Here is a 71,674-nt window from a genome sequence, read left to right as displayed (position 1 = left end):
GAGAAATTCTTCGGCCATTACATGTCTTTATTCTTGTAGGACAGAGACTGATGGAAGATCCATTACATGAAATTCTGCTCCATTTATAGAGCAGGATATCTCCAAACACATCTGTACGCATATAAAAGACATAGGGACTGACAGCTGATAGATGCTGCAGACTTCTCATTGTTTTCTACTATGGTGATTATGCCAAATGTGTCAAAACATAGAGAAACAAATTCGTATATGAGTGAAGTGGCATATTTTTTGGCTGGGAAGACTACGCAACATCCATAGTCCTATTCTTAAGATATCCTTTATGACCATTTTGGTATCTGCTCAATGCCTTTGCAGGACCCCAAGATCATTCCATTTGCTTTTTTCAATGCTCTGCTCTTGAGTTTTGCCCTCTAACTCACTGTAATTCCACAGGGAGGCTTAGCTTGAGTCTAACCACCATCTTTCCTGTACGTCATTAGATGTTGGAGGATTAGCATGCACAGTTGTAAATGACAGTACATATCTTCATTTTCTTTTTTGGATTAGACTGTTTGTAAGCCAAGTGTTTCAGGTGAGAGAGCACTATTCGAAGCTGACAAAGCAGAAGGAAAGCTTGTGTTGAGTTAAGGGGCCGCTTGCAGCAGCCTTTTGCTCACCCCGAGGAAGTAAGAGGATGCCGAAGGCACAAGCCGCATCGCTAGCGTGAAACGGAATCCTTGCCTGTCGGTACCGCAGTACACATCATTCCTGTGCTCGCGCGGCACATGCCTGCCACGTGTGTGTCGTCCTCTGCACAATGTTACCCAGGAGCAGTTATTTGCAGGAACTTGTCTGGTCGTGCCTGTGGAATGTGCCGTTGGCTGGTAGCAGCAGCAGCGAGGCTTGCACCCAGCGGTGGCTCCTGTCTCGCGCTGGCGCAGTTTCATGTGGCTTACCCCCGACGGGAGGTGTAGCAGCACCCTTCATCTAACATCTCGTGCGACAGCGTGCGGAAGGACTGCGTGTTGCGTAGCACGCAGAAAGCGGCCCACCTTGAAAACTTTTAAAAATGTTTTATGTTGGGGGAAACGCAGACCTGTTACTCTGGTGTTGCAAGACCTTTTTTGCAGTACCTTAAATTTTCCAGATCGTGTTTGCCCTTTGAGGCATACATTTGAGACATGATTGAAAGTCACGTGTATTGCAGGGGACTTCTAATTGCTGTGTTAAATATTTGTGTTGCTGAACACCAAAAGTTTCCATTGCTGTATTAAACATTTCCCTAGTTGTGCTTCTGATTAAAGAAATAAAAAATTCCTGGGCCGTGACTTTTAACCACCTCTTCTTCTCTAAGAAAACTCTTCCTCAGTACTGTGAGAGACCAGTACCATTCCAGGCCACCATCCTGCTTCAGCAGGAGCTGTAAGAGTGCTGCTTTGTAGAGGGGTTTTTTTGTCAAATTATCACTGCTGCTGTTTCACTTCCACTGTAACCAGCAATTCTCCTGGTATTTTTTCCTCAGAGTATTTCTCCTCTTTTTGAAGCTACCCATGAATATAGTCAATGCCTTGACATCTTCTTTTTCTTTTGCATCTCTTACGTCTGGAATAAATTCCAGGAGCTTTATGGTGTAGCTTTAGGCTCCTGTGGGTTGGAGATGCTTCTACTTGTCACACAGACAAGAACTTTCCTTATTATTTAAAACAAGAAAAGAAAAAAAAAGAAAAAAAATTAGAAAACCCTTTTCAGTTCCATGTTGGAGAAGGAAGACACCCTAGGCACAGCTGGCAGTTAGTTCTATAGTTTCTTTGGGTTGATAACCAGCTCTGGTAGGAATCTGGTCTTTGATGGAGAGTTCTCTAATAATATTGGACAGGGAGAGGAGCAAATTTAATATGCTCTGCAAGTCAGGGTTGGTTGAAGCACCAGAAAACTGTGAAAGTCTGAGAGAAATCCCCTTGGAGCTTGCTTTGTCTGCTCATGACTTGCCCTTTCTCATATTTAACCAGTCTCAGTCCAGGTCATCTGTCCTGGGCTCTTTTTTTTTTTTTTTTTAACCCCACAACACGTGAGCGAAATAGCAGGTGATACGCAAGTTGAAATCGTGGCAGTCCATGCAAAGTATCAAGGTAACCGTCAGTACTGGTGCCATCAGAAATCTGTTCTGGGTCAGTTTGGCAAGACATAAACTAGAAAGCGACTCACCAAAGGTTCTGTGGTTATTCGTCCGGTAATGCCGAATTCACTGTGTTAACAAGCTTGACTGTAGCTTAACGTGTCCAGCAATCTCCAGGTAAACTTTCCATAATTCACAGAAGTAATTCCTTTTTATGTTGCATGCTGTTTTCCTGCAAGGGTCTGGAAATGTCTAAGCCATCCCGACCCATTTGTTAAATTTTGTAGATGTTGTTCATTGTGTGATTAAACAAAAGCTTGAAAAATAGGGTTCTTCAATGGAGCCCAGTTAAATCTTTTGCAAAGGCTGTTGAAGTGTCAGATACAGCTTGCAAATAGCAGAGACTGACACTGCAGATTATTTAAATCTGCATGACATCATCAGTGGATAATTTACAAAGCCCATTTATTATGTAAATATATTCAGTAACCAGTAGAAGGCTTCTGTATGTGAGAAATCATACTTTTGTGTGCTGTAAGCCATCTCACCTGCATGATGCTTGTTCTGGGTGGAAAACAGTGCCTGAGTGTGACCGGGAGCCTCTCCAGGGAGCTCATCCTCAAGTCGCTGCCGCTGTGATTTACAGGAACAGCCTCGCAAAGCTTCTTGAACCAGTTGGAGCTTCCTGATTCTTTGCTGGTCTTTCCAGATCTAACATAATTTTTAGCTACTTCTTAGCAATTACATTAGCCACAGGCCATTTCCTTGTAAAATTGCCTGAGCAGGTCCTTTGGTAAACTGTAATAACCTCGTTGTGGCTCAGGGGCGTTTGGCAGGATGATTAAACTGGACTTCATTGCCACGAAGAGGTACACAGTTAAATGCCACAGATCTGCTCAGGTGTTTGCTTAGGTTTCTGTATACATAGGCTCTGTCATGGCCATATCTGCATTCTGTTTATGGTTTCTGCTGCAACCTATGCATCGTTCGCTCTGGAAAATCATGTTTTAAGTACACTAAATGATAAAGCACTTGTATCTCTTGCCCCACAAATGTGCCAACATCAGATGGATTCACGTTGATTTTTGCCATGTCTTTCTTAGGTGTTTACTTCAAAACTGTTTTAATCCCTGAACATTCAGGGGTTTAAGGTAGAGGAAAGAGAACGGTTAATGATTTCACACAAATCCAGAATCACCTTTGTGAGGATCTTTCCAAATATGCCTGAGAACTCTACAAAACCGACGATCGCTTTTCCGTGCAGGGTCCGTATTGACGTTGTGCTGCGTGACACGCCAGGCCAGGTCTTTGCGCCAAAGAAACTGCGCTAACCTCCTGCCCCCTCCCCTGATAGCCTCGTCGCTTCCTGACCGCCTGCGCCTGGTGCCCCTGCAGCTATCCCCATAAACACAAATGCACCTTTCGGCATCATTTCTCGAGCTTTTCCTTCTTCATTTCGGGGAGCACAGAGCAAGCGGAGTGTCCCTGGCCACACACAGACATACCCTTACGTTTCCGACCAATAGTCTGATTGCTAAAAAAATACCCGTGGGTAATTAGTACTGCCTATGTAGTTAATCGATTTAAAATTAAATGCCGCTGGCAAAAGGTCGTCCTAGGTTTTGTTACGGCTTTGAAAAAAAGCTCTTTTAGTGAAAGCTGTCCCTGAGAAGGGGTGTTGGCTCTTTGTGCACCGCCCGCAGCGAAAGAGAAGCCGGACTTGAGGTTTTTGCAAAGAGTACTGTAAATTTTATGACCGTGTTTTGACCTAGACCACGGCGCTGATTTCAAGCGAGCAGCCCTTCGGTGTGAGGAGGCAGGAGCAGAAGGAGCTGGTGTGCCAGCGGTATCACCTCGTGGGTGAGACAGGAACCTCATCTCCGGCTTCCTAGCCCACCATCCTCATCATTAGACGATTCTGCCTCCTGGGCAGACAGATTACTTCGTATTTTCGTTCATTAATGATTCATCAGACAACTCCTCCCCTAAAGGCTCATCTCCTCCCTTGCGTTCACAGCCCACACGCAAGCAGCAGGACGCAGCTGCCGGCGGGCGCTCGGGCGCGGAGGGCGCAAGCGGCTTGTCCTTTCCGCGTCTCCGGCTGCTCGGCTCACCTGCCGGCGCCTTGGCATCTGAGATGGCACCAAAGCCGTCGCATCTCCAGGCATCCCGGTTCTCCCGTCCCTCCAGTCCGATTGCTTCGTGTGCTTTTGCTAGCTAGGTTTTTTTTAAAAAACACCCGCAAAAGAGATGAGGTGACCCCACTTGCAACGTGGCAGCGCTGCTGGTCTTGTTATGGAAATAGTGGCCTCTCGAAGCAGAGCGGATTTTGGTGTGAGGGTAATCTCAGTGGTGACTTAGGTTTTAGTTCCAGGCAGAACTCACAAAGAAGAGGGAGTGCTGGGGAGAAAATGAGCGAGCTGTGTCTAGGAGCAGGAAGGTGTGGGTTGGCTTCAGTTTCGGGTTTTGCTATCAGATGCTTGGCACAGCAGCTCATTTGAAATCCTTCTCCAGTTGTCTGTGTGAGAGAGTGATTTTTATCACATTGCTAAAGATTGTTCTTGTTCTCTGTTCCGCTCCCAGAAATCAGGCGTGCTCTGAGGCCTGGGAAAGAGGGTCCGAATGCAATCTCGTGATGAAAGGGGAGAAATCCAGAATTGTTTACCACTCTCCAGCTTGTCCACTGCAGGCGGGTTGTGACCGAGAACCGCAGGGGAACAAGGGCTGCAGGACAGGAGGAAAAAAGCTCGGAGAAGAGGAATAAATGAAACTCCCTTGAGTCATTTATACATGAATGTATAATTCCTGAGTGCTTAATCTACTCTTGGCAAGTGGTGGCTGATAATTAATTTTCTCTCTTCCCTTTCCCACACCTTCCCAGCATCTTCAGAAAGGACATGTGACAGGAGTAATAAATCTCATTATTTTAAAAGGATGCAATGGAAATTATGGATTAAAAGTGCTATGGATGCTTCAGTAGAGAGAAACTGGCTGTTCCCATGATGCCTAAAATATATTTTGACACGCATTGTTTTCGAGAACTTCCTGAATTACTCGGGCCCCTCCACATACCCCTTTGGCACAACACTTTTAAGTAAACTGGTGTTAAAGGCAACAGGGTCTGATCGAGTAGCCTCATTGCTCCTACCGCTTAAGGACAGCCAGAGCCCAACACTGAGCGAGCCCAGGGTTTGGGGGAAGTCTGGATCTGAATCCAGACCGGATTATCTTTACTCTAGGTCTCTGAGCCGGAGCTCTGCACTGCTGTTTTAAGGAGAGAGCTAGAAGGAGAAGGGGAGTTCAGGTCGACACACATAACGGTGTCGGCTATTCTGTTGCGTGCCGCAAGACTAATCGATTTGGGTGCCTTTGGCTTTGGAGGGGAGAGAGGTGGGTGAGAACAGTAGGCGCTTGTGTGTTTTGGGCAGGCAGGTGTCTGGAAGACCGGTGCCAGCTCTGAGGGAGTAGGAGCCCGTGCTGCTCCTCCGTGGCCTCCCTGTTGCAGCCAGAGCAGGCGTCAGGGCTCCCATGGGGGTGAGTGGGGGGCCGTGGCAGGGCTGTGCTCACGCAGGCTGAGAAGAGAGGTCATTGCGTGCTGACTCAGGTCAGAACAGGGAGAAAACCAAGAAAAAACAAGAAGTAACTTATTTCAAGGGGTAATATGTGAGCAGAACAGGGACGTGGGTCTTACAGGTCCCCAGAACAAGGACACAGCCCATCGGTTGCTGCAGGACTGGTGCATCCCCGAACCGTGGATGAGGACAGCAACCGAGCTGGATAGAGCACTTCCATGCATTAGCAGGTGTCTCAAAACTTCTTCTGTGTCTCTTGGTGAAACTTGTCAAACCTGGCACATGACTGTCAGCAGAACTAAGGGCTTGTTTGCCCTAGGAGTCCACCATCAGGAAAGCCCAGTGTAAATGTACGGCATCCGACTACTTCATAACAGTTCCCTGTATATGGAGTAGGTTATCACAGGCATAGCATGCATTAAGTGTGCAAGAAGTTGCTGTAGCATAAAGAGCGTGCACTGAATTTCCACCTAGTGCTAACTGCCTGTGGTAAACCACAGTTTACCAAGCAGTTGTTGGGTTTTTCTTGCATCCTGTCTCTTAGTTTTACCACTTGGATTAGAGGACAGGTTCTAAAAAAGCAGGAATTTGAACCACGCCATTTCCCTGCAAAATGCGCACCGTGCTTTTGTTACGTTACTGAATTGTTGCATTTGTCTCTAGTTTTTAAAAGGAGTGAGAGAAGGATTTTAGTAAGTGCAAGGAGGTCTACGTATGACCTGGCAGAAGCGCAAATCACTGGGGTTAGAAAGGGCCTCTGGAGATCATCTACTCCAACGCCCTGCTCAAAGCAGGGTCAACTAAAGTTGGTATCTCAGAGTCATGTCCAGCTGGGGTTTGACTATCTCCAGCAATGGAGACTCCATAGCCTCTCTGAGCAACCTGTGCCGGTGTTCAACAACAGCCTCACAGTAAGAAAGGGGTTTTTTCTTATGTTTAAACAGCATTTCCTGTGTTTTAATTTGTGCGCATTGCCTGTCACTGGGCACCACCAAGAGGTCTTAACCACATCTCCCGTGCTGCCTCCCATGAGGTACTTACACACATTAATAAGATCCTCCTGAGCCTTCTCTTCTCCAGGCTGAGTCCCAGCTCTCTCAGCCTTTCCTCATAGGTGGGATGCTCCTATCTCTTAACCATCTCTGTGGCCCTTTGCTGGATATGCTCAAATAAGCCCATGTCTGTTCTGTACTGGGGAGCCCCATATTTTCAGGGATCCCCAGATTGAATCCAGCGCTCCAGACATGTCTTACCACTGCTGAGTAAAGGGGAAGGATCACCTTCCTCAGCCTGCTGGAAGTGCTGTTTCTAATGCAGGCCGGGACTCCAATGGCTCAGTGTGCCATAAGGGAGTATTGCTGGCTCATGTTCAACTTAGCGTCCACTGGAACACCCAGATTTTCTTCTGCATGGCTGCTTTATTTGGTCAGCTCTCAGCATGTACCCCCAGCATGGGGTTATATCTCCCCAAGTGCAGGACTCCACGTTTCCCTGTGGTGAAACATCATGAGGTTCCTGTTGGCTCATTTCTCCAGCCTGTTAAGATATCTGTGAATGGCAGCAAAACTATCTGGGATATCAATCACTCTTCCCAAACCTTCTGAGGATGTACTCTCTGCCATCATGTAGATCACTAATGAAGAGGTTAAACAGTATTGGCCCCAGTATTGACTTCTGTGGTACACCACTAATGCCCCATTCAGCAGCAGGTCCTTTTTGCTGCAGATATACCTGTGGAAACTCTTCAACTCCAGGTGGGCTTTGGCTTTCCTAACTCTATCTGACCCTGCTGCCCTCTCTTGCACACTTCCATTTCATGTTTGGGTTTAGTCAGGAGCTCCTTTTCTTCACCCACGTGGACCTCCTGCTGCCTGTGCTTGACTCCCTGCATATTGAGACAGACCATTCTGGAGCTCGCAGGAGGTGATCCTTGAAAATCAGCCAGCTTTTCTGGACCCCTTTGTTCTCCAAGGCTCTATCCCACAGGATTCTTCTAAGCAGATCCCTGAAGAGGCCAAAGTCTGCTCTTCGTAGGGGTTGTGATCTGTTTTTTTGGGAAAAAGACGGTATACCATCTCATGGTCAGTGCAACCCATGTTGCCCCTGACCTCCACATCTCCTGATCCTTGTTTCTAAGTACGAGGTCCAGCACAGCATTTCCCCCCAGTCGCCCGTGTTAGGAAGTTACCATCAATGCAATTCAGGAATCTCCTGGGTTGCTTGAGCCCTGCTGATTCAGGTTGGCATTTTCAGCATTTCCTTGTGTTTAATGTATCTGTGGCTGCTATTTCGTTGTGCAAACCATCCGGTCATTTCGCACGATTAAACTTTTGAACCCCATCCTGAAATTACGTCCCGTGGAAAGCAGTTGGCAAAAGAAGGCTGAGTGCAGCTTGTACCAAAATGAAACATGTAACCCACCTAAGATGTTGGTTTTTATTTCCTCCCCTTTTCTCACGCTTTAATGTAAAATAAGCATTATACTGAAGGAACCAGGCAAAGGCTAATTTGCCTCATTTGAATGTGAAAAGGAGCCCACATCCTTCCTGTGCCCTGCAAAGAATGCAAAAAGACTGTACAGAGAAAACAGATGTACTAATATGTATCAATTGTTGGGGGCAGGGGGAATCCGGGGTGCTGCCCTTAAAGCAATGCTGAACTTGCAAGGAAACAAAAGCACCAGCATACAAAATATACTGCTGGGAAGCTGACAAAGTTGGGACTGTGTTCTCTTGCTTACATTTATGCTCCTGGCATCTGAAAATCTGCTCTGAAAAAATATATACAAAAGAAAACGTGTAGCCTCATTTTTCACGCTCAAGAAAATCTTCACTGAAGATGGTTAAGTGCCCAAATGCAAACAAAAAGCAGAAGCTCCAGCCCAGCCTTAGGGAAATCTGCATTTCAGAGTCAATATTGCCTTGCCAGAAGAGCACACTACTGACATCATAAACAAAACAAACATAATTTTTTTAAGTATCCCTTGACGTTATTTATATTTTCAACTCCCCTACCTCTCTAACACATCAATATGAAAGAGTTAGTCCTGTCATCTCACCAAAAATGCAGGACGTAGTGGGGAGGTTTTTCATGGTCTAATGGTTTTTAATGGTTCCCCATCTCCCATGCTGGAGCAGCATGGAAGAGAGAGAACAAACGAATGCTGGTTGTTATTTCTTCAGCTGTGCAGTCCAGTTCAGAGTCCTGTCCTTTCCTGACCCATCGGTTTATCCCCTCCCAAGAACTTCAGCAATGAGCAGTCGGCACTGACTGGTCAGCTTGCGAATCCACTGGTGCTCAAAACTCCCCAAATTCAGCAACCTGCCCGATGCAGATTGGCCCTATAGCGACAGAGTCTCTTGCCAGCTTTTAGCTTGCAGACAGGAGGCAGTTGCATGTGGCCATTTATAATTTATTATATACAAGTATTGTCAGTCAGAGTAATAAATAGGGTAAGTATTAAGAGAACGCTTGAAAATTTCCTCTTAAAAGGTCACCTCAGACTTCCTAAATTAAAAACTGGTTTTGCAAAAGCAGAGAAGCGAAGCGTCGCAGTCAGGCAGGTTTCTTTGTTCAGCAGTGGTGGCTGGGTAACATCCATGGGTGGGTGCAGCGCTTCGTGAAGGTGTTTCCCTTAAATGCCGCACAACGGCCGTTTTCTTACAGTCCGCAATACTGAGGTTCGGGACCGCAACAAAGACCCTTCAAAATTGATGCTTCCTGCTTGATGTACTGTTTGCATCTTCGGGAAGCGTTCTTAATTCACAGGGGTTTTAAAACGATGGCACTGACACACAAATATCCAGCCATGGATAAGACAGTCTCAATTACCTTGAAAAAGAGACATTTTAAGCCCACTTACCTAAGTCACTTACGTGGATGTGAACGCATTACAACAGCTTGAGGTGTTCAAATGGCAGTTTAGCTGGAGGCTTGTTTTGTAGGATCGGAGTAAATAAAATCTTGGCCTTGAACTAATATCTGTGTATTGGAACAAACATCTCAATGCAGCATACTGCAGAAGGAAGGAAGCAGAATAGAAATTAGATCACTTTCCTTTCCTGCATTATTTCTTGTAAGTGTAGTCATCTTACGTATGGAATACACGTTTCCTGTTGTAAAAATATTGTAAGAGCCTGCGGTAGCCAAACAACTGATAACCTACTGTCACTGAAAACTGGAGTCATATTAGGTGAGCATGTTTAGCGGGAAGTGTTCAAAGCCTGCAGATGATCAGATCTCTCATGCTCTGGAAAGATAGTGAGCATGAACTACATAATAACTGCTGTGATTGTCGTAACAACCGAAGCTTTGCAGTATGGAAGAAATAATAAACTTTGACTCTTCATGCAAATGGCAGTATAAAGATGGGGTGGAATTGGTTCTTGCTTTTTCTTTTGTATCATCTGTGCATTTAGGCAAAATCATGTGGGTATCTTATCCTTTCTTTTTCATGTGCCTTAATCCTAGAGTGCCAGTGCTTTATTTATCTCTGTCTACAATAATACAGGTTTGTAACCCTATTCCACAAATTGTCTTATAGCACCAGTAAGTCCCAGCTGTGCTAACTGCACTGTCTCTGTACTGTGATGGCAGCCATGGAGGTGGGAATCCAATTTAATAACAGAATCATCAATCATAAAATCGTTTGGGTTGGAAGGACCTTTTAAGGTCATCTAGTCCAACACTCCTGCTCTGGGCAGGGACACTTTCCACTCGATCAGGTTGCTCAGAGCCCCGTCCAACCTGACCTTCAATGTTTCCAGGGATTGGGCATCTACCACCTCTCTGGGCAACCTGTGCCAGTGTCTCACCATCCTCGTCGTAAAAAATTTCTTCCTTAGATCTAGTATAAATCTACCCTCTTTTAGTTAAAAACCATCACCCCTTGTCCTATTGCAACAGGCCCTACTAAAAAGTCTGTCCCCATCTTTCACTCAGCTTGGTGTCATCTGCAAACTTGCTGAGGGTGCACTCAATCCCACTGCCTGTGCCATTAATAAAGATATTGAACGGTACCGGTCCCAATATGGACCCTGAGGGGCACCACTTGTTACTGATCTCCATTTGGACATTGAGCCATTGACTGCAACTCTTTGGATAGAGCCATCCAGCCAATTCCTTATCCATCAAATAGTTTATCCATCAAATCCATATCTCTCCAATTTAGAGGCAAGGCAAGACCTTGCAGGGGTCACAACAGATAGTAAACTTTTATTTTGGTTAAAGCCTAGAGTTAGCAAATGTTTCAACCATACTTCTGCATCTTGACAAATGGTTTAAAAAAAACCAAAACATGACAGCATGAGAAATTCAAGGAATCCCTTAGACCATTCAGTTGTATTTTTGATCAACCTTTGTCCTCTGATTCTCTAGACCAGCGATTCTGAAGTTTTCTTTCTTGAGGGTTACACAAGGAGCAGGACACAACACGCTCTAGGGACTAAAGTTTTGGTAATTCCTGATGACTGGTGGTCTTAAAATCCTTATTCCCTGAACATATACAACATTTATGCAGGTGGCAGCATAGCTGAAGAGGTTCTGCAATCTCTGATGATCAGCCAAACTGGACCACACTTTGTCGCCACATTTTGGGAGCAGGTCACATAAAGGTGCTAGACAAAGCCATGGGGTTTTTTTTGCATTAGAGTGGTTTGATGTTCTAGATCAAATAGTTTCAGTGGCCGTAACACATGATCACTCTTCTCTCAGAGACCATGCTTCTTATGGACATTCAAAATGGTTTTACCTGTCTCTTCATCATGGTCAGATAACAGATGAATACTTTCATTGCGTTAGAGTGACGCACAAAAGTAGCTGCAGAAAATGGAAGTGAGAATTCATTTCTTTATAAGACTTTCTCTTCTTGGAAGCACTATAGGCACACAGAAAAGGGAAGCCCAGAGGATCTTGTCTGGTGTTTCCACAATACCATTGGAGACAATCTGTCTGCATGCACTGATGGGGAGCTGGAGGAATAGGAGAAAAGGAAAATTGTAGCAGAGTAGCAGAGGTGGAAACCTTTTGTAGGAGAGGAGGTAAAAAAGGGAGGAGGGAATGAGCTTGGGAAATGTTTCTTTGTTCTCTTTTCATTGTATAAAGTTGAGGGACAAGCCACATTCCATCCTGGTATTTTCCCTTGTGAGTTCTGAAAAACTATACCATTGATGTGTGGGTTTTTTCTCTTTTCCTTTTATACACAAGTTATTTCAGGAGAAAGAGTGACCAGGTAGAGAAGAAAATCTTTAGCTTAATCTTTTATCCTCAAGATAGTCGCCATGGCTTCCTTGATCTGGTTTCCTACCATAATTTTTCTTTCCCATGACAAAAATATCGCTGTCTTCTATTCTTGCTGTCCCTGTGCAGAAGAATCAGCATTGCCTCAATGTTCTCTGACATCAAATTATGCAGCCTCAAAGTTGCTAGAGCTTGGGTATTTAAGTGAGTGGCAAGGCAGAAGGTTTCGTCCTGACAATCATACTGAAATCAGGTCCATGCAGTCCCCTAAATTTTAGAAGAATGGGAGAAAAGGAAGAAGAGCAGTTTGCTTTAAGGTAAAGAACTATGTTAGGAACTCTTTTGAATATTCTGTGGCCGTAAAAGACTGGATTACGCTGTTCCTGGGGTTTTAGATTAATATCCTCTATAGAGCAGGTGTTCTGTGTGCGTTATGTGCAAACAGCCAGTTATATATACAAGTCATGTAAATGAAAGCTGTAAATGAAATGCTGTGCATACATCCAAATGATCCCTTAGAAGTGTTTGTCTTGGTTCTCCCTTTCTTAGCATGTATTGGTTTTGCTGGTGAGAGATGGGCACGTGTTTGGCTAGGTTTTGGGTTGTGCTTTGTTTTTTCTTACTGTTTTCTTCAGTGAGGAAAGAAGATTGTGTAAAACTCTTTTTGGGTCTCTGTTGACATCAGCACGTTCGATCTGCCTGCGTCCAAAAGAATTATGTCAAAGCAATTGCCTGCATTTGTTTCTTAGCATGTTCTCCGGCAGCACTGTCGCTTGAGGGTCAGACTGGAATACATTAAACTGGAATTGGGGCAGAAACTGCAGCCAGCCTCAGCTCAGTGATGCCTCTTGAGATTTGTGAAAGTGACACTTCTGGGGTTCATTGCATTAACTGCCATAGCATTTCTGCGTCTGGTCTGGGTGACTTACAAAGGCAGACGGGTTGGTTAGTCTCACATTCTCGCGCTTAATTCTTTCTCTGTGTGTCTGGAGTGAAAGAACAAGCCTCGCATCTGACTTACTTCTTAATATTTCAAAAGGATTTTTTAAATCCATGTATTAAGCTGTTTGCTTCTATGTAGTTTCTATCATTTACATTTAGAAAGATTACCACAGTTACTTCATCTGTAAAAATGAATTTGTGGAGTCTAGCCTATGTGATCTTTGTAATGGTACACCTTTTGACATAAGCAAGCCTTTACAAGGCTCAAAACCACAGTTGCCCATGTGCTTAACAGAACATCCTAATGCTGTAGGATGTAGCTGGGGTTGTGCCAGAGGAAGAAGGAGGAAAACGCATCCAGGAAGACAGAAAGTATTAAGATGCAAAAATGCGCAATTCAGACTGTACCTTAACCAGCTCTGATTCATCTTTTATTAGTAGCTCTGAAACCTCACTCTCGATCAGCTTTCCCAAAACTTTCGCTCTTTTAGTGACTAAAGAGTTGCCAGTCACAGATTTGAGTCTCGAGATCTGTTGATAGGAATACCAGGTGTAGCAGAGACGAGGTGGTGGGGTGTGTGTGAACGCATGTGCACATGTATATGTATGTGCACCACGCTCGGACAGGCCTTTTTCCTCCCTCAGATTTTCACAAGCTTTCTTGCTTTAGTTCACTCTGCAGACGTTTTGTACTACAAAAGTTTACCTTTGATGGGATGTTTCTTTTATGCTTGCAACATAGCACTGAGATTTTACTGTGCTGTGTATGATGTGTTTTAGCAGGCATCGCTTGCTGAAAGTGACTGGAAGTTTGAAAAACATTCTTTTTTTTTTCCCCACCTGATGAACAGAAAAATATCTGTAGAATCGTAACTAAAAATAATTTCATGTTTGTATGAAATAATGCCTTCTAAATCTCTGGAGTGGCATATGTGATCCGATGCTGAGCTCAAGTCATCGAGATTATTTTATCTGTTTTATTTGCAGAATTTACACTGCAGCATGCAGTCATAAGTGGGTTCATTTCAGAAGCTTAAAATGAGCTGATGCCAGCAACTGGCACAAATCAAACACTCCCCAGCCTTCCCCACCCCTGCACATTGGCAGGATCAATACTTTCTGGCCAGAGGCCCAGGTTAAGACAGACAGCACAGACAAAAGCTTGCGCTGCGTCCTTAAAAACCACCAAACTTAAACATCAGCAGGCTGCGGGATGAAGCAAACTCAGGAGCCAGGGACACCCTGGTCCTTGGGAGCTCACCTGCCGGACCCCATCCTCGGGACGCGGAGCCCAAAGCTTTCTTGGCAGCACCCGGCTCCCTCGGCAGGGCGAAGGGGAAGGAGAAGACACGTGGGTATCCAAGTGAGCTGGGAGGTGCTCACCCCGCTTAAAGGCACTAACGTGTTTTCCTGGAGAAGGTAGCTAGTCCATCAGTTCATCCCGAAAGGGTGAAGGCGGGAAAGGAAATATCTGTGAGGTATGGAGGACTCCTTCCCTCAGCCTAATGCTCTGAAGTCTCCCTCGGTGGCTGGGGGATCCTGGGATGGGATCCCAGGCAGATCCCTGGGACGAGATCCCTGCAGCAGGCGGCAGATGAAGTGAATTGCCCAAGCAAGGAGTGGCAGCTGCTCTCAGTGGCAGAGCTGTAACAACCTCCATCGGTTTCCCAAAAGCTGTTTCCTTGCCATCTCCGCCTGAGGACCTTTGCACAGCGAGGTTTTGAGTGGAGCCGGGTGCTGGGAATTCGGAGGCGGCTGCCTGCAGAGCCTGCAGAAGGCAGTTGGGTGTCATCTCTACTTAGGTGGCACCTCGGCCCCAAAAGGCTGCCGTTTCCCCGGAGGTATTTTGTAGGCCATGAGCAGGAAAGCTGCCAGGTTTACTACCCTGAGAGGGGAGCGAGTCTGTATGGAAACACGAAACACGATCTGATGCTGTGACCGCTCACCTGACATCCAGCCTGACGTCCAGCTCCTGCTTCATTCCTAGCAGCCCAAGCTGCACGGGTGTGCCTCCTTTTTACAACTCTTTTCACAACTTTGCAGAGCTGGACGGTACATCCCAACCTGTGGTGCAAAGGGTTAATTACTGGTTAATTGCCCATACCAGATCATGGCTGAAAAAGCAAAACAAAATTGCCTGTTCACAAGTCTGGATTGGATTAGTTTCCAGTTCCGATGCGTTTTCCACCTTTGCTAGATTAGAGCCCGCTTGTTATCAGATTTATTCCCCATATGGATATTCCTGTACTGTGAACAAAATAACAAAATTCCCTTTAAGCTTTTTGTTTGTAACAAAGCCTTCTGCTACCCAGTGTTGTCAGTTCTTTAATCTCTCTCCCCTGAACATTCTTCCAATTTTTCCAATGCTTTATTTGAAAAATGGAGCAGCAGAACCTGATACATTATTCACGGGGCAGAGGAACGAGAGCCAAATACAGCGTCACTGTAACCTACCTACTCATCTTTTGATTTTCATTTGTTTGTGCAGCTGAGGCTCGCATTAGCCCTTTTGGCCACAGCCTTGTGTGGGGAATTCATGTCGAGCTGATTGCCTCCCAGGATCCCCGGTCTCATATTCAGTCTCGGCTTCGGAGGATAGAGTCCTCTCTCTCCCTCTCATCCTGTAAGTACGGCCTGTATTCTTTATTCTGGTAAGGTGATTCTGCACTTGGCCATATTAGCAACTCAAATGGTTTTTCCCATCTTTCTATAGACCCCAGTTGCTCTGTGTCAGGCTTGTCCTTTTGTTGTTTGTCTTTTGCTGCCCCCAGTCTCATATCTCATCATAATGACTTAACTTTAATCCAGGTCACTGGGAAGGCTATTAAATAGTAAAGGGATGATCACCAATACCTGTGGGAACTCAGTAGGAACCCATCTGTTTGCCAATAAATAGTTTTCCATTTACAGTTACACTTTGGCTTCCCTCATTTATCAACTTTTTGATATATTTAATGTGATTGTGGACTCAGAAGTGACTTCAGTATAAAATACATTTGAAATTTTTGCTTGACCTCATACAGTGATCTCCACCTATGGAGTCCTGCTCTCCGTGTACAGATGGAGACACTCCATACAAGCCTCAAAACGATCAGCTTCTTTATAAAGATGTTCTACAGAACAAGTCAAATGACTTAGACTTGTAATACTGTCGACACCGCTGCCTTCATCAAGTGAACTTGTAATTTTTGCAAGAAATTACATCAGATTAGTTTGACAGGATCTGTTTTCCTTAAAGCCAAGTTGATTGACTTTAATTATAGAGTTGGGTTTTTTTAAAAGATTTTATTAGTTGAGTCCTATGTTGGTTATTCTATCCTATGCAAAATACTGGAAACCCAGCCAACTGGCCTGTAATTACTTTTTACCCTTTTTTAACAGTGGCCCAACATGAGCCTTCCTCCTGCCCCCAGTCCTTCCCCAGGGGCCCAGAACTGCTTTAGATGCAGCAGTAGCAGCTCCAAGGCTAGCTCTCTAAAACCTTCTGAGACAAGTTTATTTCTAGCAACTAATCTAAAACACCTAGAATTGTGTATCTGCTGCTTAACATCCCCTCTCCAGGGGCTGCTATGGGGGAAGTTATTTCATCATCATCATAAACAGATTGTCTGTCCTTTTACCTGTGTGCTAATCAGAAATATTTATTGAATAACTTCTGCTGCTGTTGTATTGTTATGAACGATTCTAACACTTCTATTGTTCAGGATTCATCCTTCATAATCTGCTTAGAAAAATAAAAAAAAAGATATATCTGATTCTATCTGCCTTAATTTTTCCTAGTATCTTCTTGCTTTCTCTATTTAATCTTTATTTTAGCTTTTTTTTTTACTTGTTATTCTCTTTTCCCTTTTCCCCCTTTATGCGTTGGTTTTGTACGTAACATTTTATATGGTTTTTCACTTCCCTGGTAAACCCAGCTGCTGGGTGTTTTTGTTGTGTGTTATTTTTAGCTAGCCCAGTCTTTTTTTCATTGTTGTATCTTTGTAGGCATTTAGGAAATGTCTTAAACCATTCACAGATGTCAGCAGCTTTCTGTACATTCTGTCTTCAGCCTGATTTGACTCCCATTCACTACAGTTTTGTGAAATTGCGTCTCAGAAAGCCTGCCCTGTGATTTTAATTGATGTATGTATGAAGAGCATTCATTCATATATTGCATAAAGTTTTACTAGCCTGGATTTGATCGCAGACAACGTTAGTTATTGGCACAGAAAGCATTGGTCCTTTGCGGTCTAAACAACCAGTAACCTTCTGGTTTGTGATCATTTCCTCCCTACTGAGACAAAGTCGAGAGCAGGGATTGTCTGGCTCCTCTGCTACACGCATATGACTTGCAGGCGGTTCAGGTGTTGTAGCTGCGTTGTACAACCACAGTAAGTTGTGCTTGTGCCAGCACTGCAGCTCCTGCTGCTGCTGTCCCTGGCTGGGCAGGGAGCCGGTCAACAGGTCTTCGTCCTTCTTCACATTGCGTGGTCGTCGTGCTGTGAACTGCTCCTGAATTCTCCATTCCCTTTGATGCTGCGGGGCCGATACTGTATATGACTCATTTAGTTATCTGGCAAGAGCTTTAGGTCACAGGGTTAGGAAGGGTGATTTTTCCTTTAAATTAGGAGTTAGTAACTTGTCATTCATAGAGTTTTGGAAAGTACAGTCAAGTTTTAGTGCTAGTGACATAAGGTCTCCGGCGTAAATTGTTCAGGTTGAATGGCCCTGAGATAACACATGGGGGTTTTTATCCTTGTTGTATATAGGTGTTGAAGAACCTCGTCATCCTGTGCTCTACAGTGATTCCAATGGTCTGTAACAGATACCAACTAGTAGCCCACCTTGGGTGTGTCTTGATTCATAAATATCCAAGGTTACTTACTTCTAAGTTGTCAGTCACTCGGACAGACATCATTTGTGACATATAAGTCCTGGCCATTTCCCTCTTCCATTTGAACTTCTTAAATTGCTTACAACTATTTCATTTAATATTCTAATAACCTAAATCTAGCTATTAGTTTTCAGGAATATTACTTTGCATTGCTACTCTGCAGACAGAGGGTTTATTTGGTTTTTTAGACGCTTGTAATTAGCATATAGGCAACTGAAAAAGGTCATCAAAACCTCTGATTTGGTTAATGTTGAGCTTGATGTCATGTTTTTGTGCTGAATGCACTTTTGGTTGCTTATTTAGTCAGACTGGCCTAGCCAGCCTGGCTTACAGGGTGTGCATTCATTCTCTATTGACGGGTCACTTTCTCTTTACAACACGATCCACAAATCTGACATCTGTCTCCTGTGGTGTTCACCTAGTTGTTAACTTCAGCAGTCTTCAGTTTTTTGTCTTTCTGTGCTGTACTAGGAAAAAGGGAGGAAGTCCAGCCAGGATCTCCAGATCTTCTGAATTGTCGACAGTTGTGTAGTCCACGAGGTGTATTACCAAACAGTCACCTCCAGTGATACCCTGCCTGTCTTCAGATTATCATCCAGTCCTGCACTTCCCTTTTGTGTCTTAAATGCAAAGAAACAGAGAAACTTCTGTTGTCTGCCTCTTCCTCACACACTGCTCTTTTCATCCTGCTGATGAGGATGGTTGGAGCACTTTGGGTCAATGTTTTTCAACTGCTCATGCTCAGAGAACAAGTCAAACCAGGGAGGGTGTGCAGGCAGTGTGAGGGGGAGCTCAAGCACCACCAGCAAAACGCTGGCACAGGGTCCACTGCATGTGTATTTGCTTGGTCATGTGTGTGCTATGGTCTTGTGGACCACCTAATGATTTATGGACCCCAGTGCTCCCTGGATCATAGGTCAAGGAATACCGTTGTAGATAATCCTGCATGCTAGGTTGAGCAGATGTCCACTTGGGCAAGCATCCACACTCTGTTCTGTGTGACAGGATCTTCAGGTGTGTTTTTAGAGCTCTGCAAATGTATCTTCATTCACTAGCCAGATTTAAAGTACAGTTTCTTCTCCTGAGCATATGAACCTTGAGAAAGAATGAAAGAGAAGGGGCGAGAGAAATAAAAAAAATCACACTTCCTCTGGCTTGAGGGCTATTAAAAAGTGTTTGTGTCTGCTGGTTTTGTCACTCATTGAGTAACAGAAAGAGACTCTTACTGTGAACTGAGACTGTGAACTGAAAGAGACTTGCACATCCCCCTGACCAGAGGCAGTGCCATGCCTGGCAGATACTTGTCTAGCCTTCACATGGCTTTAGGCAATCTGTTCCAGGCTGTTTTGCTGTCCTTGCAATTTCTTCCCTGACACCTAACTTAAATATCCACAGCTTCCATTTAGTCCATTTCAATGTGACTTTCTGCTTAGGCCAAGAAGGATTAAAGTAGGACCTCCTATAGCTGTGCTGAGGAGATTGTAGTAGCTTTAAGCTAAAGGACCAGGTTCTGGACGTGTAGCTTAGAGTCACCACACATGAGCATCCCTTGCAGAACATTCCTTGGGCAGTGTCTGTAATGACCTCAGGTTCATGATGAAATCAAATTCTCTCTTCTACTTGCCCTCAGACATGGACATAAAGCTTAAAAATAGATCTACCAGATGCTTAGTGATACTTAGGCATTTTGATCAATGCGGAAGGGCTCTCTAGCTGTTTGGTGGCTTCCTTTGGAAAATGCCCACTAACACAGCAGAATCTATTTTTGATGGCCCTTAGCTGGCACCCCTTTTTAAGCTCCATCCTCTCTGCCTAATAGAAGGGACCTTCCCTCATGATTTTCCCCACCATGACCCCTTTTTTAAACTCCAACTTCCGTCTTTTGGAGCACACGTGATGTTGTCTCTTATTTCTTGTTGGCTTATTCTCCTCTGGGCTGTGATGTTGTGCTTCAAGCAGTGCAACCACCTAAGAGACAGGGCAGGCTGTGGGACTAATCACCAAAAATGAAAACTCATTTCATGGTCCTACAGTCATATACATGGATGCAAAGACAAAGAAGGCAATACATCAAGGAGAGAGGGCATCTGTCCAGCATTGTGGTTTTGTGTTCCTCTGTTGCTGCTGCTGGTATCTTGAATGCTGGTATCTTTTCAAGAGACAGAGGGAGAGGGAGACAGAAAAAAAGAGAGAGACAGACGGAGGGGAACAGGTCTTTTGGGGTATAGGTCCTTGTGTATCAGTTTTGGTACTACCTCCTAGAGTTCCCTGAGGTAGCAGTGAGATGGGACCTCGTGGGGCTTTGCCCAGGGTGCAGGGTTCCACTCTGAGCTGAGCAGTATTGTTCCACCTTTGAAGGCAGAGGCACTTCGCTGTGGGTCACTGGTCCTCAGCAGAATCATAGAATAGTTTGGGTTGGAAGGGACCTTTTAAGGTCATCTAGTCCAACCCCCCTGCAATGACCAGGGACATCTTCCACTACATCAGGTTTCTTAGAGCCCCATCCAGCCTGACCTCAAATGTTTCCAGGGATGGGGCAACCTCTGGGCAACCTGTTCTAGTGGTTCACCACACTCACTGTGAAAAATTTCTTCCTTCTATCTAGTCTATATCTCCTCTCTTTTAGTTTAAAACCATTACCCCTTGTCCTGTCGCAACAGGCCCTGCTAAAAAGTCTGTCCCCAAGAAGCCAGGGAAGGGGACACAGGAGCTTCTCTTTTTTCCTCCTGTTCATTGAATTCTGCCTCAATTCCCCTCCTGTTACTCATCTCCTGCTCTGCTGATTGCCCCATCCAGGTTTGTGTAGGTTATCTCTGTAGGGGCATTTCCCAGCTTTTTGGCACTAAGGACTGTGTGATTAAAAGGAAGGCGAGACAGACCATAGACTTCATCGAAGACATCCCTGATGGCACAGATGCAACCTGCAGCGGCACAGGTTTGTAGAATATGGGGAACTGCAGTTTGTGGGGTACTTGGCAAAACAAAGTTGGGAATCACTGATCTTAGCGGCCTTGTGGCTGGACATCGGAGGACTGTATGCATCAATGTTGCCACTCTTCTGTAAGAGAGAATGCAGGTTCAGACCTGTCTCCTTCCACATCCCATTGTCCAGGTTGTTTTTCACTACCATCTCAGCCTCTCACTCTCTTGCTTTCCAGATTTCAAAACCTCTGCTGAAAATGGACTCGATGGTAATGTGTCATCTTTGTAATCCTGACAAATTAATCTCCAGGCAGTATCTCAATTCTTGCCTGTCTAGTTAACATGGCTTAGCCTGTGTGCCTCTGAAGTTGTTTTCCAGACCAAGAACATCACTTACATATTATTCACTGTGGTGGGTTGACCCTGGCCAGCAGCTAAAACCCAGTCGCTCCCTCACTCCCCCCTTCCCTAAATCAGAAGGGCAAAAGCAAGAGAACTCATGAGCTGAGGTAAAAACAGTTTAATAAGCAAAGGAAATAAAAAGAAAACAAGCGATGGAAAGGCACTCACTCACCACCAGCAGATGGATGCTCAGCCAGTCTCACAGCAACGGGTACTTTCAAAGAACTCAGCTTTTACTGCTGAGCATGACATCATATGGGGCGGAATATCCCTTTGGTCACAGTTGGGGTCAGCTGTCCCAGCTGTGTGCCCTTCCAACCTCTTGCCCATCCCCAGCCTACTCATTGCAGGGGCAGAGTGAGAAACAAAGAAGGTCTTGACTCTGTGCAAGCACTGCTCAGCAATAGCTAGAACATGGCTGTATTACCAGCGCTGCTTTGGTCACAAACCTAAAGCACAGCAGGGCTTGGGCTGCTGTGAAGAAACTTCACTCCATGCAGACCCAGGACACTTACCTAAGCTGTCGTACAGAAGTAAGCCGTCATACACTGAAACCACAGTGGCAACAGCTGGGTTAGAGAAAAGAGGTCTCACTAGGAGCACTGCGTGTAGGCAGGGTTTTTGTGTCTTCCCGTTACTGATGTAGTCCGTACCTTCAGCACTCTGGTTACTCACTGGCCTTTGTCACCCTGTGGTTGCCACCTTGTCTGGGATCTCCACCTGTAAGCATCTTTGCTGTCGTAGCTGAAGCCAGCTGCAGTGATGGTGAGAAGACTGGGGATTTCTTTGGGAGCTGGCCACAGGAAAATTTTTGCTTCTGTTTAGAGAGTATTTTTTCCCCCAATGTAACTGGACGAATAAGGAATTTAAATAACACTTCTAAAATACTAGCAGTAGCAACCTAGGTGAAACGAGAGCCCCTTTAGGAGTTAACGGCATCTGGAATGGTCTCAAAGTAAATCATCTCCTGATTTGAGACTCGGCTTGCTCCCATTTCCTTGCTGTCACATTTTCCAAGTTCTTCAGTCACAAAACAGAAATCAGACAAGGCGGAGAAGAGGGTGGTTTCATTTGTGCATAGGCAAAGGGGGTGGGGAGCAATGGGGTTTTTTGGGAGAAAATCTTTCTCTATGCCTCTTACATATTCCAAAGAAGCAAACAGGTAGAACTTCTGTACTGCTCCCTTTCCCTTTCCCCTCTTCCTTCCCTGCCCATCCCAATTCACATTTTGCATTGTGCTCTGTGCCACTCCCGTACTGCAGATCAGATGAACACCCATTAATCCCAGGTAGATTCTAAAAATAAGAATTGAAAGGAAAAAAATCAGAACAGTCTGAATCAACCTGCAATCATCTTTCTGTTCTCTTAATGGGGAAAGAAAGAGGAAATCAGTGGAGACACTGTTTCACTTCTTCTCTTTCCAAGATAAAATGATTCTGGTATTTGCAGCAGTTGTTCTCTTGATACAAGTTTTCTAATTTATGTACGTAAAAGGCACTTTAAAATTTAGGCGGCGTTAGCTCAAAATGCTTATGCAGAGCATCCACCCACTCCTCTCAGCTAGTGAACAGAGCTAGCACAAGCAGCCTGATGAAGGAGGAACGTAGCTTGAAATCCTGCTATTGAATTTACATGGTGTTCTCGTGTGTTATTCAGAGCCAAGGATAGACCCATCCTTTGGAGGGGTTTAACTGTAGAGTAAGCAGTGTGTTTACTGTGTGTAGCTGCTGCCTTTAGCTGTTAATTTCAAAGGTTCCTTTCACTCCTTTTAAGAAAAAAAGAAAAAAAAAAAAGGAAAGAAAGAAACCCTAAGTGAAGATTTGAGTCTGACTTGATCTTTGGTATATGAATGTAAAACCTGCAGGCCTTCGTCTTCATTGGATATGAGTAGACTTCTTTCTTTTAGATGACAAGTGAAGTTTGGATGCTGGTGGGAAAGGCAAACCTCTCCTCAGAACTGATCTTCCTGTGCTGCAGTTTTCTAGGGCGCCTTTTTTTTAAAGTAATAAAAGTCTGAGACAGCACAAGGAGTAACTCCGTTACTGCTACTTTAAGAGATTGCAGGGTGAGACTCTGCTTTAATCACTTCTTGTGTTTCGTTCTGGTTTGGTTTTGCTGAAAGGGGTGTATCACAGAGAACGGAAAAGAATTTGCTGGTTTTTGAAGTAGATGAGGCCATAATATTCACAGACTGGGCTGGCAAAGTAGCTGCAGAAAACAGAAAGGGTGGCAATGCGTCCTTTTGTGGGCAGTTCGGAGGGTTTGTCTCCTCTTCTTTCACCAGTTGCTTTGGGAGCTTTTAATTACAGCTGCTCGAACAGCTGCATTGTGCTAATGCATCTTCTTGCCAGGTGACCCCTCCCCAGCCAGCTACCGGCCAGTCCCACCACCACAAGTGTCCCTCGAACAAGCACCACACAAGGACACGGTCATTGTCCCTCCTGCTCAGCTGGACCACTGGCTTCCTTTTTCCTCTCCAGCTTGTAATAAATAGGTTGTATAGATATATAGATAATAAATAGATTGCCTAGATTGTGATAAATCTCTTGCTGGAGAGGGACCATACCCCACCAGCAGAATGATAGATCTGTTTGTGAGGACATTCATCACTCTTTCTTCCTGACATTCAGTGGCCGCCTGCCCTGCCCCATGGACAGCTGTCGTGGTTTAGCCCCAGCCGGCAACTAAGCACCACGCAGCCGCTCGCTCACTCCCCCCTCCCGCAGTGGGACGGGGGAGAGAATTGGGAAAAAAACTGGTGGGTTGAGATAGAAACAGTTTAATGGGACAGCAAGAGAGAAAGAAACAATAATGATAACAACAATGATAATACCGACAGAGGAATGTACAAGAACGAGTGATGCCCAGTGCAGCAATGGCTCACCACCCAGTGATCGACAGCCCATCCCTGAGCAGTGATTTCCGCCCCCCGGCCAACTCCAGTTTATGTACTGGGATTGACGTCGTATGGTAGGGAATATCCCTTTGGCCAGCCTGGGTCATCTGTCCTGGCTGTGTCCCCTCCCAGCTCCCCGTGCACCCCCAGCCTGCTCGCTGCAGGCCAGCACAAGAAGCTGGACTGTCCTTGACTTCTCAGCAACAACCCAAAATATCAGCATGTTATCAACATTTTCTCATCCCAAATCCAAAACACAGCCTCACACCAGCTTCTGTGAAGAAAACCAGCTCTGTCCTGGCTGAAACCAGGACAACAGCTGTGCTCACAACCTCTAGCAGAAACCAAGGATCTGGTTGTAGTTCAACGAAATCCTTCAGCATGCACCTTCCCTTCGCCAGTCCTGGCCTCTGAGGCTGGCTGAAATTAAAGGGGCAAGAAGAAGCCCAAATCCTCATCTTTCATAACTGACTCTTAGTTCAAGACCCAAAGGGGAAAAAGAGGGAAGGCAAGCACAGTGCAGACATGTGTTACGACTTAAACATTGTCTGTAGTGTCAGGAAGCTGTCATTTCCAGGGCCACGTCCCCAGTCACTCTTCAATGGGAAGGAACAGCAGGGCAGAGTATGGCACTTCAAAGCTCCTCGCAGGCACCACTCTTCTCATGGCAGCAGGAGCTGCTCATTTTCCTGAATCCCTTCTGACACCATTGTAGAAAACTTCCAAAGCAACTTTATGGCAGCAAGAAACAATAGTAAGAGCGCTCTAGCACTGTCGAAGGCATTTGCTTTGAGCCGGAGCAGTATGGCAGCAGGAGATCATGTAAGACTCTTCTTCCCACTCCTCCGGCCATGGATTTCCATTGACATTGGGCATTGGCCTGACTTTTGACTGCTGCAGACAAACAAGCAATTAAACTGCTGAGATTTTTCTGCTCAGCCCACTAAAGCAGAGTCCAAGGTCAAAGCGTTAAAGGACTCTCTTCAAAAATCAAATTATTTGATTTTAAAGGCATTTTTCAGTGCTGTTTTTCTCGTGAAAACGCTGCTTCAATGCAGTCATTGATCCTGATCCACCCTCATCCTTGACTTGAAGGTTTGCCCTGGTGTTTCTGGCCTTTTGTTCAGGAATACCACATTCTGTATGTGAGGTGTTTTTGCATATCTTTAATAGTCACACGACATCCAGTGGTAGTACTACGTCTTCTCTGATTTACATTTTTTAATGCAATATGACAGGTGTGGTGCACATATAGGTTTGCAGGCATTCTACACAAATCCCCAGTCTCCAGCCTCTTTTAATCATGAACCAGGTCTATCACATTGCAGTAAAATTATACTGTTTCTGGATCAGGCCATTAGTATAAAAATTATATGTGTATATATAGTAACCCGCAACCCACAAGCCCGAGAAATAATGAATAACACCCAACAGTTCTAATTATTTTAAAGAATTTGTTATGTCTTTCTGACCTCCTCTATGATTCCTGAAAGTTGTGGAATCACTGGTCAATCTGGAATGAAGGCAGTCCTCTAAAAGGTCCCAGAATTAATAGATATTAAAAAAATTAATGCAACAAGTGTTGATATTTTATTCCATCTGTTTAATTCAGGTTGGCTTGAAACAGACACAGAATGAATTGCAGAAGTCCAAAATGCTCCCGTCAGCATAGATATAAATTGAAGAGCAAGCAGACAGCACAAGAATTACTGACCTACATAGGACTAGTTTTAAGTGCCTATTTGTTGCCCAGCTCAGAATGCCTTCCTAGTGGCTTGTAATAAATGGGTGAGCAAGACTTTTCTGAAAATTGGATTTTTAATGTGTCTCAGGCTTGTGTTTCAAAATATGTACCCATCAGTTTCTCTCTAGGGAGCTACTAATGGTGGCATGGAAAGTAAGACTTCTCAACTTCAGGGTAAATTTCTGTGTTGGTTATTCTTGCTATCCAGCCTGCAGGAGGCATTCCACAGAAAACTAGTCTCTTTTAAAAATCCTTGTAGTTCTTATTCTTGGAAAGCCTTTTCCGTCCTTCTTGCGTCTTCATGGTAACTCAGAATGTGTAATTTTGTATATTAAATCCTACTGTAGCTCATGAAATTTGGCTTATTTGATGTCACAGACTGATACTTCTGTGGTGCTTTCAGCAAAACATAAAACACCAAAAAGATATCCCTTAGAGAATGTATTTTTCACAGCCATGCTGGATGCAACCCTTGGTTTGATTAACAAGCATGTTCACCACAGAGACCGAATAAAAGCCAAAGATTTTCTTCTTCTGATTCCCCTTTAACATAGCTTTTTCTTAATTCAGCTTTCCTGCTGGTGGTTCCCAGCCAAGATTTGTAAGATTTGGTCACAAAAAGGCAGTTGGCAGTTACCAGTCATTCAGCCTTTCCCTTTCGTGTCCTTCACTGAAAGATCTTCTCCTAAAAACATAACATGAAAGTTCATTCCAGAGAAAACCAAGAGGAAGGAGAACGTGCCCTGCTGGTTCTGAACCCGCTCCATGTCTCTTCAGCAGGTTGGAGCCCTCTCCCGTGGTGGTCTCCTTTCCTATGTCAGGGCGTGGAGGACAGAGGCCATGGCATGGATAGGAGGGTGCAGAATAGACAGCTGTTTCCCTGCATCTCCCTGTACCCCTCTCTAAAATATTTTAAGGACCCACTTTCTTTTACAACACTCAAAAAAGCAAGCTCTGAGGAAGTACCGTAATTCAGAGTTTCAGCTGAGAGTTGCAAAATCGTATGGAAAAACTTCCGACGCTCTGAAGGAGTGAATTTACACCAGTCTTCCTCCCATCCATCTTTTCCTGATGGCTTACAACTGCAGAAGCTGGGCTAAGCAAAGACTTATCAATACTTTTTGATTTTCAAATACCACTTTTACTTTTGAAATAGAAGTGTGAAAAACTGACTTTTCTATGTAGGTACTCCTGGACTTTTCCTCGGCTTTGATGAGCTAACAGAGGACTACTTTTGTTTCTGTTAATGGAGTGGATGTCTGGCTTTGGCGGGTATTTCAGTCTTGGCTTCCATTTTGTACTGAGAACCGACAGAAAAACTGAAGGAGGGCGATTTACGATAACAACAGTGTTAATAACATCTCCTTAGCCTTCATCTGTTTCCTAGCTGAAAGTTATTAAGGTGCTATGACTATATAAATAATTAATCATTATATAATTACTTTCATATCTTTGTCGAATAACCTTTCCACCATGTGGGAGGAAACTAGTGTTCTGGTTAGGCTGATGTTGCATTGCTTGCAATGTAAATGTTGGAGTCCAAGAAATATAACAAGGACAAGAAAGGAGACAAGTAACATAATGGTTATTTTCATTTGTCTCTAAGGAAGTCTCAAAAACCATGTAAATGTTTTATGTTTTCATGAAAACACATGTTTCATATTGCCTATAAAAATACAACTTTAAAATAAACAAATTTAACTTGCTTGCATTAGAAAAGTTCGTTTTAACTAGGCTAGTTACATACTTTTTAACAATACCAGTGTCAAATTATGATAATGCTGCGTGACCCATAACTCACACATCTGAGAAATGCTGCCTTTCCTAATGGAAATGGAATAAAATCTTGTTCCTTTACTGTAAGTTGCGCAGCATGTTGGATGAACAGCGTTGTGTGCTCGTCTCTGGAGAATTCGGTGTAAAACAGCTCCAGATTTTGTTTGGTGATCTCAGAGCTGGCTGAGTAACTCCAGCCTTCCACAGCTCCAAATGCTGACATGCAGGGAGATGAGACTTTCATATATTAAAAGCCTGCTCTGTGATACTGAAGGAGATTAGGTTTTGGAATTCATTCATTGACACAAAGGCCAGTGCTGAATGGAGGTTATATTTATTGTCTATGAAACCCCCGAGTTAGCTGAAATCACTTTAAGCATGTACATGCATACATGTATTCTTTCGCATTTAGCCAACTCCCCGTGAAGCTGGTTCCTTTGAGGCAGGAACAGACAACTTTCAGAGACTTGGCTTGAAAAGATGCGTGCATGTAACACCCTCTGTCACATTTTACAAGAGGCTACAATCAAGCAGTCTTTATACTCGGATTGTCTAGACACTGTGACAAAGTGGGAAAGGGCAAGTGAAAGAAAAAGCCCTTTTTGTCAGTCATTCACTTTGCATCACATTCTCCTTCCCTGTGAACTGCCATTGCCAGCAAAAAGATATCAGGAGCAAGAACCAAACAAAAATCAAGAAACAGATAATTCACTGGTTTTCTATTCATACCATTCCTAGTAAAAAGAAAACCCCAAACCATTATTTTTCTGAAACTACCAGTACATATGTATACCATCTCCTGGTTTATTCACTTTTTTCAGAATTAATACTTTGAACAATTTTATTTTTGTGGCTGATTTGCAGTTTTAACTGTTTCCTCATCAGTTGACTAGAATGTGTAAATGAAGCCTGTAGGGCTTCTTGTCAGCCCGTGTAATTTGGAGGTGGGTGTTGGTCTCTTCTCCCAAGTAACTAGCGATAGAACGAGAGGAAATGACCTCAAGTTACGCCAGGGGAGGTTTAGATTGGATATTAGGAAAAATTTCTTTACTGAAAGAGTGGTCAAGCATTGGAACAGGCTGCCCAGGGAGGTGGTGGAGTCGCCATCTCTGGAAGTGTTCAAAAAAGGTGTAGATGTGGCACTTGGGGACATGGTTGAGTGGGTATGACGGTGTTGGGTTGATGGTTGGACTTGATGATCTTAGAGCTCTTTTCCAACCTTAATGATTCTGTGATTCTGTGATTCTGTGATTCTGTGATGTGAAATATTCACAGATTTCAGTGGAGACATTTTTCCCTGCTCAGCTGAATGCTAGAGAATGAGCAACAAGAAAACCCCTTTCCTCCCACTGCTCTCCCGGACTTCATGTTTCCCATCTCTTTTTTTTTTTCATTCTTTCATTTTCTTTTCTCCTTTTTCCTGTGAAAACACCTGGGAAAAAAATAAGTGGAGAAACGGAGCTGAGAGGGGAAAGGGAGGAGGCTCTGGAGTTTCACAGGGAGATAAGGTTACAAGCCAACAAAACGGCTGCTGAGATATCCTTTAAATAGTAATGCCTGCGTATCACTCAGCTGTTTTGAAGGGAATGAGCGTACGTTCCGGCGCGAGTGCCGGACTCATCCCTCCCACCCCAAGCTCCCTGGGCTCTGACGGTGGTGCGAGCAGTGAGATGAGCCATCGCCCCGCAGGGCCCTCGCCCACCCCGTGCTCCTGCCTCCGCCCTGGCGTTGCCCGGGGGCTCCTCGGCCCCGAGAGGAGCCGGGCAGACCTCACCTCTGAGTGACACCTCCAAACAGAGGGGCTCCAGAGCCGGACCGTCCTGCTGTCGAAACAGGTAAAAGCAGCAGAGGTGCCTGGACAACCTCGAGCCCCAGCACGACGCTGGGCACCTCCGGCACCAGCTCGGCCACCGGGGCAAGCAGAGGCTGGAGGCTGGCGTGGCTAGCAGCAGCGTGTTCTGCAGCCCCTGCAACCCCCTTCCCTCCACCCGTTCCCACTTCGGTTTCTTGAGGGACCCCAGCTCACGCCGCCCGTGGCGGTGAACGCAGGGCCGGGAGTCCTTGTTTCTGATCTTCTCTTGCTAGCTGTGTGAAGAGATTTAAAAGTCTTAGTGAGGGAACTCTGCCGAGTGGATGTGGCGTCTTGAAGGACACAGAGAAATGCAAAAAGGGCACCTTGAAGTTCAGCTAAGAGACAGCAGACCTGTGCTAACTGCAGGCAGCGCAGCTCAGGGGATATTTAAGCGGTGGTTGTTTTTCTGAACAGGCTTGTAGAGTAACTGGAAGTATCTTCAACTTGTAGAAAATACCCTTCAACGGAAGTTTTTTTTTTTTAATTAGGCAGGTTATGTTTAGGAAGCAGGTATCCAGATTGTGCACTGTCAGACAGGCAGGGAGCTACTGCATAATTTTTCAAGCATTAGCAGCTTTTTCTGAATCCCATGAGTTTGTCAGAACCAATTTCCTGTGTTGATGTTGGGGTAAGGCATACTACAAAATAGCCAGCCTGGAAGCTACAGAAAAATGAGGATATTTGGAAAAGGGTAGGCTTTTTAGTCACCCTAAATGGATGGATATTGGCTGAAATGTGAAAAGAAATAGGAGGGGGGAAAAAACGTGCTTCGCCATACCTTTTTTTGTTCCCCTTCTCTGCATTTTCTCCCTGTCTATTTATATATCCTGGACAAAGTATGTCTAGTAAGTGTAATTTTTAAAAGATTATTCTATTGTCACCGCTCTTCTTGCAGCCTCGGTGTTTAGAGTATGTCGTTTGCGTGCCAGGTTATGTGTAAGAGTCACCGTGCTGGTTCAGATCAAGGTGCGTCCAGACAAGTGTCTGTTTCCCTCGATTCATCATGCCCGGCTTCAGAAACTCGAGTTTTGTGTCTAGGTTCAGCTGGAGTCAATAGGAAACAGTTCGGTAACACCAGCACGTGGATTATAAGGTGGTAGAGCTGACAGATGAAAAGCAATACCGGGTAACAGGACTGACTTCGGAGGGCTGCTTCTAAGATGGGGCAGATCACCCTCTGTCTCCCTCCACCTAGAGAGAGGTAGGCACCTAAAATTAAGAGGGGTTAACCCAGGCCGTGGTAGTGCCCCATGAGGGTGCTGAACAAGAGGTTACAAGAAGCACAAAACTGAGAGCAACCTTTTCCAAGCCGAACCTTCTCCATTTCCTCCTGTCAGGGATCCGGACCCGGAGACGCTCTGCATTTGACGTACTAATTCCTCCGTGACTTCCTCTAGTTTCTTAACTCATGTTTACCTTTGGCTGTCCCGCCGTCCGCTACCGGCAGGTTTTACATGTCAGTTCGGTACCGCATGAAAGGGTTTTCATTGTGCCGTCTGGCGAGCTCCCTCCTGCTTCCCTGGGCTGTGGTAACTATCAGCTCAGCCTGGCTGCTCCTCTGCCTCTCAGCAAGCTCCAGCAATGGAAAAAGCTTGCTCTGCCTTTAAGCGAGGTCGGCTCTTGTGTAGCTGGCGAGGTCAAAGATGAACCGTGAGCTCAGGTGCCTCGCTCTGTGTTTTGGGGGACAGACTTGAACCCCTCAATCTGCATTTTTTGTGTCCTTCACCTGCTGGTCGTGCTCTCCTGGCAAAGGGTGAGCGAGAGGGGTTTCATCCTCTCGCCGCCTCTGTGGGAGTGATTGCCCGGCCAGGGCTGGGCCGGGAGCTGCCGTACGAGCAGGCGGGACCCAGGTCCCCATGGGAGACCACTGTGAGGAAGGGTTTGTCTGAGCTTTTCCCAACGTCTTGCTGTTTATATTCAAACCACCGTGGGGTTTTGTCAAAGTGCTTAACTTTTGAGTGGTGAACCTAATTTGGTCCTCGTCATCTGTGAGTTTGGGGGAGATCTGATGAGCATCAGTGTATGAACACCTGCCCTTTCCTTCTTCTCCTAGGATTTTAGATAATGGGCTGTGTGCAATGTAAGGATAAAGAAGCAACAAAACTGACTGACGAGAGGGATGGCAGTTTAACTCAAAGCTCAGGCTACCGCTATGGGACAGATCCCACTCCGCAGCACTATCCTAGCTTTGGTGTGACTTCAATCCCAAACTACAACAACTTCCATGCCACAGGAGGCCAAGGACTGACTGTGTTTGGTGGAGTCAATTCCTCCTCTCATACAGGGACGCTGCGTACAAGAGGAGGAACAGGTGAGTTTTGAAGTCTTCTTTCAGTGCCCTTGGTGAGTATCAATCACATAATCACAGCAGAGGCATGACTGTCTCAGCATGCTGCTTCTGGGAAGAGTTATTTCATGAAATCCTGCAAAAAGGTTGAAGTAGGGGTGGACCTGGGTCTTCAGCCCTACCTTTGCTAACTTGCAGGTGCTAGTTCACCTGGGGGTGGGAAATTAGGTATGCATGCCCCATTTGGCTGGCTGACGGCCTCATCCCTCTACCAGGGAACGGGAAGTGTGGTCTGAGCCACCTCAAGTAGTTAACAGGAAATACTTGGCATGGCTATGTCTCTTCAAACCCCCTGTGCCCACTCGGGATCCTGTACTGTGTGTGGGTACCAAACCAAGAGGACTAATGACTGTGCTGGCTGAAGGAGGTGACGTGCCCACTGGCTGCACAAAAGCAGAAGGATTAGAATGGTTGTCCAAAAAGTAGGAGGCTTAGTTTATTTCGCCGCTTTCCCTCCTGTTTTGTTGTGGTGGAACGTAACTCACCTATCTTCTTCTTTAGGTGTAACTCTTTTTGTGGCGCTTTATGACTATGAAGCAAGAACAGAAGATGACTTGAGTTTTCACAAAGGAGAAAAATTTCAAATACTTAACAGCTCGTAAGTTTTAGGCTTATTTTTAAACCTATAGTGTTGACAGTTATATTTGTCCGCTTATGTTATTAGTAAAATCTAATGTTGGGTATTCAAGATATGTAGGGGTTTTAGTCTATGTTTACTTACTTGTCATTGCATTTAGTGCACTTCTGCAAAGTGCTTTATTATTGAATAAAAAAACTTTCAACCACATGCAGCTTTACTTCAAAAATAATCATTAGATTGTGTGATTCACTGCTTACATTTCACAGTAAACTCACATTCAGAACTGAGAGTACCAGCTCTGTACTTTACCGGTAGTCACAGAAGTTCTGCAAGGCATGTACTAACACTTTTTGCAATCTGCTGCAAGTATCTCTACACAGAAACAACCTAAAAACTGATTCAACAAAAGAGGCACTACCCAGATTTGCATGCCAAGTTTAAAAGCATTTTGTTTCCTTTTAAAGGTAGGTGATACAGTCAGAAGATGCTAGGAAGTTCTATTAAGTGAGAATGCACCGTTGTACAGTTGCAGTTGGCATGAAAACCACACTTCCATCCTGGAAATCATTAACTTAAAATTAATTTTATTAACTGCCCATAGAAAAAAAAATCCCTTAGCAATTTAAAAATAACATCTAAAACTTACTGTGCTACTGACCTACATCTGAACATCTTGTAACTCTTGGCTAAGAACATAAAGTTGAAGGCTCTGTGTTACGTTCAGTATTGCTATCGTGTAGAGGTAAAAATGGGCTAACAACCAAGTATGCTGCTTTCTAGAGGCTTTGTGATACTGCTGTCATCTCTTTTTTCTGACGCTGTGTGATAGTGAGGCAAATTGATCCTTGGTGCAACTCCTGTTAATTTTAATAGAACAACTCCAGGGTTGAAGTTGGCTCGATGTGCATTAAAGTTTAAAAAAAAATCAGGTAATTCTGAGGAATATTTCATGAAGCCATGAAGCTGAAGAGCTTTGATGTAGATGAAAGCACAGAAACTTCAGTTACGACTTGTAGAGGGAACAGCAGTTTAAAAACCTCTCTGCTTCTAAATTAGCACTCGGAAAAAAAATCCTTTTTTAACCTATCATCCATTTTTATTCTCATGGCCTGCTGCTTTCCTAACCTTGCACAAACTGTGCCATAACTTGAAACAGGAAGAAATTCCACGCATTATAAATCTCTTACACACACCAGTTGATGAAATCAGGGGGTGCTCACCAGGAGTTGCAGAGCAATCACTCGTGGAGTTGGTGGGACAGAGAGGTTCCCTCACATGTGGGCGGTGCAGTACATGCATTTTGATGCAGGTAATTACTGCCTGGAGGCAGGTTTTCCAAGAGAAAAAAAACCAAGCATCCACTGATTTTCTTGTAGGATTATAGAAGCTCCGTTCCCATCGTAGTCAGGTCTGTCTGCTTATAAACACGGACTTAACCACACTCCTGGAGTACTGAGAGCCAGGCTGGGAATCTCCAGAAAGCGGCTTTTCTGTGAGAATGCTACCTCTCTTCACTTATATCAGAAATTATATGAAAGAATACCATTTTTTAAAGAGTCTGCCAATGATGCTTGCAAACCAGAAAGCATGTCCGTGCACAAAACCAGTTTGCCTGGAATTTTTGGAGGGGTTCGGATTTTTTTTTAGCACTCAACAAATTAAATTTGATTTGTGTTTCAGATTTAAAGTTCAGGACAGCAATACCTGAAATGGCGTACAGAGGGTATCCCTGTGATTTGAAGTCCGAAATGATACCAAGGGCAGGTTGGAGGAAGGAGGTACCTGCAGGGGTGGTTCAGAGCAGAGCCTGACTTCGGGGCTCAGAAACACGCAGCCATCCTCTGCATCCCCCCGCCGCTCCCGCACACCCAGGCTAGCCCCGCTGACTAGCCTCCTCCTACCTCAGTTGGGTGTCTAAAATTAAGAGCTGTGAAAAAAGTCTGCGTTCCTCCTCCTTTCTGGCAGCGTTCTGAGAGATTCAGGCTCCTCTGTCAAAGCAGAGGGGGTTGCTCCTGATGTTGCAGTCATCTACGGGACTGCTTTTTTCCTCCCTAGATATGATAAAATACCTCCATCTAGTGGACTGTCTGTACAGTAAGGAGAAGAAATGTAATGGTACAATTTCTCGACCACAGTATGGCATAATCTCTCAGAACTATTCTGCAGCAACATGCAGGGGAAGGGCTAGCACTTCAGCAGATAAAATTAGGGACCTAAAGAGATAGGGCCATTTGCCTGACATACTAATGCACACAAGGTGTATAAAAATTGTGTCAGCTGGCAGCCTCTAGAAAAGCTACTTTTCTTCACTTTTTTGAACTGTAGAAGTGGAAACCTCTCCTTTTTGTCTAATCACAGCTGTTTTCTAGTTGTTTTCCATAGAGTTCGTACTCCTTCAAGCTGTTAAAGAAGTGGATTTGGAAATTTAAAGAGCTCACCTTGACACAGCCTTTCTTGACAGTAATAGCTTAGACAATGTGTTTTCTGTAACTGCTTGCTTACAGAAGAGGCTCAATTCTCTGGCCACATTCGATTAATAGTGTTTTATTTAGTGAACAATTCTCTGTTTTACAGAGAGGGGAACTGAGAAAGTTTCTAAGCAGCCCGGAAATAGGAAAGAGAATGCTTATTATTAGTGGTAGGAATTAAACATCCGTGACTCTGGTGCTGAGAGTGAAATACAAATTGCTAAAGCCCAAATCGTTTCATCCTGTAAAAAGCTGAGAAATAAACTTCTCCTGAAGCTGCGTGTTCTGCAGCAGCACGCATTGTCTGCAGGGCAGTACCACGTACATGCACGTGAACGACAAAAATTGATGCTAAGCCTGTGCAACACTGCCATAAGATGGTCCTGCATGGACCTCTTCGTATTTAAATGTTGTAGAAGAATGGCGTTTTGTAAGTATTTGAAAAGGCAGCTAAGTCCTTTGATACTTCAAATACCTCCTCTAGGTGACCAAGAGAGGGAATCTAGACAATGAAGTGTGATCCTTAAGGGTTGTCTAAACCTCCGTAGCGATAGATGGCTTTTTGATGGCTTTGGGTTTCAGATTAATTATCCCCATAGAAGTTTAAAATAAGCAGTGGATGCGACAGTGTTCAGTTTGGCGGTTTTTCTATAAGCTCTCTCAAGGGTCGGTATTAGAATAATTGCTATGGAGACCGTTTTCAATATTCTAGTCCAAATCCAGCCCTCACCAAACCTGATTTCACTGAGTCGTTATGCCTGTTCATGCCATTGTGCTACGTTTGGAAGGCTACATTGCTGATCACTGCTGAAGTAATAACAGGTGTAAAGAAATACGTGTATTTTGGGGGTTTAGATGCAAACAGCTCTCAGAAGCATGCCGGTAATCAAGAGATGAGTTGCTGTGGCTTCTTACGCCGTGCAACTGCGGGTGCTGTTAGCAAAGTCAGATCGTTGTCTTTACAGCTATGTCTCGCTCTCACTTGTCCTCACCTCTGTTTCTGCAGGGAAGGAGACTGGTGGGAGGCTCGGTCCCTGACAACAGGCGAAACTGGTTACATTCCCAGTAATTATGTGGCTCCAGTCGATTCCATCCAAGCAGAGGAGTATGTTTTATTTTCATTGTAAAGACCCATTAGTGCTGTATTTGAAGGAGGTTTGAGGAGTTGGTTTTGATGGATTGCAGTGATTTTTCAAATGGCTTACATTATTTTTATTTCAGTTCTTAACTGCACTGATAAATAATTAGGTAATTAGTAACAAAAGAAGCACAAGCTCAGTGCTTTTTCAATGTCAAAACAAAGGAAGGAAACCTAAAGGAACATAGGTCTGCTTCCTTTATTCGAGTGTCGACTAATTTAAGCTTTAAGCAAAAGGTGCCCTTGCTTTTCCTGAACTGACTTGTAAAAATATTTGGAGTCAATTAGTGTGCAAATTGTCTATTAAAGGGGGCACATTGTATCAACAAATACCTACCAGTAGGTAGGATGCCTACAACACATACAGCAGGCAGCATAACATCTATGACATATCTATGCCAAAAATGGAATGTCGTGTATATCCATATTATTTCCAGTATAAAAGATACACTGGAGGAGCTTATATAGCTGAGCAGGTACTACTGTAGTCTGTACATCATGTTGATTGTGAAACAAAAAAGAAACCCAAAAACCTGCTGCAAGAAGGAAAAAGGTACCAGAACTCTGAAAGCCTTATACAACCACAGTGAAGTGGTTGCATCGGGTCCTTCTACTGAGGTTTTACAGCTGTGCTGCAACAAAAATATTGAATACTAATACATCACTATGTAAGTCAAATACATAGTTTATAGCAACATCTGTAAAAATACTGCTCTTCATCAGCGATGCATTTTTCTGCCCTTTTCCTTGTCTATTCCTTCCCCTGCCAAGTCTTGCGCTCTGTTTGTTGAAGTCTGGCCTTTGTCTTAAGACACCAAACGAGCATTCTCAGCATCTACCGATTATAGGCTTAATGCAAAGTGCTACTGCACAACATACACAACATCTACTACATAGTTTGTCACATTAGCTTCCCACCACAATAAAAGAGACATAGTGTGACAAAAATGGTTGAATATACTTGAGTAACCATAGTTTCCACAAATAATCCTCCATGTCTGAACTCCATGACAATACTTAGTAATTCTGTGTTGCATTTGTCTTACTATTTCTGATGTTTCCCTAAGGTGGTACTTTGGCAAACTTGGTCGAAAAGATGCTGAGAGGCAGCTATTGTCATTTGGAAACCCCAGAGGTACCTTCCTGATCCGGGAAAGTGAAACTACCAAAGGTAGGCTGGCCAGAGCTATTCTGACTATGAATGAGAAGATATATGAGAAGAGTCATGCTAACTTTGTGAAATACTGTTTTCAGTGGTGTGAAGATAGAGAGAAGTGTCATCTTGCATATATGTGTGCTATGGAATGAGATGTCTGGATGTCCCAGGTCTTAGATTGAACGTTCAAAGCAGAGAACAACGCAAGTGCAGCCCATGCCATGCTCAACCCATGGTATCTGCAGTGCAGGTTGTGCACAGGCAGGGTGCTCTGCTCTGCTGTCACACTCTGAACATCGCACTGTCTCTCTCAACGCCTATGTTGAGGATACTACTATTGCAATGAAGTTCAGTGGAGAGCGGCCCCTCAGAACAGCAGCTATGGGGCTACAGGAGTCAGACCTCCTGGTGTCCATATTAAGGTCCAGGAACAGCCAGCTAGCTTACTGTGAGCAGATGCTGGGAACCTCCAGTCTAGTTTGGTGAAAATTACTGCTTGCTTACTTCTGAACAAGCAGAATACTTGAACCTTGTTGCCTGGAAGATGTAAGATAAGATTTTGCAGGGGAGGAGAGGTACTGGTTATTATTTTGGGAAGATTAGGGGATTTTTTGGCCTTACCCCTTTGAAATGCTGGATCCCGGGGAAGGGGGGGGGGGGAGATGTAGCAGTTTTAAATTCATAGATTTACAGTGAAAAGACTTGAAAATATTTCTAATTAGTATATTCATAAAGCATTCGTCTGTATCCATTCTGTTGAAGTCAAGCGGAAGGATGTACTCTCCTCCTTCCATCTAAAAATACTGGAGGAGTTCCAGTTTTCTTGGAGGGTGCTATCTTTGCTTTTACATTTTGTTCATGAGGCCTGTCAACATGTTCTTCAAAGCTTCACATGTATGAAAAGATCTCTCTAACTCATACAACTATTGAGGAGAAAACCTGCAACTAAGTGAAAACAAACCTGGCCATTTCTCAATTAACCACCAATCCAAAACAATAGCTGGGGGAAGCATAAGTCACTAGAATTAATTCCGTGTATGTTCTGAAGTCTAATGAAGGCTCGTGTAATTAAAGCGCTGACTTGTCAGCACTTTGATCAGAGCACACTCTGTCAGCTGGAGTTAGCATGCAAAGTGGTTGGAGTCATGGCTGGTAAAGGGGCTTAAAGAAGAGAAGCACTCCTTCCCACTCCTCTCTACCTGACTTATCTTCAGATGCTGCATTCTGTCATCTAAAATTGTTTTACGTTTTTGACTCCTGCAGTCACTGGATTCTTCCTTCGCTACCCGTAACTCTGAAGACTCTTTCTGATGCAAAATCTGAACAGACACGCTGTTGTTTCAGGCAGCTAATTTCCCATCTTGTTACCCCACAGCTTCACCATACCTTATGTTGCAGTGAGGCGTTCTCACCAGGAGCGAGACAGGCTCTAACTTGCTCTTTTTCTGCAAATAGCCTCCACCTGCTTGTTTTCACCAACAGTTGCTGTGGTGTGTGCGAGGAGCAGGACTTCGTTCCACTCTGGGCCGAGGTTAAAAACTCACTCACGCAGGCATGCATGGATCCTCAAAACAAACAGAACACTGTTTCTCTAAACCACATTATCAGTTTAGTCTGTTTTGACCATTTTTTATACAGTGATAAGGGGATAAGTTTTGCAGGGCTGTTTACTTAGCTAAGTAAGTCAGGGCTTTTTTCTAGAGCTTCTTGTGAGACACAAAAGCTTTGGAGAAGTGGCGTAATCCATCATGGATGGACTTACAGCAGCAAGCTTACATCTTCAGGCTAAGTTTGCATCAAAGCCATTGGAAAAAACCAAACATGCATGGTTTTTGTCAAAAATGCCTATTTCCCTTCTCATCCTTGTGGTGTTTCAATATGTTGTTAGAAGAAAACAGAGGGAGCTTGTTGTTCATAAGAGAGAAAAAAGGCAGCAGGGAGGGCTCGAATGGTGCATTCTCCCATAAGTCTTCTCAAAATGCCTTTACTCCAGCTAGTCATCTTGGGCTTGAGGCAGGAATTGTTTTGTGCCCTAGAATCATCCCTTCTGCTTTAAATAATAACAATAATAAAATTAATCAGGATCATATTAAAAGTAGCATCATGGATGACTTCAGCATGAATTTAACCTCCCTTGATCATGGTTGCCTTCTCTTCTTCCTTCCAAAATAAATCATATGGAGCTGGCTTTTCATTTTTTCAATGCCTGACTACCCAGGTACTTCATCAGCTCTTGTCTGTATAATCCTTCACCTGGTTTCAATCTCCACCCTCCAAGGCTGTCTGGTTTTAGGTTTGTTTTTTTAAAAAATTCGTTAGTATGATATATTGTAATGTCGTATTTCTATCCAAATTTTTATTATGTATATCTCTTAGATTTTAATTTATCGTCAGATAATAATGAATAGTATAAATAACCAACAGCCTAAATAAATGAATAATGAAATCCATCTTGGTTCTTGTTTTTGTCCAGATTTGAACTAAAGCTCCAGTCCTGCAACTTGATCTGAGGTCAGCGGGGGTCCACAGAGGGCCACCCACGCAGCTCTGATTGCAGACCTGGAGCCACAGATTGTTTACATTTTCCTAAAGAATCTAAAATAGTGACCAGATAGGCAGGGAGCGTGACTAAAGAAAATACAGCTGCTGCCAGTGGATCAAAACTCACAAATGCGGAGGTGGAGAACACTGCCTGGAAAATTCTGAAATTAGGCTGGCAGTGTACAACCCAGAGTGGTGGTACAAAGCGTGCACAAGATGTGCTTGCAAATCCCCAAAAAGCTTTGAACCCCTACTTGAGACGTACGTACTCAGTGGGGGAACCTCCTCAGAAAAATGTCCTAAACAAACAGCGTTTTTCTACAGTTAGAAATAAAAACCCTGTCACTCCTCTCAGGGTGTCTCCCATTCACATAAACCAGAATCATCTGTGTAAGTACTGGCTCTTTTCCTCCTATTTAGAGGACAAACAGGGAATTTGAGAAATCCTCAGAGTCGGGGTGGAGGCGTTTTGTTCACTGCAGCTCCCTCGGCGGTGAGCCACCCGCCAGTGTGACCTGCTGCAGGTTAACGTGGTCAGGGAAGCGTCTTCCTGGGGTGATGTCCAGGAAAGACATCTTACACCAGGAATCTCAACCACCTAACTCTGGGGGGGTTGTTTAAACCATTTCACTTAGCTGGAGGTGGTTCTGGAGATGTGGACCTGCCAGGTGTGTTGAAAGGTACCCTGACTTGGGTTAAGCAGCAGTCGGTGCTGTTCGCTATCAGACCTGTAGGAAATCACTCCACCTTTTACATTGTCCAAAACTGTCTGCTGGTGGTTTTCCTTTCCTGCCCTTAGCTGACATGGTTACCAGTGAAAGCAGCCCAGGCTCCAGAAGGAGGAGCCTCCTGAGATCTCTCTGCAGCTGCCAGTTACCTCCATTTTTCTTCCTTTTAATGTCTGAATTACCTTTGAGTAAACACAATATTCGTCTGAGCCATGAGTGAAGACTTGTCTCCTCCCCTGCCTTTGAAATGGCCATGCTTTTGCTCAGAAACTGCATTATGCTGTAAAATGTGCCTTTGCTTTTGACACGGTAGAGAACCAACATGTGGGGGTCACTGTACGTAGAATAGGACCATGCTTCAAATTAAGACGGATGTGCAAGTCCCCATGTAGGTGATCAAGCTCCCTTTACAGTCAGCGGGAAGCTGGGGTTCAGTTCAGCTGCCCACGCCTACAGACACCTCATGCTCAAACCTGTGTTACGCCATCGGTATCTACAGTGCCAAAACGCTCGTGGAAACCAGGCTGGGGTTCAGCTGCCCTAATAGCACCAGAAGCTTGTGTGTGGGCATCTAAATCAAGCCCATAGCCCACCTGCAGACAACCACAGCTACACCTAAAACTCAATCCAGCCCCTCAGCTGAGGTTCCTTTACCTGGCCACGAGCATCCAGAGCCATTTGAAATGCCTGCAGGGCATCCACGTGGGTCGGACAAACGTGACAGCCTGTGGGAAAACTGCCAAGCAGGATGTCCTGGGGCATCACACGTGGCACTGAACCCCTGTGTTTAGGCATCTGGATCCCACCAGTAAGACCTAAAGCTCCAGCATGGATTTGGAAAGTGAAACATGCCATTCTTGCAGATCTCCTGGTACACAGCCTGGGTGTAGTACCACCTTCCTAAGACTGTGACATACGAAATATGTATATTTGGTTGTTTAATGTTTATAAAGAAGTTTGGGATCCATCTGGGTAACAACACTGTGCATATATAAAGTCATCTCCAGTTTTTCCTATGAAAATCTTGATATTTACCACCCACTGGCATTTACCTGAGATATAGTATTTGCAGTGTGACCTGACACTTAGAATAGGAAAAGTCAATTTAACAACCTGAAGCAGTGAATGTTAAAAAGTGAGTTTTCATTTACACAAAAGTCCCGATTTCTTTCTAGAAGAGCGTGAAAGGGATATGGTGTGGACATCATAAGATTCCTGTGACACTTGCTTCATTGTGTTAGATTCACCTGTTCTTTCTCAAGCTCCAGTCAGCATTTTTTTGGAAGTAATTTCTCTTTCACTTTATAACAACTGATCAGCAAACCAAAATCTTTGTGTGTAAAAGCTGCTTACAATTTTTTATTTCTCCTTTGCTTGGAACAGGTGCCTATTCCCTGTCTATTCGAGACTGGGATGATATGAAAGGAGATCACGTCAAACATTATAAGATTCGTAAACTTGACAATGGTGGATATTATATCACAACTCGGGCACAATTTGAAACTCTTCAGCAGCTGGTTCAGCATTATTCAGGTAATTTTTCAGATAATGCACGGCACTCTGAAGCATTTTAAAACAAAAGTGTTTCCTGCTGAGCTGCTTTACGTGTAAGACACCCTAAAGAGTCATTTGAGCTATGTCTTTTGCTTGTTGTAATGCATCTTCCATTATCCCTTTCCCATTACAGTTATAAATGGCTTTGAGTGCTGTTCACAGTGTACAGCAGCAGAGCTTTTAGAAGCTGGCACTCTACTGAGGTAAAGGTTTAGCCTGCTCTCCCTCTTCTAAGCAAACAGAATTACTGAATTTGACTTGCGTATCTCAAAGCGTGAATTCCCTGTGCATAAGCAAGTGCTATTATGTACCATTTTGCAGCACAGTATTGCTAATAAAGCAAGTAGGGAATTGCACTGTGGAATTCAGTCACCTAAAGCAACGACCAAAAGGTTTGCATATATTACCTGACTCAAATTTTGCCACTGGATTTGTGTTCAATGTGCAAAGTATTAACATTTAAATTGTCATTGGACTAATTTTAACAATAAATATGGCAAGGTGGGTGTTTCTTTACGCACAGTTTGTGTCTACTCACCAAACTCTTTTTTTTTTTTTTAATTCCTGTGATTAAAATGTGTTCTGCACTATTCAACCCAAAATTGCATCTGGCTGTGACTGGCAATTGGTTGTACAAGAGATACGACTTTAAAGCCCCCTTAAATCTCTGTGTAGGACAACCGGTTCTTACGTAGGAGACTGCTATGCTTCTCAACACGGTCATGTTTTTAAGCAGAAATTTGTATTTTGAATTATTTTGCTTTTTATTTTTTCCTTACCTTAGCTTTTCACTATATTAACAGATGACCCTAAATGCTCACTGCTCAAAATCTTTTCATAATTTTTACTTGGGAAATCAACTTCTCTGTGGGGTGTTTTTTCTGTATTCTTTGTATTGTCTGCTGTATTCTTATGCTATTCATACTAGACATCTGGCTGTCTTCTCCGCCCAATTTCTGATGGGTGTGTGCTGCCTCGGAGAATTTCTAGTTGTTTCTGGTGATTCTACATTAAACTAAGCTAAATAACGTATAAAAACTCACATTAAACTAAGCTAAATAACATATAAAAACTCACATCTGCGGAAGATAATTTTCAACCCCACTGTACCAGCTGGTATGTGTCAACTTCTAGTTTTCTGTGGTCCCATTATTTGGGTGATGTATTTTCCACGCGTGGCTGCAGAAACCAATAGATCTGGAAACAGCCATCTCTGTGCAACACAGAGGCATAATCAGCAGGGTAGCTCGGGAGGGCATGGCGCAGACCTGCACTCCAGAGGTTTCACCGGGGGTCTCCCAGACCCAGGTGAGCGCAGGAGCCCTCATTCCGTGCCAGCCCCAGCTGACTCAAAACACAGAGGCTGCCTCTAACCGCCTGCTCTGCACTCTGGGCCGTGGGAGGTAGGTTAGCACAACGCCTCGTGAGTGCCTAGGTTTGCTTCTAGGGAGAGCTCAAAGATGCCCACCTGACTCCGTAAAGATCGGCACGGTTCCCGAAGAACCACTGCTGAGACTGCAGGTCAGTGCCTTCACAGCAGGACAGGTACGCTCTGCAGCCCAGCCTTCATCCTATAGCTGTCCAGGCTGGGGCACCCCTCCTGTCCAGGCAGCTGGAAACCAGGCTACCCAGGCAGACAGAGTGCAGTTTGGTCTCGTGTAAACACAGTCCTGGACCAGGAGTTGGAAATACAAAGTGTACCTTTGTGCAGACAGAGGACAGGTATCCCGTCGCACTGCTGAGTACCCCTATTACTCAGACTTCTCTCTTATCCCAGCTCCTTCTTACCTGGGTAATAAAATTAACTGCAGTGCCTGGACTTTCACAGATGAGATTTACAAACGAAAAATACTGGGATCCCCACGGAGTCCTGATGTCAGACTGAAGTCCAGTAACGGCGCGCCTGAAGTTGAAGCACCGTTCACCCAATCCCTAACAGCCAGCCTGTCAAGCATAAGCTCTTGTGCGTGAAGTCTAGGCTTAACTGGAGCACCAGCTTGCCAAGCTTTTTTTTTTTTTTCAACTAAAGAAGACAAGAAGGTCTTAAAAACCTCCACTTTCTTTCTGCAGCTGTCCAAACTCGTAAGGGAGCCTTCCAGATACTATCCATATTTTGAGTAGTCCCTTTCCTGTTGCCAGGTGGGCAAGAAATGGGAATGTTCCCATTGGAATTATCTTGGAATAAGACTTCCCAACTGGTCGGCTCATCTCCCCTGTTTTGTGGTCTGTGTTGTCTCGCTACAGGAGACGCAACAAGGTCCATGTCAGGGTGTCTGTAGGGACTTCCCCGCCATCCCACAACATTTGCACTGAGGAGGTAGAGATTGGTGTGGCAAGGAGCTTCAGTACTTGCCCACCCTGTGATGCTGAAACAAACTGTTCACCTGCCCAGGAAGAAATCTTGCACAGGAGGATAAAGATTATGTTTGAGTCTGAAACACAATCGCAGTTCCCCACCTTGTTCTGCTTTGCTGCACCTGTTTTAAGATACAAGTTGCTGTGCAAACTTTATACTGTAGTCTGTTTGTGCAGTATGTGTGTATATATATTTTTATATATATATATCATTGTTTTCACTCCTGCTAAAATATCCTGTGGCTTTGTCACAGTTCAGTCTTCTGTGAAGCTTTGCAAGAGATAAGTGTACTGAATCTGCCCCAAATGATGTAGGGCTGGGGGCATACGCTAATAAAGGTTTGCTCTAGAAAGAATGTCAGAAAAAGTCTTTTACGGGACACCCTCAAAAACACCTTTTCACAGAGGAGAATATAGAAAATACCTTTTCCCAGAATACCTAGAAAAAAATTAGCAACAAAGTCCGCTAAACTTTCGTTGCTGTGATTTTCAGAAAAAGTATATCTTTTCTGTATGTCTTTTACTCAGTTTCAGAAACAATCCAGTTCGTGACTTACAGATGATTTTTAAAAATCTATACTGTACCATAGTATACCAGTTACTCGTGAAGTTACCATAACGCAGCATTGTGGGAGAAGGGAAATCCTGAGTCCACAAGAGGAACCATTGGCGGTCACCTTCCATTTCAGGCTGTGGAAGCAGAGACTAAAATATTTCCTGTTCTGTCTCAAATGAATATGTTTCAGTGTTCAATTTCTAATCTTCCAGGATGCTTTGTGGTATGCAACTAACAGCTGTTGTGAGTAGCATTGTTTTTATGCTTACTGTTTTTGTTTCATGTCACACTTTTTTTTCTTTCCTCTCCTTTGCTGTTGGCTTCACTTCTGGCTCCATCAGAGAGAGCTGCAGGTCTTTGCTGCCGCTTAGTAGTCCCCTGTCATAAAGGAATGCCAAGGCTTACTGATCTGTCTGTCAAAACCAAAGATGTCTGGGAAATCCCACGAGAATCCCTACAGTTGATCAAGAGACTGGGAAATGGGCAGTTTGGGGAAGTATGGATGGGTATGGAGCAAAATAATTCCTCTAAAATAGCTGTCTGTGTGGGGATTGCAAGATGGAAGGTGAAAACGTAGGAGGACATTTTGACCCATAAGAAAAAATGAGCAAAGCTCAGACTGTCTGGAGAAGTACCTTCGGAAACATGTCTTTGACTTTGAAGTACTTTAATCTTCAACTTTCACCGTAATTGATGGCAAAAGAAAACTGAAATTCCATGTTTCCTTGGAAGGTTTTGATTTTGACAAATTACCACTGTCTTAATAATAAATCAAGGCTCACATAGTAATCTATTAATTATACCAAGGAGCCGTTTTCTGCAAGCTAACAAAAGAGTCCTTACCTTCAGTATCCAAAAATCAGTGTTTGCAAATGAACTTTAATGCAGCACTGAGAGACAAGTCACCTTCCATCTTTCTCAATGCATGCATAATTTTGGATTATAAGTGTGTTTTTTTTATTAATTTCCTCTCCTATAGAGAAAGCTGATGGTTTGTGTTTTAACTTAACTGTGATTGCTACGAATAATACCCCACAAACTGTTGGATTGGCTAAAGATGCATGGGAAGTTGCACGTGATTCATTATTTCTGGAACAGAAGCTTGGTCAGGGGTGTTTCGCTGAAGTGTGGCGTGGTAAGGCAGAGAATATATTTTGCTTTGGATGGATCTTTTAAGGCCCTCTTGGCAGGAATAAACATTTCAAGTAGAGATCTTAAAGCTGAAAGATCAAAATAGTATGAAAAGTTAGTCTGTATCACCTGAAACAGTCAGACCTAAATACAGTAATCCATGGGGAAGCTTCCTTTCATTTGCACACGCTGGTATGAGAGGTTAAGGCATTAAACCTCATTAATTGCATTGGGTTTATTGGGGTGTCTACGCAATTGCTAGGTATTAAAATAGGAATGATGCTAAACTTGTAAGGCAGAATGGTTAACCAGAAATTAATCTGGTAAGTGGATGTTTCTCTTTCTTCATGTGTTTTGGCATTGATTTAGCAGAACCCCATAACTCGATATAGAGACCAGGGAGAACAGGGCCAAGACTTGCCCAGCTGAACCCTCACTTTGAAGTCCAGAAATATTGACATTTTCCAAATCCGCTGACATTGTTTTCTGCACACTTGCCAGCTTTACTTACTACTCCTCTCTCTGTGGGCCTCATTCTTTTTAATGGCTATAAAACAATGGCAATATAAAATACACATAAATCTTAGTATAGCTGTAGCATTGAAACACAATATAGTGGCCGTTTAATGAGAAGTGGGCTCAATTTCTGTGCCAAATTGCATTCTGTGTAGCCTCTTTAAAATGACCAATTCAAATAAAGAATCACTATATGTTTTTTCTTTACATCAGAATCATTTGGTGGAGTGGTTTGGCCACTCTTTTTGTTGCTGTGACACAAAACTACGTACAACCAAAATAACCAGCGACATCTCCTGGGCTCTTGCAGCCGTTTTCTGTTGCAAGACTACCGCAAGGCACATGGCAGCAAGTCTGTGAAATTTATAGAATTTATAGGTCAGAAATACAGACATTTTTAGAATTTCACAGAACTACAGTTGACCTGTTGCAAAGAAAACTAACCAATGTTTTATATTAGCATCCCTGCATTCTCCATCTTGAATGCATGCGAGGGTTTCAGGTTGATGCATGTGAATACTTAGTGGTCCACTTCATGTGCCATAGACCTCAAACTGTTGCAACAAGCTGAAGTAGGAAATGCAATTTAAAAAAAAAAAAAAAGCTATGAGAAACACAGCGCCAAATATCAGTACTAAATATATGTCAGAAATTTTAAAATTATTATTACAGTTATGGCATTATGTTTCTTAAAGTAATGTGTAGTAAAAATACATTAACAGCCCTGAAGCATTACTAAATTGGACTAGATTAACACAGTAAAAATTAATAAAAAACGCATTAAGTAGTAACTAACCACATATGGGGGGAATTCAGAGGGAGGTCTCTGCTAATTTTCTATTAGAGAGAAAAATACCAAACTACAACAAGAAAATTTAGCAATTTAAACTGAAATCTGAGCTGAGAGGATAAGTTAACCTTTTTGGTTTATTTTCTTTTTTTAACTGGAAAAATTCATTAAAGTATTTTAAAATAGAACTGCTGAAAACACTTCATGGTAATAGAATAAGTCCTGGGATTTTTTTTAAGGCAATGCAAACAGATAATACACCGTTAATCCTGTTAACACACCAGGCAAAATCCTAGTTTATTAATGCCAGCAACATAAATCCTAGCGCCCGTGAAACTAGGGTTTCATCCCTGGTTCATATAATCTTGGCGGTACCTCTGCAAAGCGGCTCTGACTGACAGCACTCTGCGGCCTGGAGCCTCAGCGGCTCCACATAAAACATGCCTCCCTTTCACCCATCAGAATCACAGAATCACAGAATCACTAAGGTTGGAAAGGACCTTCAAGATCAAGTCCAACCATTAATCCAGCGCCACCGTGTCCCGTAAACCATGTCCTGAAGCGCCACACCCACACGTTTTTTGAACACTTCCAGAGATGGCGACTCCACCACCTCCCTGGGCAGCCTGTTCCAATGCCTGACCACTCTCTCAGTGAAGAAGTTTTTCCTAATACCCAATCTAAACCTCCCCTGGCGCAACTTGAGGCCATTTCCTCTTGTCCTATCGCTAGTTACTTGGGAGAAGAGACCAACACTCTCGTCGCCACAACCCCCTTTCAGGTAGTTGTAGGGAGCGATAAGGTCTCCCCTCAGCCTCCTCTTCTCCAGACTGAACAACCCCAGTTCCCTCAGCCGCTCCTCATAAGACTTGTGCTCCAGACCCCTCACCAGCTTCGTTGCCCTTCTCTGGACACGCTCCAGCACCTCAACATCCTTCTTGTAGTGAGGGGCCCAACACTGAACACAGGATTCAAGGTGTGGCAATCAGAGAAGATTTTGGCCACCCTGCTTGAAATCAGGAGGCGAAAGCGCATCCTTCCCAGCTGACGTGGGAGCACCCCTAAAGCCAAGTCCTGCCTCCGCTCTGGTTTGAAGGACCGAGTGAAACTAAGACCTCACGAGCCTTCCGCAAGCGCGCCGGGGCAGCAGCGGCAGCGACTCAGGGCCTCGCTTTGCCGCGGGCAGAGGCGACGGCAGCGGGCGCTGTGCTGGCAGGAGAAAATGGAGGCGTTGTTAGTGAAAACCAGACTTGCGCTGCACGCTTTCGGCTCGTACGTGCCTCACACCCCCCCATGTCGCTGTGGGGATTGCCCTGCGAGTGAGGGGCGATGCGGGCGGTGGGTCCCCCGTTGCTCCTCCCCGGTCCTCGGCTCGGCGAGGTGGCAGCTGGAACCTGACCACTTGCACAAAATCCAGCTCATTTTATGCTCGGGCTGGTTGCAAAAGCTCATGATGAAGTTATTTTGGCTTAACCAGTTCCCATGCAACAGCTCAGCCCTGGTAACTGCTGATGTGCTTTTCACAAAGACAAATCAGGCTTATTTTATACCTTACCTTTTTTATTGACATCTTAATTTACAGAAACTAGATCTGAGCCCAAGTCTTCATGTACTTTGTAGGCCTTCTGCTATCCTCATGCTTAAGTGCAGAGGAGCAATTTTTACCCAGTATGATTAATTCCTGAAAACGTTCAGTGTTGTTCTGCCGCACCACACAGCCGCTCCCCATCGACAGACCACAGGTCCCATTCAGAGCCGTTTCAGCCTTGGCTCTGGAGCAGGCTTCTGGTGAGCCCGGGCAAGGGACAAGCAGAAGGCAGTAGGAAAGAGATACTTCTGCCTGCTTTCATTTCCCTTCCTTTCCCTTCCCCAACCCGCCACCCCCAAAGAAACCTGTTAACATAGGTAGGTAGGTGGGGTTTTTTCCCTTTCCAATCCTCCTTCTCCCCCTTGCAAATACCCAAGTGAAGCCTCAGCTCTTGTGGGAGCCCCTGACTCAGCCTTCCCCAGCTCTCTCCAGGTCCTTGTGCAGGCTTTCAGGTGTTGCAGAAGGCTTGGTAGATGATGGCTGAAAAATGATGCAGTTTGGCGATTTCAGCGCTGACCGCAAGCCAAGAACAAAGTGAAGCGGGGCAGGAAACCATCGTTTTCAATCGGCAGCTGCTGGGCTTCTGGGGCTGAGGAGGAGAAGGGAAAAGACACGTTTCGTTTTGGAAACACGCCTGTGTTTCTAAAATGAAAGCAATTCAGAATTTGTTTCCTGGGAATTTTTCTTAGATTTTTTTTTTCCTTCTGACTCAGAACAAAAACAAAATGTTAAAATGTCTTTCAAATGGAAAGTTCTGGGTTTAACCAGATTTGCTATCCAGATCTGTGACGGGAGCTGTGTTGTTGTCTGTAGCAATTACTTGTTAGCAAGGGGATACATGAAGATGGGTTTCAGCAGTCCCACGTTCCTTACTCAGAGAAGGTTTCTGTGGACATCAGTGGAAGCATTGTCTGAGTAGGACAACGGCGGTTGTGCCCCAGTGCCAATGGGAGTAGTATTTTTCCGTGTAATAGAAAAAGAGTAAAATACGAGGGAGGCGTGGGAGGAATATAATGATAAGGCAACATGGGAAAACAGACTTTAAAAAAATAATGATATTAAGTGTCCTTGTTAGTTTGTTCCTTGGTTACCTTAGGTATTGGGCAGAAAAAGGAGCAGAAGATGTCTAATCTAACTAAGTGTCTGTGCTTGTAGGTACGTGGAATGGAAATACTAAAGTGGCTATCAAGACCCTGAAGCCTGGCACTATGTCTCCAGAATCTTTCTTAGAGGAAGCCCAAATCATGAAGAAGCTAAAACATGACAAACTGGTCCAACTTTATGCTGTGGTATCTGAAGAACCTATCTATATTGTCACAGAGTACATGAGCAAAGGTGAAGCCAGAGCTGCTGCCCTTGATAACGACATTTTTTCTTTGTTGATGCTCCTTGGGGGTACAGAGGGAGGTGCATGAACAGCGTGTGAGGAAAGAGAGTGGTAACAGGAAGCTAAATTCTCCTCTGGCTTCAGAAGAATTATGAATTCAACTCTGAACTGGGCCCAAAACCTGAAACCCACTAGATGTACAAAGAATGTTTGCACTAGGTGAAGAAGGGAGAAGGAAGCCTAAGTGCTTCCAACTGCATCAGCATCGAAACGTCCCTGACAAGTGGAGATTTGCATTTTCTAGGTTTGAGTGATATTACATGCTGCTTTCCAAGATCCCAGCTTTTCCTGGCACCAGAGAGTTCATGCAGCATATTCTTTCAGTGTTTACTTGTCGGCCTAGGATTCCTGTCTCTTCTTTTAGCAATCCTGAATTCTGTCTCATGCACCTCGGTCCCAGATCACAGCTTAATTTTTCATTCTACCTCATTTATCATCTTAATACATGATTGGCACATATGATTCTTTCCTCCTCTTTTGCCTTCCCTTTCCCCTTCTCCCTTCTCTTTTTCTTTAAGCTACTTAACTGGTAACAATACAGTAAAATGAGAAAAGGAAAACTTTTCACTCTGTCAGATCTCCAGCAGGGGTGCTGAGAGCAGAGAAAAAAAATCTGCTTGTTTTGGAAAAGCAAATGAACCAAATAGGAAACATAAGTTCTCACAGGGAAGTTTCATTGTACATTGGAGGATACACTCTGAAATTTTAAGTGCATTTTTTCAGTCTATTTGGAGTCAATTTTTATTTTCCTGGCAGGTGCCTGCCCACCTCCCTTCTCGGAGGCATCCAAGCCCTGACTAACTCATGCTTTAATCATATGTCTCTGTGACAAGCATGTGCTTTTTCCCCTTTAAAAAAAACAAAAGACTTTTCAAAATCCTTCTGAAGTACGTGGTTTATTTTGGCTCACTTCACTATTTTTTACTGTAACATTTTACATCTTTGGATCTGAGCTTGAGACTGATGATTTATCAAGGGAGAAACGCCTAATCATCTGTCTTTTCCCCTTATTTATTAAACCAATTCACTAACCTCATTTAAAGGAGACTACCACACTTCTCTGTTTGAATACAAGATTGGGAAGGGAGCTATAGCATCCTAGGCTTTTTTTAAAAGCTACAGGGAACCTCCTTGCTTTCCCTTGCACAGGAGAGCTATCTCCTTATTGCTTTTGCCAAAACTGCTTTTATTTGATCTCTGCTTTGTCTCCTCTAATTTTGCATAGTGGTCTTCTAAAATTAAAGGTTCATGCTACATTTAGTTATGGGTTACCTAGAGAAGGAGCACTACTAATTTTTAAGGAAAATTAGCCTTTGTTAATGCTAGCCCCTTTGGGCTTACCAGGCTCCAGGCTGACCTTTCTTTTGGAGCAGGTTGAGCTGGGATCTGACTTTTTCCATAGCTTGTGTGGGCTTGGAACTGAGCTGATGCTTTGCAGCTAGCTGAGGCCTTTAGAGAGCAGCAGGTATGTAGTTTCAGAGAGCACTGGAAAAGTTAAGAAAGATCAGCTTTCTCAGTAACGGTCAGGAGAATTAAAAACAATGTTGTTTCTTTTCCCTGCAACTCTGGACTAGTGACGTATTCTTCTGTAAGCCAACGTTAAAGCAGAGTGAAACAAGTACAATAGGAGAATTCTAGATACTGGGGAATTTTTTGAAACTGTCCACTTGAACTCAAAACATTGCTGTCTTTAATGTTGCACATATTGCTGCACCTCCATCCTGATGAATAGCCATTGTTTCCCTAACAAACACCTCTCTGTTGTGTCAACTTTGCATTTGCAGGGAGTTTGCTAGATTTCTTAAAAGATGGAGAAGGAAGAGCGTTGAAGTTACCGAATTTGGTGGACATGGCAGCCCAGGTCTGTCTTCAGAGTACTGAGCGCTTAGGCGTATACGTTTGATAGCCCATCTGTGTCTGGGTTCATTTTAAAATGCACCGATTGCGTTCCGTGCCTCTCGCAGGTGGCTGCAGGAATGGCGTACATCGAGCGAATGAATTACATACACAGAGATCTGCGGTCTGCAAACATTCTGGTGGGAAATGGCCTAATATGCAAGATCGCCGACTTCGGATTGGCAAGACTGATTGAAGACAATGAATATACGGCCAGACAAGGTAGATAGAGCAGCAGGCGTAGCGCTGAGTGTCGTCCCTCTAACAGGGGCTTTAAAAAGCTCTCTGTCATAAAAGCTCTCTCTCATATGCTTTGGGGTTGCTTGCAGTAGATCCTGAACTCACCGTAACTCCTGGCCCAGAACTTCACTGCTAAATGCATGTCCTACAAAGAACACCTTATTTAGTTGTCTTCCCTTTAAAAACTGACCACAATGAAGCAAAGATGATGAGTGAGAGCACAGGCGGGTGAAGTGACAGGAAAGACAAGATCCTCCTGGTGCCCTAACAAAGAGTGTACTTTACTTACCAGCCTCGGAAGCCTGAATGGGGTAATCCAGAAAAGCCATTTTTTGTAGTGTGCCTTCTAGTATTTACTAACTGTTATCAACATTGCGGTGCTATTCTTATTTTTTTTATTTCAAACGGGTCAGAGAATTCCGTCTCTACGCAGTGGAGCTGTCTGTCTGAGCGCTATGTTTTCTTTGGGAACTTAAAAAGCTGCTTCAATAGGAAAGCCATTTTCCAGTGCCACACAGAGTGCTGGGCACAGCCGACCGCTGATACACTATAAAAATGTATCAAAGAGTATTGTAGCTTTTTTTTAAAAAGCATGTGGGTGTTCAGACTGAGCCGTGACACAGGCTCTTTGTAGTTAGTCATTCTTTACAAGTCATGCTTAGTTGTCAGATGTTGGTCCAAGTTTGCAGAGCTACAGTGTTGGCAGTACATCGGTAGTGCTTGCTCAATATGTGTCAGTAAATACCACTCCGTCCACTTCAGTGCCAAAGCCAAGGAGCGTCCCGTTAAACGCTGTTGTATGTCATCAGAAAGCACGGGTCGGAGAAGTACTTCATAACCTGCATTTACCCCTGTTGTGAGTTTTTTCTCCTGGCCAGAAGTCCCGGTTTCAGCATGGATTTTGCCGTTAACTCTTAGGAAAGAGCTAACCTCTTTCTGTAACTTTCAAGTGTTGACAGAAGGAGCCGGAGAGTTTCCAGCGTGCCTGGTCTTGGCCTGGGAGCAGCAGCTCTCACGCCATGCACACCCCTCTGAACTGCTCTCAGCAGTACCTAGTCACAGGGATGTGGACCACAGGTTGCGTCCACCCTACGAGTTGTGGGCTCCACACTCAGACAGCAAGGCCTGATTATTGGGGAGGGGACGGGGATGGGGACGGGGACAACACGGACCTTGAAGAACCCATGATAAGTACTAATGAAGAGATTTAACCACTATTGATTTCAGCCTGAGGGTGGGAATTGCTCCTTGCTAGCAAAAATAGCCTCGTATCGTTCTCTCCAGAATAACAGGAGTGTCTGCAGGCTCTGGTAGACAGAAAGCTGCCTGCTTGCCCTTCCTCTGTGTAAAACGAGAAGGCAGCCAGATCCAGTCTGCAAAATGCCTTTGAAACAGTGTCCTGTATTATCTCCATTTCTGTCTGTTTTACTGCTATGTCTTTTGTCCTCTTTGGAAACCACCCAACATATAGTTTGACATGACTAATTGTTTTAATAGACAAGTATGTGACCTACTTCTGGCCAAGATCCCTTCAGGCTCCTGATCTCTAGGAAATCCTCTGGTGACCTGTTTGCTTCCTGGTTTAAATCTCTCAGAATAGTTTTTCCCTCTTTACATGTTAGAAAGCCATGAAAACCAACCTGACTGATGTTGAGGAGAAGCTTAGATTTTTTTTAAGACAAGAAAACTGATTGAATTTTGGGTGAGAAAACTCTGAGCTGAGAAAAGCGCAACGCCAGGACGGGAAGGGAGAGGGAGCGTAGTCGTGGGTATCTCCTGCCCTTCTTCCATGGCAGAAATCATTCATATTGTGCAAAAAGTGGCTGGGAAGGGAGAATTCAGGAGATCTGAATCATGTTTGCCTGGCTTCATCTCATGGTGCAAGTATGGAGAAGTCACCTATCCTTCCCATACTTCAGGGCAATGGACACTACTTCCTTCCCCTGACCTCAGGGTCAAGCTGAAGTCCTTCAGAGCTACAGAATTCCTTAAAATAGAGCTGTAACCACAGGCATCCTGTAGAAAGGTTTTCCAACTTTCACTAACTTTCTTAAGTGGTAGCTTGTTCTAGGGAGCGATGCATTTTTGACCAAGCAGCACACTCTCAATTTACATTTCATTGCAATTAACCTGGCTTCCAAGCCAGCTGGGCAGCCAGGGTAAGCCTAGGACCTTTAATTTATTGAGGAAGAAACATGGTTTCTAATGTGCCACTGGAATTTTTCTTCAAGTGGGATTCAGCCCTGGTTTGTTTAGTTAAACTTCAGTTTGAGCATTGCTTGGTGGAGACCACAGTATCAGAAGGAAATGGTTGCCTCTGCTTGTTTCCCATGACCTATTACTTCAGCCTTCAAGGGGATGCATCTGGGGACTGCTCTGTTTATCTAGCTGACTACTGCTTCGGTGGGAATTTTGACACGGGAGGAGAGCCTGGCCAGCGGAGGGGAGGGGGACGGAGAGCGCTCGAGACTGGCAGCTCCTGTGGGAGAAAGGAAATATTTTGCCTTATGAAATCTGAAGATTAAAGCCTTTGGTCACTCCCTCCTCAGCAGTCGTCCTTCTCTTGGCTTAAGTGTGTTAGTACAGAGCTCGTTGTCAGCATGGGGCAGAGGTGGTTTTCTCCAGCCTTGCTTGATCTCCGGCTCCCTTCCCCCACTGTCACTTTTGTCTCCGATTAAATATTTTGAAAGGAAACAGATGGGGATGCTTTGAGCCCCAGCGGGCTAGAGTGCAGGATTCCTGAACCTGTATGGGTATTACTCAGCCTGGTGGTAACGTTTTACTGACCGGTTTATTTTCTTTTTGATTTGAACAAAGGAGGCCTGACTGCTCCTGATTTAGGAGAGGTAAATAAAAAGCGGTTCGTTGTCTGCACTGATGTTTCTCAGCGATCATCAGGAAGGAAAGAGATGGTCACGCCACTAATGATTTAAAGTGTGTGACTAGCAGCTATACACTGCCATTAAATAATACAAAAAAAAAGTTCTTGGCTTGTAATGAGCATTTGGCTCCTCTTGCTTTTAGAGGAAGTGAGTAATCAAAGGGGAAAAACATGCTTATTAAAGTGACGCCCATTTTAAAGGCTACACGGGCGGACTGTATTGCAGCCTGCACCATCAGGGCTTGCTTCTTTTGGCTGTTGCGACACCTTCCCCCACACACAGTGCCGGGCGTTCAGTCTCGTTTCCTTCCATCAGTGATGATGCTTGTGTCAGTCCTGTAAGGCAAGCCTGAAAGCCGCTGGTATCTGACGGAACAGAGAGGAACTTCCCACCAACTCCAACGCAGGATTTCCCATGCAGTTCTGCTACCCTTAACGCCGATCTGGTTCGCATCTACATGGAGTTTTGGCCAAGCACATGGCATTTTTTGCTCCACAGAGTTGCTGGGGAAGAGTTGTTACTATTCTAAGCAGTAGCAGCTGATACAAATTTAAAATTGCCTTCATAAAAAAAAGAGCACAGTTATTTTCCAGGCCTTGTTTCTACTGCCTACACTGGCAGCACTTGCAGCAATGCCGCTCCAGCACACATGAAACAATAAGGATCTTTCTGATGCCTTCCAGACAAGTCAGAGCTATTCTGGGAGCTCTGGTACATGTTTGTAAACTCTCAGATCATTTTTGCCTCCTTAACACTTAGAAATATCTCCTTCCTGCCCTGCTTAAAAACAAGCGATGCTTCATATTTTGATTTCCTAGAAATGAGCGGGGATTTTTTTCCCCTCTCAGGCTCTCCCCAGTGTTTTTGCAGAGACCTGGCTCCCAGCTCACCAGCTAATCCAATCTCTCGTGGTCGCGACTGACGGCTCGGCGGGCTGTAACGCCCAGGGCTTTGTTCTTGCCCTTTGCCTGCCGATCCCCAGGCGAGCCGTGGGGCGGAGAGGTGGAAGGACTCTCGCTTCTCAACAGCCAGCCCCCGGGGTCCCGCAGGGGGATCACTCATAATGCTTCTACAGAGATGCCATCTGCTCTGCGAGAAGGAGCGTAGCCAGGTCAAGAGGAAGGGCGAGGGGAAGGGGGGGCGTGCGGGCGGAGGGCGAGAGGGGGGTTTAGACCCGCAGTTCCGCCCCTTGTCCCCCGCTTCCCGGGGAGGGGTCAGCCTGCGGAGCCTGCTTCTGATCGTTGATGTTTTGCCAGGCTTGTAATTTCGTGTGTGTTCTCACAGCACAAAAAATGTAGTTGTGCAGTCCCTCCCACGCAGCACTCATCATTGCCTACCAGGGCTGACTCCTTTCCTGTTACATGCTTGCTTCAGCACTTCATTTTTACCTTTTGTGGCTTTCCCTTTCCAGCCCCAGGAGCAATTCGCTGCTGCACTACATCCTCTGGTCGCTAACCCAAGAGTTCCTGTGGTTTTGGGGTCTTGGAGCTTGGGATGCTGCGCTGGGTTTGGTTTTGAAGGTACGAGAGGTAGCAGCTTTGTAGCGTTTCTGGAAGCAGGATCGTTATCAAGCTGGCAGTGGCTCTGGGGCATGAGTTTCAGAGGTTTCTGCTTCGTGGAGATTTAAATCTGAAAAAACAAAGCTCTGAGGGATTTTCGCTCGCCTCAGAAGAAACCATGCTGAGAGTTGTATGCCAAGGTCACTCAATTATCCCAGCCCCCTCTGCTCCTTCTCATCACGCGACCTGTTTATAGCCGATGAAGAATTAAAGCAGGGCTACAGATTGATTTTTCCCAAGGAAATCCTCCTGGGAGATAACCCGTGCGAATGCCTGGGCAGAGCTGGGCAGAGGTCCCAAGAACAGGGTTGAGCCTTCACAAAAATCCTCGGAGGTAGGAGGCAGGGCCGGCTGCCCTAACAGTAAATTGGACAGGCAGCTTTGGCTTGTCGTGGTCAGAAGCAGTGCAGAAACCCAAAAAAAGGCTTTCCCCAGGCTGAAATGTTTCAGAAAAAGGACAGAGATAAAAGCTGCAGATTAATACCTCGCTTTGGGGCAAAGACAGGCCATCCTGACCTAATGAACGCGGTGCGTGGTCGGTTTGTACGTGTGGAGTTACTGACCTGCTAGTTTGTAATGAAACAGGTTCCAGAAAACAAAAAAAAAAGGCACCCCCCCCAGTGATGTACAATCTGCCTTCAAAGTAGGAGATAGGCTGCCTTGTCAGCTGGGGTAATTTGGCTTATCAGATTTATTAACACGCTTGTCGGTAATACGCATTTTATCTGATGATCTGGTGCTGTAATTTGTTTGCCGCACAAATTTAATAAGCTGCTGAGACCCGGGCAGGGGGAGCGGGTGGGGTTTTTAATTGGCATGTTGGGAAGAGAGTGAGTACGGGGCCTGTGTGTGGGTCGGGAGCCACGCGGGGCGGCTGGCCTGTGCGAGCGTGGCCGTAGCAATCGGGGGGCTTCGGAGCGGAGCTCAGCACGTCGGGGCATTTTTGTGTTCTCACAGAAGCGCGTTGCCTGTGTCGCCGGTGCCAGGCGTTCGATGGGAGGCAGCGCCTTGAGGGGATTCCTGCCGGTCCCTGCAAAACGCTGCTGTAGCGGTGATTCTGGCACCCGTCCGGGCTCTTCGGGAAGCACGCGTAGCTCGTGGTGGCGCCCAGACGGCGCTGCTCGCCCTTGGTGTTGCTTATCCGTGTTCACCCGAGCTCTGCGTGTGATCCCTGCGTGTTACGGCGCTGCATGCGTGGTACCTGCAGCTGTGCAGGTACCTGGTGCGTCCTCGCTGGCCTCTGCTCTCCCCTTACCGACGGCTCTGCCATACTGGACCGTGGGCTCTCTTGGACCATCTAGCCTCCAGCGTGCGTTGCGGGGAAATAGTAAACTATGAGGCAGGGCTCTGCTAGCGACCTCTCTGCCAGCCTTCACTTCCCCTCCTCCCCGTCTATCACTTCAACTAAAGTTCAGGAAATACTGCAAAATAATACAGAACATGTGATTTTTAATTTTTTTTATTAGTTGTTCTAGCCAGAGAATCCACCACAGCAGGGCCAACATAGAAATGTAATGAGTAGCTACCTTGTCATCTGAAAATCCACCACACGGACCATTTGCCTTCTCCAGCAGTGCTCCTCACAGTCCAATGGGGTTTGTACTGCTCTGGCTCCTCGGAAGAGGTGTGCACTGGAATTGTCCTCCCTTCTCACCTACTTACCTTGCTTCACGTCTTCCCATGGTCCCTGGACACTCCATATACTCACCTCCTGCAGCAGTAGATGAGGAAGGCAAAAATACCGGGGGAGTTGGCCACAAAGGAGTCTGAAGAGATTTCTTTCTTCCAAAGATGAGTTGTGTGTGGTTGCTACCTTTGGATCTGAGTGTGAAGCACAAGGGAGTTAGACCAGCTTTGTCTCAGCCTCTCAGAAAAATACAGCTAATGTTAAAAAAAAAAAAAATAGTTGAATAAAATGTGCGCAACAAGCGAATGAGCAAACCCTCATGCTTGGCTGTCTTACACGCCACCAGCCAACGTCCAGGCCTTCAGGCTGCTGGCCAGCCTGGAGCTCTTCGTTGAGCTGGCGTGGTGTTTGTGTACCATCAGCTGCAGGTAGGAGAGAGCAGAGGGATGTCAGCCCTCATACCCAAGGCATGCCTGCATAAGCCCATCTCAAGCCATGGGAGCCCAACCCCCAGATACATCCAGCTGGCAGTTGTGCAGCCCCAGGACCTGCCCGTGGCTGGGGGAGCCGGCTGCCAACCCCACGTGGCTGCTGGTGCTGCTGGTGCTGCTGGAGCCAGGCCAGCTTCCAGGACAGATGCTCGAGTGATGGCAGGCTGCGGCCGCAGAGATGTCAGACATCATGGCCAAGGCAAATTTTAAGAGAAGATGAAGTAGATTTTGAGTCTTATAAACTAAGACTCTTCCCATAAAGCAGTGTAAGTTAGGGAGCTTGAGGCCAAAGCCAAGCACCCAAATTTTAGCTCCTGCCTGCCTATCTACTGATGGAAACACAGAAGAGGCAGGTTTTTTTTTTTTGAAAGTGGATAGACATCCACAAATCCTCCAGCACCTTTGCAAATCAAACCGTCGATGTGTTGATGCTTAACTAGACTTAAGTTCCTGACTTCAGGCATTAGGGATTTGAAACTTTGTCTTGTGTCTTTTGATTTAGCAAGACTTACCTGAGCAACTACAATTTTCCCTAGAAAAATGTATTTGTTTCCGAGTAATAATCTCTTTCAGGATCACTTACATGTAGAGCGGGAAAACCTTTAGCACACCTGATGTTTTACTAAGTAAGGAGGTGAGATTTACCATGTTTACTTTGTACCCTGAGCCAAGTCAGATTGTAGCATGTAGCAGAAGATACAAGGCATCAAGCGCTGGATGTGACGGCAGAACCTCGCCGGCAGGGAACTGTAAACAGTCCCATAACTTCATTCCCTGAGAGTGATTTGTCCACGTTGTTATGCTTTCCACACTCCTCCTGAAAGCAAGGGGAGCTTCTATGAGAGGGTGGTGAGAAGTCAAAGTGGGTTTGTTTCCAAATTCAAGTGTGTTTGTCAGTAGGGATCAGCAACAAGCAATGCAGCTCTTTTGGGAAATGTCTGCATATTTTTTCATACATACTATGAGTTAATTATTACCCCAAGACTTTTCTTTAAAGTCATACTGAAAATATTTTCCCTAAGAAAACAGTAAATGATTGGAAAAGCAAATAAATCAGTGTTTAAAGGCTTGTTATCTTACCATCCTTACCACAACTGGCTCCTGCAAGCTCTGATGATGGATGAGCACATTAGAACTGCACGTATTTAAGGCACTACAGGCTTTTCAGTGCCAGGAGCTTAAAGTATACTGTCAAGTTATAAATCACAGACCAAAGTTGTGCCTTGACATCATTGCACTCCAAGCAACTCGAATGGCAGTATTATTTTTAAGTCCTTTCATGTTTCTAATGAAATATTAGGTTTGTTTTTAATTTATGTTTTTACCATTTTGTTTGTTTGTTTTGCATTTTGCTCAGCTTGAGCAGGGAAACTGGGAGGTACATTTCCAATAAATCTCACTCCTATTCATAGGTGCTAACTGTGTTTGACTTGCGAATATCACAGGGAAATGTTAATTTAAAACATTTTGGGAGAAAGAATTTCTATTATATTGGGCTTAATGTTTTTTAAAGCTTTTTTTTTTCTTTTTTAAAACTTCAAACTTGACTTAAAATGTCTTAGCCTTCTCTTGGGATGTGGGACAAACCCACCCCTTTCCTGCTACGTCTTTCTTTCTGCCCTACCTGTTCCACTCGCTTGTCCTCTCTGACCGTACTCCATGGGGCTGTTTGTTTCTTAACACTTGCCTGCAGCTCTGTCCACCTGCACATGTTGCAGAACACAACAGTCACCTGCAAACTGGTACCTTGATTCTCTCTGTTCTGATTAAGACTCATTTATTCTTTCATTAGGTGCAAAGTTTCCCATTAAATGGACTGCGCCAGAAGCGGCATTGTATGGAAGGTTCACAATAAAGTCGGACGTGTGGTCTTTTGGGATCCTACTGACAGAGCTGGTAACAAAAGGGAGAGTGCCATACCCAGGTAAGAAAACAATCTGAGCCCTGCTTCTCCTGGGGAAAGGGGTGGGAACGAGCCATGTGCTTAAATCAGAATGTTTATTTATTTTCACTGGGCTCAGAGGAGGATGGTTATCATGCGTAAGTTCTGTGTACGCTTGAAAATGGTCCTGACTCTGAAAGCTGCTGTGTGATGGTCATGATAAAAATGACAAGAGAACAGAAAATCCAACATATTAATTTCAAAATTTTTTAATTGTTCTCAGTTCAATTAATATATGTTCTAGACAAATAATGAACACAATGTAAAATTACTGTGCTGTGGAGCAAATGGCTCTCCACAGTATTCCATTCACATTAAGATACCAAGAGTCAAACACCCAGAGCGGCATTACTCCACTTACTCTGTCAGTCTGGTTCTCAGCAAGGTTTGATGACTGTCTGAATGTCTGGTGTTACCAAATCACGTTTTTATAAACTCTTAAATTTCAATCCTTGCTTTTGAGACAGATGGAAAGGAAAGAACATAATTCTGTAATGTGCAGGGCAGAGCTCATGACAGGGTCACAGCAGGGCCAGATTCTCTGCATGGGGGAACCGGAGGCCCCATGGCTTTTTGTTGAAACCCTGCCAAGTATCCGATGGATTAAGATTTGTAGGAGGGGTGATTGGATCTGCCTGTGCAGAAAGAGCTTTTCATTCTGCTGCCCCCCTGAAGATTGTAGGCATTCAGGTGAAGAGGAAGGTGGTGAGGTGAAAGGAGTGCATCACATGGAAAAGAATTTAATCCCTTTATTTTCTTATCAGCACAGATACTAACAACAGGGCATCTAGCTGCATCTGTATACTTTTTATTTTAAAAAAGTATTCTTTAAATACTCACCAGTATGGCTGTGTGCACTGCAGCTGATTTAATGGAAAGTGTCCTAAAGCAGTTTTGAATTGCCAATCTGTGCTGTGATCAAGCAGTCAGATGCATACACCAATTCCACAGGAGAAGCGTGAAGGTGGACTGCAGTTTATCCTGTGATATCTCACACCACTTCAGAAGGCTGAACTCAGCAAAACTAAACTCCCAGAGTTTTACCAGGGATTTCAACTTGGCTAGCGCCTAGCAGCCAGTAGCTGATATTTGGGACGAGAATATGGGGACTGGAAGGCTTCTCATGACCAGCGGTGAATTTTGGCATGATTAACTGGGAGCAGCTTAGCAAAGCTGTAACTGTGACAACAGAATGAGGTAGCAGAAAGCAAGATGACATGTTTCTGTGGGATGGATGAGTCCCTCTGCCCAGCACTTCCCCATGCGGTTAGAGAAAAGCGGGTGTTGCCACCACAGGGAGTGGCTGTGTCCCTAGCCGGCACAAAGGTCGTCTCGCCGTGAGGATTGCTGGCAGTGGCATGGGAGAGCCGTGATTTCCACAGGTCTATTGAGGGTTTAATGCAGGCATGGCACGGCGTGCAAAGGTCGAAGACAGAAAGAAGATGTGTCAGACGATAGCTGAGACGATGTTGCTCCCAGAGGGTGGGCAACGCTCCTCGCCGGGCTGCAGGAAGGGGAAAGTCCGAGTCACTACCAGCAGAGCGGGCGCAGAGGGGCTCTCGCCAGCCAGGGCAGAGTGAAGGTGGTTTTTGTTTCCCTGAGCTCTACACTGGTGGGGCAGAGATGTGTAGTGACTAGCCTTCTCTCTTATCAGCTGCATGAGCAGACACACGCGCACACACAGGAAAAAATACTATTCCGGGCAAAAGTGACCATCTAAGCCCCGTGTTAACTCACAAGTTTGTAACTGAACACAGAGTTGGCCGTGGCAGCAGGGGATGTCTGCACTTCCCAAGTGTTCCTTTCCCTCCCTGAAAGAGAAGGAGGCCACTGGATGTGCATTTAACTGCTTGCAATATATAACTTCTTGTAGGGCCCATGACAGAAATCTCAGGCATGGTCTGTGTCCTGAAAATGTGGACAGTTTTATTACGTGGCGGTTTGAGCACATCAAAGACAACTAGCGGCGTCTCTCCTCTCTCAGCGCCGTCCTCCCCCTTCATCCCTGACTGCAGGAAGCCCTCACACACTGCAAGTCCTTCCGGCTCACTCTCCCCCACCCACGCTGGGAAAACATCAAGTAGCTGGAAGCAGCTTGTTGTGTGTTACGTATCAGAGGGTCAGCGGTTCCTTGGATGATCATGTACTGTCTCGGTTATGCTCTGTCTGAGCTCTATGCCAGGGCTCTTCCTCCCCACCAGGACTCCCACCCCGCTCAGCCAGGAGGCCTTAACCATCCTCATGATCACCATCACTCCTCTCTCTGACAGTTTTACCTAAGGGCAGCCTCTATTTTAAATTTGCATTTCCAAAGTCTTTAGGTATTTAATTTCGGTCTCATTCCCCTGACCCTAACTGGGAAAATGTTTACAGGCTGAGGCAACGATGTAGAACTGAGGCCTTCTCAGAAGGGTCAATCTTTGCATGAGGGTTGAAAATAGAGCTCAGACTTCCCAAGGTGACAAAGACCTCCTGAGCTCCTCAGAAAAGGCTCTATTTTCCCCTGACATAGAAATGGTCATCCATCTCCTGCTTCATGCTGGGAGGAGGAAGGACCTCCTGAAAGGATAAAGTTTCATGAATTCAGGTCCCTGTCTGGAGCAACGTCCTGGTTTTGGCTGGGATAGGGTTAATTTTCTTCCTGATAGCTGGTATAGTGCTGTGTTTTGGATTTGGGATGAAAATAATGTTGATAACACACTGATGTTTTGAGTTGTTGCTAGACAGTCAAGGACTGCTCAGCTTCTTGTGCTGGCCTGCCATTAAGAAGGCTGGGAGTGCACGGGGAGCTGGAAGGGGACACGGCCAGGACAGCTGACCCAGGCTGGCAAAAGGGATATTCCCTACCATATGGCATCATGCTTGGTATATAAACTGGGGGAGTTGGCCGGGGAGGGGCCACAGCTCAAGAACTAACTGGGCATCAGTCAGCGGGTGTTGAGCAATTGTGCTGTGCATCACTTGTTTTGTATATTCTTTTATCATTATTATTATCATTATCGTTATTATTCTTCTCTTCCTTTTTTGTCCTATCAAACTGTCTTTATCTCAATCCACGAGTTCTACTCGGGGTAGGGGGGTGAGCAAACGGCTGTGTGGTTGTTTTCACTACCTGCCAGGTTAAACCACAACAGGCAAGGAGTAGGTTTCAGGTGCACCCACAGGGCTTTTCCTGTTGTCGCAGCATGGCTTGCATGTGGAGGAAAAGATGGGAGTTCAACCACCCTGAAAGGCAAGACTCAGCCCTCCTCACCCAAGTAGTAAACCTATAGGTAAGAGAATGCAGTTTGTAGGCACTGCCAACCACTTTGGCACCCAAGGCATGCGGATTTGCAAGCTCTGGAAAGGGTCAGCCTTGAAACAAAGAGGGTCATGGAGCTGTCACTCTGCTGTAATACCCAGTTTCTGAAATAGTTGTGGGCATGTTGTCCTGATGTTCCTGCTTAGAGCTTATAGCAAGCTGGGGGGAGCAGGGAGAGGCCCTCAGACAAAGGGATTGCTCTCTTGCTTGACAAGATCTTAGTGCCTGGAGAGGTTATTTATAGCACACACCCCAGTCCTGTGGTGGTAACCATGCCCGCAGGGCACTGTACCTCATGCCTTGGAGAGCCAGGCATTGTTTTAGGCTTGTGTAGAAAAAGGGAGAAGCACAACAAGGAAGACAGAAGGAGAAGGCAGGCAGTATCTAGGAGGGGAACAGACTGTGTGGAACAGGACTTGGCATTCATTGTCCCCCGGATTTTATCCTGTTCCTGTCCTGATGTCCCATTTTGGAAGAGAAGCTGGAAGCAGTGGAGGTAAAGATTTTGCCAGCAGAGAGGAAGATCAGGGTAGAGTTCATAATGAAGCCTTGCCCCACACTCTACAGCTCCCATAAGCAGCACTGACTTTTTGACAGGTGTCCTCATCTTCGTCCTTCAACCAAGCCTGTTTCTCTGTCAGTGGATGTAACGGACTGCTATGATAACTAATTTATTAGTGCTTTTCCTAGCCTTCCCTAATGCCCCATTCTTTTCACAAGGCAGCAGATTGAAATAAGCAACTTGCGCAGTCTTTCTGTGCATCGAGGTTCTATTACCACTATTACAGTGGGTAAATAAAATGGGAAGAAGAGGAGCCAAGTTTAAAAAATAGTCTGCTTAGTTGACCTTTTTCAGAGTCTGTTTCTTTCCCCTTTCACAAATTCCCCTTGAATCTTAGTTTTGCTTTTTTTGATGGAGTTTAAGAGTAGGAGGCTGCATTTCGGTAGCAGTAGTCAGAGAATTTGGGGGTTTTTTACATGTTGCCTTTTGGATAGACAAAAATCTCAGCTGCACTAAACAAGCACCTCTGAACTTGCCCCTCCTGCCTTCTTCTTGTCACATCAGGAGCATTTACATTTTATGTCCAGCATGACAGCCACCACAATGCTATCCACATCGCTGCCTCTGGCCAGACGGGTCTTTGAGTTTGGGCTCCAAGCAGCTCTGCAGTCCCTGGGGAGCTGTGTTCAACCTCCTCAACCCTGGGGGAAGCTGGGCCACAAGTGCCAGCAAGCGCATGGTGTGCTGCCCGAGGCTGGGGCCAAGTGCACATCAGTGAGTCTGCTTATGTGTGTGTACCTTCGCCATGGATGGTAGGTAAGGAGTTGAGAGGTGCGTACTCAGCACACAGCACAGATAAGCTCAGGTGGGTTTCTTTGTAAGCAGGAAAGCTCCACTCACAAATGCTGTAGCTCTTATACCAAGCAAATAATAACTTATTTAAAGTTAAAAAAAACCCAAAACACCAAAAAAACCAAACCCAACAGATATTGATAGCCTAGCTTTGTGGGTGTTTTGAGGATGCCAAATTTGGGCGGGGTTTCAGACCTTTTCAGGCCACTAAATGAAGTGGCCTGACTTCCAGATTTTTAAAACTTGTTACTACTTTTGCATAGATATAGGTTCACTAGGTTCATATTGTTCTCAGTAAGAACAGCATTATGCTTCAAAGGTTGTCTTCCTGTAGGAGCAGCTTTCCTGCTCCCTTCAGTGCACTATTGCGCCTGTGTATGGAATAATCTCCCTGCCTAAGTCCCATATCTCATCCCTGTGCCCTCACTTCCAGCTCTTCTTTGGGGCTGTCCATGGAAGTTAGAAATTCTGCTTCTAGATCAAACTGAGCAAAACCCAAAAATCAACCTCTCTCCTTTGTACTTCTCTCTTTTGAGAGCATGCTCGGAGTGCCAGCGTGATCCAGCCCCTCTGGAGGACTACACGGTTTTACCTTCTCAACTGTACTAGAAAAGGGCCAACATGTCCATATTTGAGGAACCTTTGAACATGAGCAGAGGCACAGCTCTGGGTTCTTGGAGAATCTGACATACAGCGTTTCTGGGGATGGAGAGCAGCTGAGCTGCTGTTTTAAGAGTCCTGCTTTAAACGTTTGCGTCTGTATGAGTTTGATCATTGGTCTGAAAGCATGCAGTGGGTTTTGAAGGAGCATGATTCTTAGTCCAACAGAAGAAAGCAAGAATAAAGCAGCTTAAAACCATCACTGTCCTCACTAGACTTCACATTGCCCAAAGTAATCTATATAGCTTATTAGCTTTGGATGTGGGCATGCTGCCTAGTTACAGCAACATTTCCCGTCTTCTGGAGGAGCAGCGTTGCCCAGAGTTCTGCTATTTGCACATCTGCTGTGCTGCATCTAATCAAGCTTCTCAGAGCACTCCAAAGCACTTGCTGGTGTTTTCTTCAGCCACAGCTGGAAACTTTACGTCCTCTTTTATGTCACAGTAACCCTTCCTAACACAGCTTTTCTAGAAAAAGTCAAGCAGCATTGTGTTCATGTCCCCAGTCCATATGGGCAGTAGATTTTTATTGTATCGAGCATTAAAGTAGCCATACCCTGTGGCATCTTAAGATTATTGGAGGTTTCACGAATAAAGCTGGATGGTGGGAAGTTATTTCATTTTTGGTCTTCTCAGGGAATAAAAAGCTAATGGAAAAGCCATCTTTTGGAAATGAGATGCTTCCTTCTTGGTCCAAATGGTAGTTCTAGAAACATCATGAGTACAAACTGATTTTTTAAGCAGGTGAAGAAAAGAATATTCTGTCTACAGAAGAATATTGCTGACTATTTTACTTCTACAGATTTAAGGATTTTAGGATAAACTTTTAAGGGGTCTAGAAGTGTACTGCAAACAGAATTTAATTTATTATTTACGAAAAGACTTGAAACTCTCGGGTATTCATTAGGAGAGAGCAGTTGTACAGCCTGCTCAAATATTCTTTCTGTGGTATTAGAAGTACAGATACAACAGGCTCCTGCTATCAAAAGAGAAACACTAAACTTGTAGGATAAGATAAGTGAATCTAGATAATATGTTTGTAAATATAAACAGGCCTTTTAAGAGGTAAAAAGTATGCCTGAAACACTGCTATTTTTATAAGTCTGACTAATAAGCCAGTTTTGAAAAAAAAAATAGATTTGAAACTCCTTTTTTAAATTAGCAGCACACATCAAAGCCAACAGAATTTCTTTGGCAAATCTAGGTGCTGCAGCCCTTGCTGGATGTATGAATTCCAGTAAGGAACATGAGGATTACTTGGTTTAGTTTCCTATCTGGGCTTTACTGGGAAGGAGGCAAAAGAAGAAAGGAAAAGAAGGGCATTTTCCTGGATTATACCATGATGAGAAAACCTGGCTTAACTGACTTTCCAGGGACAAAAAATGACTATGATTTCAGACAGCAATGTCTCTTTTATGTTCTTTTTTCTATTTTTTTTTTTAAAAGGAAAGTGAAGAGCTGTTTATGGTTTTCCCCCCACCTCTCTCTCCTCAGGGTTTTTCTTCCAGCATACAGTTTGTTATCAAGTTTCAGAGTGTGCTTTGCAGAACTGAGTAATGCACTGGATAAAAATACCAAACATTTGATGTTATTCTTCAAATAGCAAATCAGGTGGGAAGGAGCTTTTCTGCTGCTGTTGCTTCCACCCATATTGTACTTAAAGGGGTACTGCCAAAATAAAAAAAAATTGCATTTTTTTTATGGTTTAGGTATATAAAATAGATGAGTTACTGGTAACACTTATTTTCATAGCCTTTAATATGTAAAAGAAGCAAAGCAAAGCAGAAGTTCTTACTGCAAAACATGCCGTAATTCAGCTGATTCAAAGATGGGGATATGAAAAAAGGGTGCAGAATTTTGTTCAAAACACAAATTTAAAAAACTAATACTGAGAACAGAACATGAGCAAAATGCCCATTTTTTTCTTGTAGCATCTTGAAAAGCAAGGCCCGAAGTTTTGCGTTGATGGTGCTTTTGGGTTGGTGATGACGAACAGACCACTGTTTTGTAATTTAATAAAAAAGTAAAATATGTTTGAAAACCTTCTTGTTGGATAATAAGGAACACCTAAACGTTTGTTCAGTGTGTGGCAAGCTTTTCTGGTTTGTTGTGAGCCTGTGTGACCTAAAAAAATCAGTTTGGAGTCAATAATGCAGGAGAACCTTAACTCTATGCAGAATCTGATGTCTGCAAAGGACCATTATTACTCTTATTTTCATCATTCTGTGGAGTCCTAACCACAGACCACTTTAGGTGCCGTACAATGTGTTTGCTCCTACTCATAAACAGCTAACACCAAAAATGCAGTGGGTGGATGCAGGTGATAAATCAAACACAAGAAACCAGTGCTGAAGTGTTGGTCTGCAGGTTAGGAAATACCATAAATTAGTAATCTAGCCTTTCTTTTCACAATTATCACTGCTAAAGGGAACGGTAAGGAGAGGTTTGTAGGAAGATGAGGCAGTTGTCTGGGGAGGTTCCTCCATGTGCAACAGGCAGAATAAGAAACAGCACATCAGTGCTTGTTTGAAAATCGAAGGTGCTGCAGTAAGCTAACCAGAACTGTGACTCGACCGGGACGTGGCCAAATGGAAGCCTAAATGCTAGTGGGGCAGCCTGTGAGAGGCTTTGAAAGTGAAGACAAGCAGCTGGTATTTTAGATAGTAAGCAATGAGGAGTGAGTGGCAAGACCATGCAAGAGGTGGTTACAGCAACAGGCTAGGAAAATGATCCTTGCAGACACACTGCAAACGAATACCAGCAGGAGGAAATTACCCCGTCAAGATAAGAGGAAAAGGTGTTTCGTAATCCTAACATGAGATGAGAATCTAGATGGGGATGGCCAGGAAAGGTATTTCGCAGATACTTCTTTCAAAACATCTTTAAGAATTAAACACAGCCAGGACTTGAGGACACAGAGTAAAGACCAAATCCAAGGATACAGCTAAGTTACCAATCTAAATCCTATGCAGTGTAAGGATATTATTCCCACTAGTTAAGGTGTAGAGCAGCAGCATTAATCTATACTGAAGAAGGTGGTTTAATTGTTTCTCACAAATATGTTTACCAAAAATACGAGGTAGGACTCCTGGGTCCTGAAGGTGGGACAAGAAAATTCTTCAAAAAGGACACCCTGAAAGAACAGCGTGGAGGAGACCCAGGGAAGGGTGGTGTCGTGGAGGCCAGGGCGAGGATAAGCTAACAGAAAGAGCAACATCAAGGTGCTGGTTTCTAGATTTGGTCATGGAGGAACTTAAATGTCCCTACTAGTTCTCCTGCGGAGCTGCTTGGCAGGACCCACTAAGTCAGGGGACTGAAGCCTGCAGATATTTTTCAGCAGAGGACTGGGGCAGGGCTTGCCAACTGGCAAGCCACAAAGCTTGCAGTCAGTGTGCACACTTTATCTGAAATACTTCTGAGTGCCTGCGGTGCCAGTCTTACCTTTGGTACTGTTAAAAAGCCAAAGAAATTACTGGAAGAGATATTTAAACTGAAGTTGAGGTTGACTGCAATTAATGCGTGGTGAAAGGCACTTCAGCAGAGCAATCAAGGGTGGAAAGGGTTGCATCGAAAAGACAAGTTCGCAAAGGGCCTGGCTTGCCTCTTAGAGACAAGCATGATGGTAATAGAACTTTGTACCTTTTTTGAGCGTGCTATGGTTCTGCAGTGGAGCTGTTTTGCTTGCTGTTTGACCTCTGAGTGACTTTGTTCTCCTCTGAGTTGGGATGGAAGAGTGGAATACGGTGGAAACAATCCTTACAAGCACAGATCAAGGGAGTGCAGATCAGCAGCAGCAGTAAGCTTCTGAACTGGCCTTTGGTAGCCCAAAGTAGTGGAATTTGTCTTGAAGTCTCTGCAGCATGACCTCACAGAGCGCTTCAAGAAAGGCCCACGCTCAGTGTGAGGCTTTCAAAAATGCATCCTAATTTCTATAATCTTGAATAGTATTTGTTGTAACGCATTGCTTTTCCTTAACCACTTCACATAATACGTTTCACGGCTACTGTTGTTGGAGAGGGAAAGCGCCAAATCCTGCCCATCGTGAGTAAGCCAAGAGGGTAACCATGGGAGCAGCATTTGACTCCGCACTGGATCCTAAAACCCTCTGCTGAGAAAGAAAATAATCCAGGTTACTTTGCAGTAGATGAAGAGCTGAAACAGGACATTGGGGTGGTTTTGTTTCGCTTGTCTGAATGAAAAGAAATTCGTATGATCAAGAAAGCCATACGTATTGTAGATGCAGTTATACATACGGGTCAATTTTCCTGTAACTTAACGGTGTGGATTTGTGTGCCCTTTACAGGCATGAATAACCGTGAAGTCTTGGAGCAAGTAGAACGTGGTTATCGGATGCCATGTCCTCAGGACTGTCCCATCTCCTTGCACGAGCTTATGATTCACTGCTGGAAAAAAGACCCAGAGGAGCGTCCAACTTTCGAGTATTTGCAGGGTTTCCTTGAAGACTACTTCACTGCAACAGAACCCCAGTACCAGCCCGGCGACAACCTGTAAATCCCTGGTGTCCAGACTCTGTCATGAATTACCAGGCGTTTCTCAGCCCTGCCCCACCTGCCCTTCAGCTTCCAACTCCGTGATCGACTTCTCCAGAGTGCAGCATCTTCCAGCGCCGCCGTGCACGGGAGGGGCTGAAGCCGGGAACTTCCGCAGCCCTTGCCTATGACCACTTGTCCTAATAATCTGAATGTTCCGGATGAAAAGGAGAAAAACACTCGTTTTTTCTTAATCAAAGACTCCAAAACTGCATTGTATTGATGTTATGTAAACTGCAAAACCTCTGTTCATTGTAAATAGTAACTCAGTGCCAATAACTGATCCTAGTGCTTTCCTTTTTTTAAAATGCAAAACCTATGTGATTTTAACTAGTCTCCTCCTGATTCAACTAAAAGTATTATTTTCCAGAAGTGGCCTCTTTGTCTAAAACATTTTTTTTCATGTTTTAACAAATAAAATGAAAAAAATCAGGACAGGTGTTTGGTTTTTTGCTTTTTTATATATAAAATATATATAATATATATACATACCTGTACATACAGTATACGGGTGCTATTGCAGAGGAAACTCATTTGGAATTGAATGAATCCTGCTGCAGCAGTACCCAGAAAGCGCTAATTTTACTGCAGACATGAAAACACTGGTGGGATTCTGAAAGCCAGTGATCTAATTTTTGGCTTTTGCCAAGCATGATTTTTTTAAATTGGATTGCACTTTTTGTTTATGATTATGTACCTGTAGATGGTTGTAACTTTGCTCTTTCAGGAATCATGTGCTGTATTTACAGTAATGTTTCCAATGTTTGACAAGTGTGTGATGATTTGTTCTTGAAATTAAAGCGAACATATTTAAAGCAAGAAAACTACACCATCACCGTTTGAACTGGAAAATTGAAACTGCAAGGACTTCCTGTATCAAAACATGTATACTGAAATGTTTCGAAAAGATTTATTAAACAGTGTAACCACATTCAGATGGTCTTAAAATCATAGCATTTTAGCCATGTCCACCTGCTAAACTGTTGGTCATGCAACTAGGATTTTTCTGGTTTATGTGTAACATTTTTCCATTGTAAAATAA

At 44.5% G+C, this 71,674-nt stretch overlaps 1 protein-coding gene across 3 annotated transcripts; it reads left to right on the top strand.

Moving 5' to 3' along the window:
* Positions 1–31,360: 31,360 nt before the first annotated feature.
* Positions 31,361–70,594, top strand: FYN (FYN proto-oncogene, Src family tyrosine kinase; the record flags this gene model as incomplete). Of its 3 annotated transcripts, none has more annotated exons than XM_081998038.1 (11): positions 31,361–31,607; positions 32,145–32,241; positions 35,698–35,796; positions 36,897–37,000; positions 41,638–41,787; positions 45,699–45,854; positions 49,900–50,079; positions 51,916–51,992; positions 52,096–52,249; positions 60,619–60,750; positions 70,386–70,594. In XM_081998038.1, 11 exons carry the CDS (start codon positions 31,361–31,363, stop codon positions 70,592–70,594), a joined length of 1,605 nt encoding a protein of 534 aa, XP_081854164.1. The 3 variants fall into 3 exon arrangements, with proteins under 3 accessions (XP_081854164.1, XP_081854163.1, XP_081854165.1); XM_081998037.1 differs by lacking the exon at positions 45,699–45,854 and adding an exon at positions 45,061–45,225; XM_081998039.1 differs by lacking the exon at positions 45,699–45,854.
* Positions 70,595–71,674: the final 1,080 nt, after the last annotated feature.

The sequence above is a fragment of the Phaethon aethereus genome (genome assembly GCF_964289735.1).
Source record: "Phaethon aethereus genome assembly, chromosome: 3".
Lineage (NCBI taxonomy): Eukaryota > Metazoa > Chordata > Aves > Phaethontiformes > Phaethontidae > Phaethon > Phaethon aethereus.
This window is presented reverse-complemented; position numbering and strand designations above follow the sequence as displayed.